Genomic DNA, 72,089 nt, shown 5'->3' with positions numbered 1-72,089 from the left:
AGGCATGTTTTCCCCTCAGACCTCATTGTTTTGGAATCGCAAGGTTTGGATGTGATTTTGGGAATGGATTGGCTATCGTTGTATGGAGGAAACATCGATTGTGCCAGCAAGACGATTTTGCTTACCACCCCGGAAGGAAAAAGGATCAAGTATGTATCCCGGCATATGCCGAAGAAGACTCAAGTGAATTCCTTATCAGGAGTTGTACAGGAGGAAGTACCAGTGGTGAAGGATTATCCGGATGTATTTCCAGAAGAGTTGCCAGGCATGCCACCAGACAGAGACATTGAGTTCTTGATTGAACTTTTGCCAGGCACAGGGCCAATATCTAAGAGACCGTACAGGATGCCCGCAAAGGATTTGGAGGAAATTAAGAAGCAGATTAAGGAGTTACTGGATAAAGGCTATATTCGCCCAAGTTCGTCACCTTGGGGATCACCAGTACTTCTAGTGGAGAAGAAAGATGGATCGCTGAGGATGGTTGTTGATTACCGAGGATTGAATGAAGTAACCATCAAAAACAAGTACCCACGGCCGATGATCAATGATTTGTTTGACCGCCTACAAGGAGCTAAAGTATTTTCCAAGATCGATCTACGATCAGGATACCATCAGTTAAAGATTCGAGAGCAGGATATACCTAAGACGGCATTTACCACCAGATATGGATTGTATGAGTATACCGTTATGTCATTTGGTCTGACTAACGCACCTGCCTATTTCATGAACCTGATGAACAAGGTGTTTATGGAGTTTTTGGATAAGTTCGTCGTGGTGTTCATTGACGACATTCTAGTCTTTTCCAAGAATGAGGAAGAGCATGAGGAGCATTTACGATTGGTACTTGAGAAGCTCAGGGAACATCAATTATATGCCAAGTTCAGCAAATGTGAGTTTTGGCTGAAGGAAGTTGGATCCTTGGACATGTTATTTCTGGAGAAGGAATAGCAGTAGACCCTGCCAAGGTTGACACAGTGACAAGTTGGGAATCACCCACGATAGTTGGAGAAATCCGGAGTTTTCTGGGACTTGCAGGATACTACCAGAGATTCATCGAGAATTTCTCAAGGATTGCTAAGCCCATGACTGAGCTATTGAAGAAGGACACCAAATTCAAGTGGACTGAGGAATGTGAAGCTAGTTTCCAAGAGTTGAAGAAACGATTGGTTACCTCACTAGTGTTGATTCTGCCAGATCAACGCAAGGATTATGAAGTTTACTGCGACGCTTCTCGTCGAGGACTTGGAGCAGTGCTTATGCAGGAAGGAAGAGTTGTGTCATATGCTTCACGACAACTTAAACCCCATGAGAAGAATTATGCTATGCATGATTTGGAGTTAGCAGCCGTGGTGCATGCATTGAAGACATGGAGACATTTTCTCATCGGAAACCATTGTGAGGTGTACACAGATCACAAGAGTTTGAAGTACATTTTCACACAGAAGGAGTTAAATCTCAGACAGACAAGGAGATTGAAGAGATAAAGGAGAAGATGAGCAAAGGAAAAGCCAAGGGATTTCGTGAGGATGAGCACGATACCTTATGGTTTGAGGACCGCGTATATGTGCCAAATGATCCGGAGATCAGGAAGTTGATTTTGCAAGAAGCCCATGATTCACCATACTCGATACACCCAGGGAATACCAAGATGTATTTGGATCTGAAGAATACTTTCTGGTGGACCGGAATGAAGAAGGATATTGCAGAATATGTAGCAGTTTGTGATGTGTGTCAGAGAGTGAAGGCAGAGCATCAGAAGCCAGCAGGATTGCTACAACCGTTGCCAATACCCGAATGGAAGTGGGATAAAATAGGCATGGATTTTATCACGGGATTACCCAGGACTCGTTCAGGCTATGACTCGATATGGGTTGTAGTCGACCGTTTGACGAAAGTGGCTCATTTCATTCCAGTGAAGACCACTTACACCAGTGCTAAGTTGGCAAAGATATACATGACCAGGATCGTATGTTTGCATGGAGTTCCGAGGACCATTGTATCAGACAGAGGAACCCAATTTACCTCGAAGTTTTGGAAGCAGTTACATGAAACATTGGGAACCAGGCTAGAATTTAGTACAGCTTTTCACCCGCAGACAGATGGACAGACCGAGAGAGTCAACCAGATTTTGGAGGACATGTTGAGAGCTTGTGCACTAGATTATGGATCTAGTTGGGACGAAAATTTGCCATATGCAGAGTTTTCGTATAACAACAGTTATCAAACCAGTTTGAAGATGGCCCCTTTCGAAGCTTTGTACGGAAGGAGGTGTAGAACACCGTTGTTATGGGACGAAGTTGGAGACCGACAGTTGTTTGGACCAGATTTGATTAAGGAGTCTGAACAGAAAGTGAGGTTGATTCGCGATAGGCTCAAGGTAGCCCAGTCTAGGCAGAAGAGTTATGCTGATTCTAAACGAAAAGAGACAGTTCACGAAGTCAGAGACCAAGTGTATCTTCGAGTATCACCACTTCGAGGAGTGAAGCGCTTTGGAGTTAAGGGAAAGTTAGCGCCCCGTTTTATCGGACCATACAGAGTTTTGGAACGTATGGGAGAGGTTGCTTACAAGCTGGAATTGCCTGAAGGATTGTCTGGAGTTCATGATGTATTTCACATTTCCGAGTTGAAGAAGTGCCACGCAGAGATGGCTGAGATACCACTGAGAGATACTGTGCCACTAGAAGCAATTCAACTGGAAAGTGATTTGACCTATGAGGAGAAACCAGTTAAGATTGTTGAGTATGCCAGCCAAGTTACCCGCAGTAAGGTTATCAAGTTTTGCAAAGTCCAGTGGAGTCACCACACGGAAGATGAAGCCACCTGGGAGCGAGAGGAAGATCTACGGAAGGACCACTCCCACCTGTTTTCTAGCCAACCCGAATCTCGAGGGCGAGATTCATCTTAAGGGGGGTAGGTTTGTAACATCCCAAATTTTCAATTTGGTATGTTATACACAGATCATCATTGCATATCATATTTTATTGCATTTTGGCAAATCCTCGATAATCCTAAGCAACTCAAGGACCCTCGGAGAGAGTTGGGGATTTTCTCGAATTTTCATATTTGATTTTCATCAAATAATAAAACGAGGATTTTGGTTTTAATTATTTTCTCTCCGGAAAAATATTTCATTAAACAAAATAAATGAGAGGAGAAAATATGACTTCTCCAAAACAATTGAAATACTGGAGGAAAAATGTTAAAATCATTTATTGGAATTTATTTGGATTTTATTTGCCATTTTTATTGCATTAAAAATATTGCATGTTTTGAAACATTTATTTTGTGTTAAAAAAATGTTCACCCTATTCTAGATTTTCTAACTAGACGGGGAAAATTTATTATATATTTTTTGGACTTTTATTTATTTTTCTACGAATTATTTTCCGCGGAACGTTTTTAAAAAAAACTGCGCGCGCCCGCTGGGCCGAGCCCAGCCGAGCCGCAGGCCGGCCCGCCCCGCGTCGTCCTCTCCTCGCACGACGCCGCCGCCGTGCCGTGTCCATGGCGGACACGGGAACCCCGCCGCCGCACCTTGCCCCTCCCCCAAGCTGCTGCCCCCCTCCTATATATATAGCCCCCCCTCTCTCACCTCACCTCACCTCGCCCGCCGCCGCCCGCACCCGCCTCGCTCGCCGCCACCGGAGCCGAAGCCCGAGCCGCCGCCGCTCGCCGCACTCGCCGCCCCTCGCCACCTCGCGCACCACCCGAGCCCCGCCGCACCCTCCGAACCCCGCCGCCCTCGCCGGAGCAGCCAAGACCCGCCGGAGCCCCGCCCCCGACGAGGTACTGCCCCGTTCGTTGCCGGTTTTGTTAAAAAAACGTTCGTTTAAAAAAAAACCTTGATCGGTTTTTTTCGGTTTTGTTATTTTGCGAGCGTTCACCGAACCGTTCGTTTTAATGAACGCGTTCATCGGTTTTTCTCTGTTAACGAACGTCCGTTCTTTAACCGTTCGTCCGTTTTTCTTTTTCGTCGGATTTTTCCGCGATTTTCTCAGATTCGATTTCTGATTGAATCTTCGTTTCTGTTTAACTTTTCGCTCGTTTATCGGAATCAGGCGACTCAAGCGCCTAGAGTTTCGTCTCAAAATTCTCTTTCCGTTTAACCTACTCAAACAAGTTTTTGCTACAGTAAAATTTGACCTAGATCCAGATTAGTAAACGAAGCTTGTTTCTTTCACCGTTTGACTTTCGTTGCTTCGTTCGAGTTGATTCTTTTTGCAAACCGGAGTTCTTAAGTTGAACTTTCTGGTTGGATATTTCATTCGAGTTTTACCTGTGCACTAGATGATTACTGATTGTATGCTTTAGAGTACCCGGAGTGTGCCGCTTGTTACTTCGAATCGCTAGGTTTTGCGGATCATCAGCAAGGCAAGTAACACTTTGATCATACTTTCCATACCCAGTTTTATTGCATTAGATCTATTCCTCAAACAATTGCATGATTAGGATCTGATTAAATTGTGGGAACTGGGAAGTAGTTGAGGTAGTACCTATTACCTGTTTTCTTATCAAACCCTTGGGAGTTACTTCCACGTTGCTATTATTATTGCCATGCTATGCTCGTAGACGTGGATTGGGTTTGAGAGATATTCATGACAGATGTGAGATGTTTATTAATGTTTCAACTTAAGGTGGCAACTAAAACTCACATCTGGGTGGATTGAGGCACTTGGAGAACCCAGTGTTGTCTGATTTTTAAGGTCCGCCACCCAGGCTCAAAGGGATCATAAGATTGTTCATGCTAGAAACTTCCGTGTGCAGCCACAAGCTATTATGGGCTCTAGCATAGTTGAGTAGGTTACATGATCTCTTGAAGAGGTGGGCTAGCAGATGTAGGGGAAAGTAGGTGTACCGGTCCATCCAGAGTAAAGAGTGATTGTTTCTGAAAGACTGTGTCTCGGTCATCCGTTTCTCAAACATCATGTAGTGCGAGAATCAAGCGGAGGCGATCGAGTCTTGTGGGGAAAAGTGCGCAAACCTCTGCAGAGTGTACAAACTAATCATGGTTAGCCGTGTCCCCGGTTATGGACAACTTGAGTATCTAGTACCTGGATTATCATTTGAATCTCATCACCATGTTACTTTTAAATTAATTTTGATGGGTTAATGATGACACTTAATTGGGATTGAGTTGGAGGTACCTTCTCAATGTTTAACAACCACCATGTTAGTTAAATAAAATTTATTCCTTTGCAGTAGGGAAAAATTGGCTTTCGCATAAACTGTAACCGTAGAGCTTTCCACCAGCCAAATATGCATGTAGTATAGCATTATTACTGTTCATTATTCTCTATGTGTTACATTGCCAGCATATTCTATGTGCTGACCCATTTTCGGGCTGCAACGTTTCATGTTGTAGACTTTTCAGACGACGAGTAAGGTGCCTTAGCTCGTGGTCTTATACTCAGTGATGCCGCTGGAGTTGATGGACTCAGTTATCTTCCAAGTCTTCCGCTGTTATCGTCATTAGATGGCCTTAAGCCATGTTTATCATACTTAATCTCTTCGGAGATATTCGATGTAATAAGTGTGTGATTGCTACTCTGTTATAAATCCTCCATTTGTACTGTGCGTGTCAGCATTACTGGTCCAGGGATGACACTGGTGCACAGCAGCACAGACCATTTGAGGTCTGGTCGCTACAACCGACAACTGGCATGAGTGTGTGAACATGAATGTAATGTCGGTGAGAAATACATACTCCCCCAAGCTTAGGCTTTTGGCCTGAGTTGGTCTATGCCCAAGGATCAAAGCTGCTCTCTCCGGTGTACTGAGGAGGATCCTCGGGGTGCCACTGGTTGGCGATCTCCTCCGGATCCCACTGATAAACAGACTGCCGATAAGGGTCAAGTGGTGCCTCTGGCTCAGCCTCTGGAGCAGGTGTCACGCTCAAGTATGCATGAACGGCATCCGGCAAAATGAGGTACGTGCCTGAAAATATGTTAAACAAAGAGGGCGCAGGTAAGGTAATAATCTCACAATAATTTTTATCAAATATCAATTTATACTTAAGCATCTTCTTCTTATCTTTAACAATAAAATCATGTGCTACCATACTCTTATAATCTAGAAAAATAGGAGGCAGCAAGATGAGCTAGAACTCGTGCTTGAGCTGGTGGGTGATTTTTTCTGGAGGAAGGAGTGTGTGGGTGTTGGAATAAGTGGAGAGGGGCCACGAGGGGCCCACGAGGCAGGGGGCGCGCCCAGGGGGGTAGGGCACGCCCTGGACCCTCGTGGCCAGGTGGTTGCCCCCTCTGGTGTGTTCTCAGTTCCAGATATTCTTAAATATTCTACAAAAAATCATATTTCAATTTCAGGGCATTTGGAGAACTTTTATTTTCGGGGTATTTTTTATTGCAAGGATAATTCAGAAAACAGACAGAAAATACTATTTTTGCTTTATTTAATCTAATAACAGAAAGTAAAAGGAGGGTATAGAGAGTTGTGCTTTCTAACTTCATCCATCTCATGCTCGTCAAAAGGAATCCACTAACAAGCTTGATCAAGTCTTGTTAACAAACTCTTTTCGAATAACATGGAACCGGAGAAATTTCGAATAACACTAGGTTACCTCAACGGGGATATGCACATCCCCAACAATAAGAATATCATATATTTTTTCTTGACAGTAGGAAGAGGAAATTAAAAACCTCCAATAATAATCGATGAAATTTTTCCAATAGAATTGATACTGTGGACTTGCGGTTGTTTCCTCGGAAAGTGTACCGTATGCTCATTACCATTAACATGAAAAGTGACATTGCCTTTGTTGCAATCAATAACAGCCCCTGCAGTATTCAAAAAGGATTTACCAAGGATAATCGACATACTATCGTCCTTGGGAATATCAAGAATAACAAAGTCCGTTAAAATAGTAACGTTTGCAACCACAACAGGCACATCCTCACAAATACCGACAGGTATAGCAGTTGATTTATCGGCCATTTGCAAAGATATTTCAGTAGGTGTCAACTTATTCAAATCAAGTCTACGATAAAAAGAGAGAGGCATAACACTAACACCGGCTCCAAGATCACATAAAGCAGTTTTAACATAGTTTCTTTTAATGGAGCATGGTATGGTTGGTGCTCCTGGATCTCCTAGTATCTTAGGTATTCCACCTTTAAAAGTATAATTAGCAAGCATGGTGGAAATTTCAGCTTTCGGTATCTCTCTTTTATTTGTAACAATATATTTCATATACTTAGCATAAGGGTTCATTTTAAGCATATCAGTCAAGCGCATACGCAAAAAGATAGGTCTAATCATTTCAGCAAAGCGCTCAAAATCCTCATCATCCTTTTTCTTGGATGGTTTAGGAGGAAAGGGCATGGGTTTCTGAACCCATGGTTCTCTTTCTTTACCATGCTTCCTAGCAATGAAGTCTCTCTTATCATAATGTTGATTCTTTGATTGTGGGTTATCAAGATCAACAGCAGGTTGAATCTCTACATCATTGTTATTGCTAGGTTGAGCATCTACATGAACATCATCATTAATATTATCACTAGGTTCATGCTCATTACCAGATTGTGTTTCAGCATCAGAAATAGAAATATCATTGGGATTCTCAGGTGTGTCAACAACAGGTTCACTAGAAGCATGCAAAGTCCTATCATTTTTCTTTTTCTTCTTTTTAGAAGGACTAGGTGCATCAACATTAGTTCTTTGACAATCCTGCTCAATTCTCTTAGGGTGGCCCTCAGGATGCAAAGATTCCTGAGTCATTCTACCCCCTCTAATCACAACTCTAACAGCATTATCATTTTTCTTATTATTTCATTCATTGAGCAAATCATTCTGAGCTTTAAACACTTGTTCTACTTGAGTGGTAACCATAGAAGCATGTTTACTAATGAGTTTAAGTTCACCTTTAACTCTAGACATATAATCACTCAAGTGTTCAATCATATAAGCATTTCGTTTCAATTGTCTACCAACATAAGCATTGAAGTTTTCTTGTTTAACAATAAAATTATCAAACTCATCTAAGCATTGGCTAGCAAACTTATAACGAGGAATATCACCTTCATCAAATCTATAGAGAGAATTTACCTTTACTACATGTGTCGGGTTATCAAGACCATGTATTTTTTCAATAGGTGGTAAATTCTTAACATCTTCAGCTTTAATACCTTTTTCTTTCATAGATTTCTTTGCCTCTTGCATATCTTCAGGACTGAGAAATAGAATACCCCTTTTGTTCGGAGTTGGCTTAGGAGTTGGTTCAGTAAGTGTCCAATTATTTTCATTAGTCAACATATTATTCAATAGCAATTCAGCTTGATCAACTGTTCTTTCCCTGAAAACACAACCGGCACAACTATCCAGGTTGTCTCTGGAAGCATCGGTTAGTCCATTATAAAAGATATCAAGTATTTCATTTTTCTTGAGAGGATGATCAGGCAAAGCATTAAGTAATTGGAGAAGCCTCCCCCAAGCTTGTGGGAGACTCTCTTCTTCAATTTGCACAAAATTATATATTTCCCTTAAGGCAGCTTGTTCTTATGAGCGGGGAAATATTTAGTAGAGAAGTAATAAATCATATCCTGGGGACTACGCACACAACCAGGATCAAGAGAATTAAACCATGTTTTAGCATCACCCTTTTATGAGAACGGAAATAATTTAAGGATATAGTAGTAACGAGTTTTCTCATCATTAGTGAATAGGGTGGCTATATCATTTAATTTAGTAATTTGTGCCACAACAGTTTCAGATTCATAGCCATGAAAAGGATCAGATTCAACCAAAGTAATTATCTCAGGATCTATAGAGAAATCATAATCCTTATCGAAAATACAGATAGGTGAAGTAGCAAAAGCAGGGTCATATTTCATTCTAGCATTCAAAGATTTTTCTTTCAGCTTAACTAATAATTTCTTAAGATCATATCTATCATTGCAAGCAAGAAAATCTCTAGCAGTTTCTTCATCCATAACATAACCCTCAGGCACAACAGGCAATTCATATCTAGGGGGAGAATCTTCATCATCACTTTCATCAATATTATCAGTTTCAATAATTTCATTCTCTCTAGCCCTAGCAAGTTGTTCATCAAGAAATTCACCTAGTGGCACAGTAGTATCAAGCATAGAAGTAGTTTCATCATAAGCATCATGCATAGTAGAAGTGGCATCATCAATAACATGTGACATATCAGAATTAATAGCAGAAGCAGGCTTAGGTGTCGCAAGTTTACTCAAAACAGAAGGAGAATCAAGTGCAGAGCTAGATGGAAGTTCCTTACCTCCCCTCGTAGTTGAGGGAAAAATCATAGTTCTTTCGTCTTTCAAGTTCCTAATAGTGATCAGCAGATATAAATCCCAAGTGACTAAAAGAATAGAGCTATGCTCCACAGGAACGGCGCCAGAAAATAGTCTTGATAACCCACAAGTATAGGGGATCGCAATAGTTTTTGAGCGTAGAGTATTCAACCCAAATTTATTCATTCGACACAAGGGTAGCCAAAGAATATTCTCAAGTATTAGCAGTTGAGTTGTCAATTCAACCACACCTGGATAACTTAATATCTGCAGCAAAGTATTTAGTAGCAAAGTAGTATGGAAGTAACGGTAACGGTGGCAAAAATAACAGTAGCAGTTTTGTAGTAATTGTAACAGTGGCAACGGAAAAGTAACTAAGCAAAGATCAATATGTGAAAAGCTCCTAGGCATTGGATCGGTGATGGAGAATTATGCCGGATGCGATTCCTCATGCAACAGTTATAACATAGGGTGACACAGAACTAGCTCCAGTTCATCAATGTAACGTAGGCATGTATTCCGAATATAGTCATACGTGCTTATGGAAAAGAACTTGCATGACATCTTTTGTCCTACCCTCCCATGGCAGCGGGGTTCTATTGGAAACTAAGGGATATTAAGGTCTCCTTTTAATAGAGTACCGGACCAAAGCATTAACACTTAGTGAATATACGAACTCCTCAAACTACGGTCATCACCGGGAGTGGTCCCGATTATTGTCACTTCGGGGTTACCGGATCATAACACATAGTAGGTGACTAATGACTTGCAAGATAGGATCAAGAACTCGCATATATTCATAAAAACATAATAGGTTCATATCTGAAATCATGGCACTCGGGCCCTAGTTACAAGCATTAAGCATAGCAAAGTCATAGCAACATCAATCTCAGAACATAGTGGATACTAGGGATCAAACCCTAACAAAACTAACTCGATTACATGATAAATCTCATCCAACCCATCACCGTCCAGCAAGCGTACGATGGAATTACTCACGCACGGCGGTGAGCATCATGAAATTGGTGATGGAGGAAGGTTGATGATGACGATGGCGACGGATTCCCCTCTCCGGAGCCCCGAAAGGACTCCAGATCAGCCCTCCCGAGAGAGATTAGGGCTTGGCGGCGGCACTGTATCGTAAAACATGATGAATCCTTCTCTCTGATTTTTTTCTCCCCGAACGTGAATATATAGAGTTAGAGTTGAGGTCGGTTGAGTTCCAGGGGGCCCATGAGGCAGGGGGCACGCCCAGGAGAGTAGGCGCGCCCCCCACCCTCGTGGACAGGATGTGGGCCCCCTGGTCTTGATTCTTTTGCCAATATTTTTTATTTATTCCAAAAATATTCTCCGTGAAGTTTCAGGTCATTCCGAGAACTTTTATTTCTGCACAAAAATAACACCATGGCAATTCTGCTGAAAACAGCGTCAGTCCGGGTTAGTTCCATTCAAATCATGCAAGTTAGAGTCCAAAACAAGGGCAAAAGTGTTTGGAAAAGTAGATACGATGGAGACGTATCAACGGGGTCCTATTGGAAACTAAGGGATATTAAGGCCTCCTTTTAATAGAGTACCGGACCAAAGCATTAGCACTTAGTGAATACATGAACTCCTCAAACTACAGTCATCACCGGGAGTGGTCCCGACTATTGTCACTCCGGGGTTGCCGGATCATAACACGTAGTAGGTGACTATAACTTGCAATATCGGATCAAGAACACAAATATATTCATGAAAACATAAAGGGTTCAGATCTGAACTCAAGGCACTCGGGCCCTAGTGACAAGCATTAAGCATAGCAAAGTCATAGCAACATCAATCTTAGAACATAGTGGATACTAGGGATCAAACCCTAAAAAAACTAACTCGATTACATGGTAAATCTCATCCAACCCATCACGGTCCAGCAAGCCTAGGATGGCATTACTCACGCATGGCGGTGAGCATCATCAAATTGGTGATGGAGGATGGTTGATGATGACGATGGCGACGGATTCCCCTCTCCGGAGCCCCAAGGAAGAACAGGGCTTGGCGGCGGCTCCATAGCATAAAACGCGATGAATCCTTCTCTCTGACTTTTTTTCTCCCCGAACGTGAATATATGGAGTTGGAGTTGAGGTCGGTGGAGGTCTAGGGGGGCCACAAGGTCGGAGGGCGCGCCACAGGGGGGTGGGCGCACCCCCACCCTTGTGGCTAGGGTGTGGGCCCCCTGCTGCTGATTCTTTCACCAATATTTTTTATTAATTTCAAAAGTTATCTCCGTTGATTTTCAGTTCATTTCGAGAACTTTTTATTCTGCACAAAAATAACACCATGGCAATTCTGCTGAAAACAGCGTCAGTCCGGGTTAGTCTCATTCAAATCATGCAAGTTAGAGTCCAAAACAAGGGCAAACAAGTTTGGAAACGTAAATACGATGGAGACGCATCATTGAACAATAGGTGTAGAAGTTAAGGCTTTCTGAAGTGTTTCAAAGGCTAATACACAATCATCATAAAAAACAAATGGAACATCTTTTCGCAAGAGATTAGTAAGAGGCCTAGAAATTTTAGAGAAGTCTTTAATAAAGCTCCTATAGAAGCCAACATGACCAAGGAAACTTCTTATACCTTTAATATCTTTAGGACATGGCATTTTCTCAATTGCATCAACTTTAGCTTTATCCACTTCAATGGTTCACTCAGAAATTTTATGTCCCAAGACAATACCTTCATTCGCCATAAAGTGGCACTTCTCCCAATTGAAGACAAGATTAGTTTGTTCACATCTTTGCAAAACTTGATCAAGTTTGCTTAAGCAGTCATCAAAAGAAGTTCCGTAAGCAGAAAAATCATCCATGAAAACCTCAACAATCTTTTCAGAAAAGTCAGAGAATAGCATTCATACATCTTTGAAAGGTAGCAGGTGCATTACATAAACCAAAAGGCATACATCTATAAGCATAAGTTCTGGAAGGACAAGTAAAAGTGGTTTTCTCTTGGTCGGATTGAGATACAGGTATTTGAGAGAAACCGGAATATCCATCAAGAAAGCAAAAGTGTGTATGCTTAGACAATCTTTCTAACATTTGATCAATAGAAGGTAAGGGGTAATGATATTTTCTAGTAGCTTTATTTAGTTTTCTAAAATCAATTACCATCCTATAATCAGTCACAATGCTTTGTGGAATAAGTTCATTTTTATCATTAGGAAGAATGGTAATGCCTCCTTTCTTAGGGACACAATGATCAGGACTTACCCATCTACTATCAACTATGGGATAGATTATACTTGCCTCCAGGAGTTTTAATATTCCAGTTCTTACCATTTCCTTCATCTTAGGATTTAATCGCGTTGATGATCAACAACTGGTTTAGCATCCAACTCCATATTAATTTTATGCTGACATAGAGTAGGACTAATACCTTTAAGATCATAAATAATAGCATCATGGTGCTTCCTCAGAGTTTTTAATAATCTCTTTTCTTCATGCTCTGAAAGGTTAGCACTAATAATAACATGATATATCTTCTTTTCATCAAGATAAGCATATTTCAATGTATCAGGCAATTGTTTTGATTCAAACACAGGATCACCTTTAGGTGGAGGAGGACCTCCAAGAGTTTCAACATGCAAATTGCATTTAAGAATAGGTGGTTGACCAAAGAACATCTTACCTATTTCATTTCTTTCATTCAAGTGCATATTATTTTCATGGTCTAGCAAATATTTTTCTAACGGATTAGTAGGAGGTACAACAATAGAAGCAAGACCAATAATTCCATCTTTACTAGGCAATTCTTTATCATGAGGTTGTCTACGAGACTTGGAGAAATTAAAATCAAGAGATATATCACCAAAGTTAACACTGACAGTTTCTTTAGTGCAATCAATCTTAGCATTATCAATATTCAAGAAAGGTCTACCAAAAATTATGGGACAAAAATCATCTTGTGGAGAACCAAGAAATATAAAATTAGTAGGGTATTTTATTTTTGCACACAAGACTTCAACATCTCTAACAATCCCAAGTGGTGTAATAGTATCTCTGTTTGCAAGCTTAATAGTGACATCAATGTCTTCTATTTCAGTAGGAGCAATATCATTCACAATTTCTTGATATAAGGTAAACGGGGTAGCACTCACACTAGCACCCAAATCACATAAGACATGATAAAAATGATCTCCTATCTTAAATGAGACAACATGCATGCCAACAACGGGCTTATTCTTATCTTTAGTATCGGGTTTGGCAATTCTAGTAGCTTCATCACACAGGTCTTCGTCTTTGAGACAACATACCCATCTATATTATCGACCAAGAGATCTTTAACCACAGGCATACCAGGTTCTACTTTAATTTGTTCAGAGGGTCTAGGTGCTCTAATATTACTTTTGTTAACCACGGTTCAAACCTTAGCATGTTCTTTTATCCTAATAGGGAAAGGTGGTTTCTCAATATAAGCAGTAGGAACAACTTGATCAACATTGTAAATGATAGTTTCTTCTTTAACTATAACAGGTTCCTCAATCTTTTCTTTAACAGGGGGATGATATTTAAACCATCTCCTTAGGGATATCATCATGAGTAGCAAATGATTCACAAAACGAAGCTACTATCTCAGAGTCAAGTCCATATTTAGTGCTAAACTTATGAAAAACTTCGGTATCCATAAAAGATTTAACACAATCAAACTCAAGTATTATACCGGACTCATTACCTTTGTCGAGTTCCCAATCTTCATAGTTGCATTTAATTCTTCCAAGAAGATCACATCTGAATTCAATAGTCTTCTTCGTAAAGGAGCCAGTAGAAGAAGAATCGAGCATGGTTTGATCATCATGAGAAAGCCGAGCATTAAAATTCTGTAAGATAATTTCCATTGGGAGCTCATGATTGGGGCTTGTGTACATAATGTACTTAAGCCTCCTCCAAGCTTGAGCGATGATTTCTCCTTCACGAGGCCAAACATATATAATTTCCAGCACGATGAACCAGATGCATAGGATAAAACTTTTGATGAAACTCCAATTTCAACCGATTCCAATCCCACATTCCGATATCATCACATAGCCTATACCATGTCAATGACTTTACCTTCAAAGATAAAGGGAAGACCTTCTTCTTAACTACATCACCGGGTAAACCTACAAGCTTAAATAATCCACAAACTTCATCGACATAGATTAGGTGCATATCAGGATATAATGTTCCATCTCCTGCATAAGGATTAGCTAGCAGTTTCTCTATCATACCCGAAGGAATCTCATAATAAATAGGTGCAGTAGGTTGAGGAGAAACTCTTTGTGCTTCCGGTCAAGGTGAAGATACCCCGAACAAACCCCTCAAAGGATGGTTTTCCATAGTAACAAGTAACACTAAATTTCAGCACGTAATATAAATGTTTCCTTACCAAATTCCACTTATCAGAAGCGCTCACTCCCTGGCAACGGTGCCAGAAAAGAGCCTTGATGACCCACAAGTATAGGGGGTCTATCGTAGTCCTTTCGGTAAGTCAGAGTGTCGAACCCAATAAGGAGCAGAAGGAAATGACAAGCGGTTTTCAACAAGGTATTGTCTGCAAGTATTGAAATTATCGGTAACAGATAGTTTGATAGCAAGGTAATTTGTAACGAGCAAATAATGGTAATGGTAACAAAGGGGAAACAAGGTAGCCCAATCCTTTTTTTAGCAAAGGATAGGCCAGAACGGTCTCTTATAATAAGATAAGGGTTCTTGAGGACACACACGAATTTCATCTAGTCACGTTCATCATGTTTGTTTGATTCGTGTTCACTACTTTGATATTTTGATATGTGGGTGGACCGGTGCTTGGGTGTTGTTCTTACTTGAACAAGCCTCCCACTTATGATGAACCCCTCTCGCAAGCATCCGCAACTACGAAAGAAGAACTAAGATAAATCTAACCATAACATTTAACATATGGATCCAAATCAGCCCCTTACGGAATAGCGCATAAACTAGGGTTTAAGATTCTGTCACTATAGAAACCCATCATCTAATTACTACTCCACAATGCATTCCCTTAGGCCCAAAGATGGTGAAGTGTCATGTAGCCGGCGTTCACATAACACCACTAAGGGAATCAATAATATACATATCATTAAAATATCGAACGAATACCAAATTCACATGATTACTTATGACAAGACTTCTCCCATGTCCTCAAGAACAAAAGTAACTACTCACACAACATATTCATGCTCAAGATCAGAGGGGTATTGAATAGCATAATAGATCTGAACATGTAATCCTCCACCAAATAAACCAACTAGCATCAACTACAAGATGTAATCAACACTACTATCAACCACATGTACCAATCTGAGGTCTTTATACAAAGATTGAAATAAGAGATGAACTAGGGTTTGAGATGAGATGGTGTTGTTGAAGACGTTGATGAAGATTGGCCCTCCCACGATGAGAGGGTTGTTGGTGATGATGATAGCTTCGATTTCCCCTTCCCGGAGAGCAGTATCCCCAGCGGAATCGCTCCGCAGGAAAGCAAAAGTGCTCCTACCCAAGTTCCACCTCGAGACGGCTGCGCTCCGTCCCGAAAGTCCTCTCCTGATTTTTTCTAGGGAAAATGGGCCTATATACCAAAAGATGGGCACCGAAGGCTGGCCAGGGGCCCCACCACCCACCAGGGCGCGCCTGTCCCCCGACCCCCCAGGCGCACCCTGGTGCCTTGTGGGCACCTGGGTGGCCCCCTATGGTACTTCTTTGCTCCAGTATTTTTTATTTATTCCAAAATAAATCTCCGTAAAATTTCAGGTCATTTGGAGATGTGTAGAATAGGTATCTCTGACATAGCTTTTCAGGTCCAGAATTCCAGCTGCCGACAATCTCCCTCTTCATGTAAACCTTGCATATTATGATAGAAAATGCATTAGAATTGCTCCACAAAGTGTTATATTGATTAAAAACACTATAAATAACAATAGGAAAGAATGATGCGAAATGGACGTATCAATTAGCCGGCGAAGACCAAAACCGACGTTGTATGTGCTCCGTATGCTCGCTGCAGGACACCAAAAGGGGTGTGGATGGTCTCTAGAGATAGCTTGGATCGAGCCACATATTCTGGTGGTGGTTTTGGTATCACAGCTCACCAGAAACAGGGTCGACAGAGAGGTTTAGCGGCGACTGTGGCACATGTTCGACAGGCGCGGTGCTACAGAGTGAACTAGGGCGGGCCAGGGCTGGTGTCGGCCTCCTGGCAATGTTAGGAGCAAGATTACGTGCTCAGACTTAACATGTTCGAGCTCTTGTGACGGCAGCGACGAGGCATGGCGGCAGCGGTTAGCGGAGCTTCCGGGACTGGCGGTAGCGTGACGAATTCGAGCTCATAAGGAGAGGGGAGATGACCAGGGGGTCACGGTGATGTGGCAGGGCATGTCAGCTAGCACGGACACGTCTTGACAACGGTGAATCGAACGAGGCAGCAACTGTCTGTGACTAGGAAGATGAGCACGGTAGCAATTTCGGGCATCCCGATTTGAATCAGCAAGGAGAAGGGGCTAAGGCGTCGTAGAGGTTGGATTGGGCAAGGTGGACGATCTCAGGAAGCTCACTGGCCACACAGGTGGTGCACGGCGGCGAGCACATCCGGGTGGGTTCAGGCGAGCATGTGCCTGACCGACGACGGCGACGGGCGCTCTCGGGCATGCGTGCCGGAGTGGGCTAGAAGACAGGAGAGAGATAGAGAGGAGAGGGGCACAAAGATGCATGGCTAGGGGCGACAGGTCAGGGTGGAGCACCACCGACTGTACCAGGGAAGGCAGGGCGGCCGGCTAGGTCCCATGTGCAATAGTGGGTAGGTTTTTTTTACTGGGAGGGTCCCCCATGTAACTGACAGAGAGATGGGTGAGATCAAGAGTTTTTTATTTTTCTTGTTTCCAAGGGGAGGCCCCACATGTCAGTGGCAATGCACACAGGGGCAATTATGTCTAGAAAATGTCCATCTGACAATCAAACCCCTTTGACTGGACGAAAATGGAGCGGAGGGTTATTTCCATAACACCATCTAACAGAAGAGGGGTATAGTTGAGCACTATTTTTATTTAGGGGTAAAGATGAGGTCGGGCTAAAGTTATGGGGAAAATGGAATTGTCCCTTAGGACAAATAACCCTAGCATCTGACAGGATTCCGTAGGGGGAATTGATATAAGGGCTCCACTGCGGCATCGTCATCTGTCTACGTCATCACCATCCCATCTCCATATCTCTATAATACATTAGTCCATGTGGTTCCATTTTTTATTACTTTGGTACTTCATCCATGTTTACTACTCTTCATCCTGTGATGCTTATGATCTTGATGTGCAAGTAATCTCCCTAGTTCTTGGGGATATGGAGGAACCCTAGAATAATTAGGAATTGCATGTTGATAAGATTTGATATCCTCTTTATATGTTTATGTTAATGGTATTCCGGATGTTGGGTGAACTCGACCATCCAACATATGCCCCTTTGGACGGAGGGCCATTACTATTGTTGTGATGGTGGGTTGCGGAGATTGGTAGTGATAGTGCCTATCTCCCTCCTTCCCTGATAATTGCAATAGGGGGAATGGAGACAACCTTTGTTGCATCCACGGGGAAATCCTTAATCATCATACGGTAACCGGATTGGGGATGAACGGTGATGGCGTATTTGATACGGGCATGTGGCATGTATGCACATAGTTGTACTTGGCTCCACCCACTTATAGAAACATGGAAATTGGAGTAGGAACCTGAACCTCAAAATATGCTTAAGCATAGGTCACGTTTGATACACTAAAAGGAAATCCGGACTCCCTGAGGAATCTTTAGCCTAATTGATTCCATCAACTATTATTCCAAATCTCACGGTGTTTTATTTTGCTCTTGCATTTTATAACTCTGTTCAAGACAACCTTGCAATATTTCAAGCCTCTGTTTCTACTTTGCTTTGGATCACATTGCAAGCACAATATCATAAACCTCTACAAGACACCAAGTTGCTGGGTGTACGTGCCAGGCTGCTCAATGTACATGCCCGACTGTCTGGCGTACCTGCCCGGTTGCTGGGCGTATGCCCGCGTCTGCGAGTCATCCACTTGTCTGCCCTCAAAGCCGCCTTCGCATCCGTCATGGATAATCTCCACCAACTCCCTATCCACGTGGTCGTACACCGTCTTGCCTGGTTGAGACATACCGGCGAACAGAGAGCAGGCACCGACCTGATCCACGCTCGACTTCCACGACCGAACAAGATGTGGTGATGCCGAGTAGGCGAAATGGAGCGACGTCGTGTTGACGTCGACAGAATACGGCATGTGTTGGGCGGCCGAGCTTCTTGGCGGCGTAGAAGTAGGCCGGCTAATATTGCTTTGGCCAAGGCGCCATGTGCATGGACGACTGAAAGTGCTAGTTATCGACTAGAGGGGGGTGAATAGGCGATTTTTATGAAAGTCTTCAAAACACAGGGGCTCTAAAGACAAACAGCAGAAATACACCTATTGATATGCAGCGGAAGGTAGACTACACTAGACAATCCATAGTCAAGTAAGCAATGAAGTGAACGCACAACGACTATCAGCAGCTAGGTAGTATGGATCAGGATGGAAGATAGTATGAAGCCAATCAACAACAGTCTTTACATAGTGAAGACAATCAGATCATGGAAGCAGGCAATGACTTCACGAACACAGACTGTAAGTAAAGGGATTTAAGAGATAGAACTAGTTGCTTGGTGAGGATAGGGATTTGTTGGACCAGTTCCAGTTGCTGTGACAACTGTACGTCTGGTTAGGGAGGCTGAGATTCAACTCAGAAGACCGCGTCTTCACCTTATTCCCCTTAAGCTAAGAACACGTAGTCCTCGCCCAATCACTCTAGTAAGTCTTCAAGGTAGACTTCCAAACCTTCATAGACTTCGTTCACCGGCAATCCACAATGACTCTTGGATGCTCAGAACGCGACGCCTAACCGGCTGGAGGATTCACAGTCCTCAAGTGTAACAAGTCTTCAGATCACGCAGACAGAAAGACTTCAGTGATGCCTAACACTCTTTGGCTCTGGGTGTTTGGGCTTTGTCCTCGCAAGGATCTATCTCTCAAATGCTTCGGAGGAGGGTTGCTCTCAAACGACAAAAGTCGTGCACTAACTCTAAGCATCCACCAATTTATGGTGTAGGGGGTGGGCTATTTATAGCTAGGAGGCAACCCGACCTGATTTGTCCGAAATGACCCTGGGTCACTAAGGAACTGACACGTGTCCAATGGTCAAATTTCAAACACACGCGGCAACTTGACTTGGGCTATAAGTAAAGCTGACTCATCCAGCTCTGGATAAGATTTGCTCTCATTGTCTTCGCTCGAAGACATAGGATTTGGTTGAACATCACTTCAGTCACCCTGACTTTGTTCACTTGGACCCCACTTAACAGTGCGGTGGTTCCTATGACTCAATAAAGAAGAAAAGGAAACTACGAAACAACTATGTCTTCGCACTCCATAGTCTTCATGTGAATGTCTTCTCAAGTGATAATCTTTGTTGTGAATATCTTCACAAACCACCATTGTCTTCAATGTCTTCACACATTTTTAGGGGTCAGCTCTGGTAGGTAAACCGAATCAATGTGGGACTACTACCTGTGTTATCCTGCAATTCTCACAAACACATTAGTCCCTCAACCAAGTTTGTCGTCAATACTCCCAAACCAACCAGGGGTGGCACTAGATGCACTTACAATCTCCCCCTTTTTTGTGATTGATGACAAACTGGTTGAAGTTTTCAACGGGGATAAAATTATGTGAAAGTTTGAGGATTAAAGCATTATCTTCATAAGTGGCAAAAGGCTCCCCCTGAAGATGTCCATATAAGTAGTTTGCTTTTGAATGCAAATGCACATGGCAGGTTTTACTTTGTGCCGATCCTCTTCAACTTATGAAGATAATTCATCATGCATATAAAGATATAATGAAGATAATGACATGCATAATGAAAAATGCACGTCTACGGAATGACTTCATGCGGAATTTATCATCGCATCACAGACTGACAGAAAAATTGGCAGACGACCATCAAGTTTAAGTGTTACAACCCAAAGAACCAAATGTATCAAAAGACGAGAGTTGTAAACACTTGGCAAAATATAGCAACCACCCATAAGGACCCGCTTGAAGACTATCAATTCATATGCTTCTCCCCCTTTTGTCAGTAAGGACCAAAACGGTTTGAAGACATAGAGCATCTACTCATTCCCATCAGGAGTAGATGAAGGTGCAGGGTCAACGCTTGAGTTCGGTGGTGTAGAAGGGACTGGTGCAGAGTCGAGATGTAGTGCAGCCATGGTTGGTGAAGTGGCATCGTCTTCTTCATCGACGACTCTCGCAACAACAGTTGCAGCCGAAGATGAACACTCAGAATCTTCTATTGATGGAGTGCAGCGCTAGCTTGCATTGCGTGGAGGTCTGGAGTCAAATTTGAAGCCTTCTGTGAAGCCATCTTCGCCAAGATCTTCTTCAGGAGATAGCAGTGTGAGACTCTTCCAAGACCGCCAACAGGCTTCATGGGCTACGAAGGAGTTCTTGGTGGCCAGGTTTCGGATGTGATTGACGTCCACCAAGATACTCTGCATCTTACGCTTTAGCCAGTCATGGTGCTTGTCCTGCTTCTGATGTAAGGCAACAAGAAGCTCTCAGTCATTGAGAACGCGAGAACGCTTCCGAGGCCTTTGAGCGATTGTACTCGCAGTGGCTTCAGTGTTGGCACGATGTGGCTCACGCATATTAACAGCCAGAGGGTAAGCAGGAGTAGCAGCATTTGGAACATGAATTCCTTATATTGGTTGCGTGAAGCTTTGACGATCAACATTATGAAGATATAGGGGTTCTTTGGCAGTCTCAGGGTAGATGGCTTCAACTGACAGATCAACCTTAGGTAGAAAAACAAGATGGTTGCGCGCAGAGGGCTGATAGTCAACAGATGAATGGAGTTTGATCAGGCGCATCACCCATGGAGCATAGAACTTCAAGCCAAATAGATCAACCCCAGATGTAGCAAGCTGTCTGATGAAGAAATCCTGGGTATTGAATATGATGCCATTGACAATATAGAATACCAATGTCTTCATGGTTCCTTCAAGTTTGGCTTCAGAAGAATATCCCTTTACTGGCCATAAAGTACACCTCAGTATGTGATAAATTGTGCGGGGCAAGTACTCGAGGTCCTTGACGAAGAATTCCTTGGGATATTCAGCATCTTGTGGCAATGGCTTCATCATGCTGAGCATCTGACTCATATTTGGCTCTGGCTTCTAAAAGATACTCTGCAGCTCATTCCTGTGTAGCTGACAACCAGGTTCATAGAGCTCACCTGGAGTGGGCAGGGAAGTAAGCTCGATGATATCTTGAGCTTTGGCTTCAGGATGCACATCACCTGTCATCCACTCAAGGATCCAAGTCTTCGGATCCCTGTTGTAGCCACGAATGTGAAGTGTGGCATAGAACTGCAGCAGAAGCTCTTCATTCCAGTGCTCTTTATCAGTTACGAATTGTAGAAGGCCAGCATCTCTAAAACAGTCCAGAGCTTCTTCAAGGCAGGGCAACCCAGCAATAGCTTCGCAATCAAGACGCATGTGAGGAAAGATTCGCTCTTGATTGTATAGAATACAGGAGTAATAGTTGCGCTGCTGATAGCTCCAGAAGCGATCAAACGATATCTTTGGCTTCGAGTATGGATTCTTGGCACTGTCAAAGAATATGTTGTGTGCCCTGAATCTGTTCACGCTGAAAGATCCGGGCGATGTAGCAGCACCTAGAAGCCTTGGCAGCATGGGCTTTGGCTTCTGAACCTGAGGCCTCTGCTCCACATGCTAATCATACTGTGGTCCGGGAGCTGTGGGAGGAACCAAAACGGGCCATCGTACAGTGACAAGCTGGCCGCGATCATAGGCCTGTTCAATGGTGTGAGGCCTTGGGGTGGAATGGTGGCTTCAGCATGGACTGTGGCTTCAGGTTGCACATGAGCTTCAGGCACAACATTGGCTTCAGGCTCCACATTGTCTTCAGCCATGACAATGTCATTGGCTTTAGTCGTGTTGGTTGTGGCAGCCTCAATGTTGTCAACCTCCGTTTCTTCAATGACAGGAGGGTCGGGCATAGTCTCATTCTCCTCGAGAATGACTTCTTCAGTGACAGGGGGTGTGGCAACTCTTTCTTGTTCTTCTCTTGTGTCTTGAGTTTCATCGGCTGATGCAGCCGGAATGTCTTCAGCAGCTTTTGCTTCAGACTCAGAGACATTCGCAGTAGGGGTGGCTTCAGGAAACACTCGACGTACTACTTAGCTTTGTTGCGCTTCCCCTTCTGGAATGCTCGACATGGTGACCTGTGGCCTAGGGCCTTTGCGAAGCCTGCGGAATGCGGGCGACGCCTGTGGTGATGGAGTGGTCTGCACCATGTAGTTGTCGTCATCAAGCACCGGAGTGGTAACTTGAGGTGGTGGAGTTCTGGGTGTCTCATCATGAATGGGGGTGTCTTGTTGAGTGCGATCGGCCCATGAATCATCTTGAGCAATTGGCGTCAATGGATGACCAATGCTGATGAGTTCGCTGTTCGTAAGAACAGGCGATGATACCACTTGGTGCTTGAGTTGAGGAAGGGCTTCATCATCTTGAACATTGTCTTCACGACCAATGTCTTCAGCTGTGATGGGGTCGACAGCTGGAACTTCTTCATCTTCAGGAGCCTCTGTGAAAGCAGGCTCGTGGATCACAAGGCGATGTTCTTGGTTGGTGGAGGCTGGACGGGCAACAGAAATGGGCTCAACAACAAGGGGCTCTGTGGCAGCAGCGCGCTCTTTCTTTGAAGACTTTGCCTTCAGCTTCTTCGTTGATGGGGAACCCTCAGTAGCATTCTTGTGCTTGCGCTTCTTGGCTTCGGCTTCAGCTGCCCTTGTCTTCTTCAATTCTGAAGCTGCTGAGGGGACCTTAGGCTTCGAGCCTGTCATGCTGGCAGAGAAGACAATGCGAGGTGCTTCCTGCCTTGGTACTTCAGTTTGGGCCACAGCTGACTTCTTTTGCTTGGCAGCCATCTTGGGGTCGATGCCAGGACGCCCAAGAGCCTTGCGCTTCTCAGCCTCATTGTGTGCTTGAACACATTTCTCTGCGAAATATTTCATCCGCTCTCGTGAGCCTTTTGCTTCTTCATGCTTCTTGTGAAACTCTTCCTTGAGGTCATGCTACATCTTCTTGAAGATCTGAACATCTGCCACACTGAGCTTGGCCATGTTCTTCTTGAAGTGAGCCTTCTCATAATCAATTTCGTTCTTGAGCTCAACAATCTTCTGAGCCAAGGCCAACCCATTAGCAATGGCTCTGTGGAAGGTGACGCTGATGTCCACAGGAAGTTGAAGATCATTGATGCTAATGCGCTGGTCGTCGAACCACTCATCAATGAAGTTGTTCAGTATATCAATGTCAAAGAGGGGCAGATCATTGAAGATCTCCGCCTCTTGTTTGCTCTTGATCAGCATCTCAAGGGCATCATCACCAAGATCTTCATCGCTTGACAGATCAATGGTTTCATCTTTGTTCTGCAGAACAGCAGCTGGAGTAAGTTCATGCCCAGAAATCTTCATGGGCTTCTTCTTCTTCTTGGACTTCTCAGTCTTCTTGGAGACACGAGATAAGTCTTCAGATTGCACACTGGCTTCAGGAGGTGCAGTGGCCAATGGCTTCACAACCGAAGCTTTTGGTGGTTTTGGCGCATCTTCAGAATCTGCATCATCAGCAGATTGATCCACTGTGGCCCTTTGAGCTGCGATATGAGAGAGGAGGCCATCAAAGTTGTCGAAGGGGCCGATGACATTGGGATTGGCATCGCGTGTGCCATCAACCCTAGGAGCAGATGGACCAGGGTTGAAGTTGAGGCCTAGATCCTTGTTGTTCTTCACAACAGAATCTTTTGCGAACTGATAGTTGCGCTTGAAAAGATTGTCTTCACGACACCATAACATAGATGATGGGTCAGCATTTTCTGGCTTTGATCCGCGAACCATGCATGGGTAGAAGCCTTGAGCAATGGCTTCGGAGTTGGACTTGGGTTGCAGATTTCTGTATAGAATATCTCCCCACGGGCGCTTGATTGTGTTCTTCTCTGCATATTCAGGGGTCACAAATCTATATTTGAACCATTCCTCTGCCCAATATCTTTCAATCCATTGGATTCGAGTCTTGTGCTGGCCATAGCTCTCTTCAGGATCTGTCTTGTACATTTCAAATAGATCTGGAGGCAAATCCTTAGTTGTATCACCACGGCGCTGCCTGCCGCCCTTTCTAGCTGACTTCTCTATTGCCATTATATTCAAACTGAATGGCTTCAAGACAGTGATGGCTTCCTTTTGCTGGTCAGACAGGAACCGGCTTCAAGAGAGTTGATGTGATGCTATAAGAACTCTGCAAATGAATGCAGACTGTGAGAACCAAGGGTTTCTCCCATGGACATGTACTTGTGACAGCATTAGAGGTGCGAGGGGAGGGGAAGAGGTCATATGCATTCTCAGAAGATTTTGAAGGTAAATCAATTTGAAGACATTGACCTCATGGTGCGAAGACATTCACTTATTTGATGAGAGTTGGTTCGAGATTTGTACAAATCCATGAATAAGTACAAGTGAGGAATCTAACTAGTTATGAAGCATAAGTGAATATACTTGGCATGTTATGAGATGCAGATAAAGGCAGATCTAGATTTGGAAGTGAAGAAACCACTTTTGGTTGAAGTGGATGGATTTGACGGATCAAAAAGGCAGTAAAAAGTAAGATTTATTTACCGTTGATGAACTGCTGGACGAGGTTGAGAGGGAGGCCGAACAGTTCAATCTCCCGCGCCCTAAGTTGGTGGCAGCGAAGAGGACGAGGTCCGCGACCGGCGTGAGAACGGCGTCAAAGAAGTCGCGGCAGCTAAGCGCTTCATCTCTGGCATCGACGTGAGCTAGTAGAGGCGCTAGGGTTTGTGCGAGGTGGCGAGGTGCAAGAAGAGATAATGACCGCGGTGAGTTGTGTATTTATAAGGAAAGGGACAGCACAGCATAATTATGCAAGTGCCCCTGGTGGTTCACATCTGAAGGACACATGGCATGCATGCAACTTATTGGAAGTTGTTCCATGTTCCCACGCACGCCTGGATTGTCGGGTGGTCGTTCCAGCTTCTCCGGTATTCAGGCAATAAAGATATGGCATTAAAAACATATTTAAACTTTTGTCACTTTGTCTTCTGCTGACAAGGATTCAGAGAAGACAATCGACAGGTTTCAATAGAATGCATATGATTTGGATAGATAGAATTTGAGGTAGAAGCACAGAGGGGGTAGGGTCCGATCACATTCACTTAGATCAAGAAAAATTCAAATATGAAGACATAGCTATAAGTGAATGTTGTAGAGGACAGAACACGAATATATGTATATATCAGCCTAAGACCAACTGAACATTGTGAAGATAATCGCAAAGTCAAATCAATGTTGAAGACAAACCAAATGTGAAGACCTTGCAATTGTGACGCCAATTGAAACACTTCAAACAAGAATTTGGTGGTGGTGTTACCCACCGTATAGGAAGTATTAGACCCAGACACGGTGCACAATTATCGTGGCGTTCCGAAGTCAAATTCCGTGTTAATGTATTCACACTTAGAATGTATGTCTTCATCGATTGAAGATATACGTTACTTCGTGTGTTGCACATCTAACTCATCAACATGCATAACCGTTAGGATGTGTGTCCAATTACAGGACATTTGAGGATTCTAAGATATTTAGCTCACACCGCAACTTGCAAAACCTTTTCTCATCCAAGGGCTTCGTGAAGATATCTGCCAATTGCTCTTCAGTGTTGACATGAATGATATCAATATCTTCCTTCATGACATGCTCTGAGAAAGCGATGACGGATCTGAATGTGCTTTGTCTTCGAGTGTTGGACTGGGTTGTTGGCAATCTTGATGGCGCTTTCATTGTCGCAGTAAAGTGGCACTTGATTTAGATGGATGCCATAGTCCTTGAGAGTTTGCTTCATCCATAGAAGCTGAGCGCAGCAAGATCCAGCAGCAATGTATTCAGATTCAGCAGTGGAGAGAGATACAAAGTTCTGCTTCTTTGAAGACCAACAGTCAAGAGATTGTCCAAGAAAGTGACATGTGCCTAATGTGGACTTGCGATCAACCTTGTCACCAGCATAATCAGCATCTGAGAATCCAACTAGATCAAACTCTAAGCCCTTTGGATACCATAATCCTAGTGTTGGGGTGTAAGCCAAATATCGAAGAATTCGCTTCACAGCTAAGTGATGTGATTCCTTTGGTGCCGCTTGGAATCGGGCACACATGCAAACGCTAAGCATTATATATGGCCTAGATGCACATAAATAGAGTAAAGAACGAATCATGGAGCGGTATACCTTTTGATCGAACTCTTTACCATTGTCATCGGGACCCAATTGACCTTTGGTGGGCATTGGAGTCGTGTACCCTTTGCAGTCTTGCATTCCAAACTTGTCCAGGCAATCTTTGAGGTATTTCTCTTAGGATATGAAGATCTCGTTTATCTGCTGACGGATTTGAAGACCGAGGAAGAATTTCAGCTCACACATCATGGATATCTGATATTGCTCTTGCATCATGTGCCCAAACTCATCACTTTATCTCTTGTCAGTGCATCCGAAGGTAATGTCATCCACATAGATCTGGCACACAAACAGTTCACCATCGTATGTCTTTGTGAAGAGAGTGGGATCCAGGGAACCAGGTTGAAGCCTTTCCTCTTCAGGAAGTCTTTGAGTGTGTCATACCAAGCGCGAGGGGCTTGTTTGAGGCCATATAGTGACTTATTGAGCTTGTATACCATGTCAGGATGTTCTGGATCTTCAAAGCTAGTTGGTTGTGCAACATACACTTCTTCTTCAATCTTGCCATTGAGAAAAGCACTCTTCACATCCATTTGGTACAGGAGAATGTTGTGATGGTTGGCGTAGGCTAGCAGTATGCGCATGGCTTCAAGCCTAGCCACCGGAGCAAATGTTTCATCAAAGTCAATCCCTTCAACTTGAGTGTATCCTTGAGCAACGAGACAAGCCTTGTTTCTGACAACTTGACCATGCTCATCTTGATTGTTGCGATAGATCCATTTGGTGCCTATGATATTGTGCTTGCGAGGATCAGGACACTTGACCAATTCCCATACATTGTTCAGCACGAACTGTTGAAGCTCTTCTTTCATAGCTTGAATCCATTCAGGTTCCATGAAGGCTTCAACAACTTTCTTAGGTTCTGATATAGAGACAAATGCAAAGTGCCCACAGAAATTTGCTAGCTGTGTTGCTCTTGAACGAGTGAGTGGACCAGGTGCATTGATGCTATCAATTATGTTCTCAACTGTACTTCATTTACAACACGAGGATGAACTGGACGAATATTTTGCCCTTGTTGATCATTGTCTTCATCTTCAGCATTGGCTTTAGGCTGGACAGTGTCTTCAGGTTGATTAGGTGCAGAAATGATGATTTCTTCTTCAGCCTGTGCCTCTGAAGGTATGATATCTCCCGTACCCATAATCTTGATTGATTCACTAGGTGGTACTTCATCTAGCACATTTGGCAGGTGCTCTCTTTGTGAGCCGTTAGTCTCATCGAATCGCACATCCACAGTTTCAACCACTTTATAGTGAAAGAGGTTGAAGACTTTGTAGGAGTGTGAATCCTTTCCATAGCCAAGCATAAAACCTTCATGTGCTTTAGGTGCAAATTTTGAAGTGTGATGTGGATCCTTTATCCAGCACCTAGCACCAAATACTCTGAAGTAACCGAAGTTTGGCTTCTCACCAGTTAGGAGCTCATAGGATGTCTTCTTTAGAAGCTTGTGAAGATAAACACGGTTGATGACATGGCATGCAGTATCAATGGCTTCAGGCCAGAACTTCCTTGGAGTCTTGTATTCATCAAGCATCGTCAGAGCCATCTCAGTGAGGGTTCTGTTCTTGCGCTCCATGATGCCATTCTGCTGAGGTGTGTATGGAGCTGAGAACTCATGAGTGATGCCCAATGTATCACGATAAGTGTCGAGGCCGGTGTTCTTGAACTTTGTGCCATTGTCACTTCTGATGTGCTTGATCTTGATGCCATAGTTCGTCATGGCACGATTGGCGAATCGTCTGAAGACATCATGCACTTCATTCTTGTAAAGGATTATATGCACCCATGTGTATCTTGAATAATCATCAACAATGACGAAGCCATAGAGGCAAGCAGTGGTAGTAAGAGTAGAGTAGTGAGTAGGGCCAAATAAGTCCATGTGAAGCAGCTCGAAGGGACGAGATGTCGTCATGATTATCTTCGAGGGATGCTTGGCCCTTGTCATCTTTCCAGCTTCGCAGGCACCACACAAATGATCCTTCTTGAACTTGACGCCCTCGATGCCTATGATGTGTTTCTTCTTCGCGAGTGTGTACAAGTTCCTCATGCCAGCATGCCCTAGCCTCTGATGCCAGAGCCAGCACTGTGAAGCTTTTGCTAGAAGACATACGGCCAACTATGGTCCTGCAGAGAAATCTACCATATATAGATCATCTTTCTAATACCCTTCAAAGACTAGAGATTTGTCAGATTCCATAAGAACAAGGCAACGATAGTTTCCAAATATCACAATCATGTTCAAGTCACAAAGCATTGAGACAGACATTTAGTTGAAACCAAGGGATTCAACAAGCATCACTTTATCCATGTGCTGATCCTTTGAGATTGCAACTCTACCTAGACCCAATACCTTGCTTTTACCAGTGTCAGCAAATGTGATGTGACTTTTGTCAGATGGACGTAAGGTTGAGTCCATGAGAAGACTTCGATCACCAATCATGTGGTTAGTGCATCCACTGTCCATAATCCACTCAGAAGCCTTTGGTATCGTACCCTACAGTGCAGTTAGGGGGATAGGCTTCACCAAGGGAAATGTGAAGCATAAACATTTGACGAACAAGAATATTACTCAAAGTTCAAATCCTGGTTAGGGTAGATAGGATGACTGTCAAGGAATCCAGGAACAAAATACATATTTTATCTTGCGCCCCACAAGATGTTTTAGGTCCCCAGCATAAGCATCAGACGCCTTTGATTTCCGGCTGGAGACCTTTCCCTGCAAAAGAGAGTTAATTTTTCTTAACCACCCACGTCTTTAGGGGTGGCTTAGAAGCAATGAGTCTAAGTGCAGCATCTTAGAACTTCGGCTTTGGAGCCCTAGCAAATAGCCTTGCAGGAGGTGAATAATACTCATAAGAATAAGCAGAATAGTTCTTGGTCTTATGAACATAGCGGTTTGAAGAAACACGCTCATATTCACAAGTCTGAGTATGGTTTCCCTACAAAACATTGGCGTTAGGGTGACTGGTGAGTCCTCTGTCTGTATGAAGCCTTTAGACCATATGAAGCCTTTGGTCTGGGGTTTGTCTTCTTCCCAGGTGGTGTCATGATGACATTCACAGGAAGATTCTCAAGACAACTTTTGGGCACCTAGATCTTCTTCATAGGTGGCCCATTCCTGCAGTTAGTACCAATATACCTGGCAAACACTTCACCATTCTGATTTTTAAACAGTTTATAGTTTGCATCAAAGGTTCATCAATGATAATTGGGTTAGCACAAGTGAAGCCAGATAAGGTAGACGGATCCACTGAAGGTCCCTTTGCAGCAACCCATGTGGTTTAGGGGTACTGCTCAGGCTTCCAGTAAGAACCATCAACATTCATTTTCCTCTCGAACCCAACACCCTCTTTCCTAGGGTTTCATTCAGAATCTGCTTTTTGAGGACATCACATAGTGTTTGATGCCCTTTGAGACTTTTGTACATTCTTGTCTCAAGCAATGTCTTCAACCTGGCATTCTCATCAGCAATAGTAGTGGTATCCTCCGTAGAGGGGTTAGTTACCACATTAGCAGTTGAAGATATTGCAACCGTAGCAGCAGTTGAACATTCAGTAATAGAGACAGTGTTATCACGCTCAAGACATTTTAGACATGGTGGTTCAAATCCTTCCTGAGCGGAACTGGTCTATTGAGCGCGAAGTGACTCGTTCTCTTTTTGAAGATCTTCATGAGCCGCTCTCAAGTTCTCAAGTTCTTGTTTCCTTTGAAGATAATCGTAGGAAAACTTTTCATGAGTTGTTGAGAGCGTTTCATGACGACTTTCAAGTTCCTCGTACTTAACATGAAGATTTTTGATTTCTTCAATTAAGGACTGAGATCGGGTCATTTCCGCGTCCAACAGGTCATCGCTTTTGTCTGGCAATTTTTGAATATGTTCCATGGCATTCTGTTGTTCAGTTGCAATTTTATCAAGTGTTTTGTAGCTAGGTTTAGATTCACATCCAGAGTCATCTTCACTTGATGTTTGAAAGTAAGCATCGCGTGAGTTTACCTTGGCACCGCGTGGCATGAAGCAGTAGGTGGGAGCGAAGTCATCCTCATCATTAGCATCAGCGTTGGTGACGGGGCCATTAGCTTCCGTGTTGAAGATGGACTTGGCAACATAAGCAGTAGCTAGAGCCAGGCTTGCCACGCCTGAATCGTACTCCTCCTAAGACTCCACCTCTGCCTCCTCAGAAGCAGACTCCTCCTCTGAATCCATCTCCTTGCCAACAAACGCACGAGCCTTGCCAGATGAGCTCTTCTTGTGTGATGAAGACTTTGATGAAGACTTTGAAGAAGACTTTGAGGATTTCTTCTTCTTCTTGTCATCAGAATCATATTCCTTGCTCTTCTTCTTCTTCTTGGTCTCATTGTCCCACTATGGACACTCAGAGATGTAGTGACTGGGTTTCTTGCACTTGTGGCATGTTCTCTTCTTGTAATCACGTGCGGAAGCTTCGTCATTTCTAGAGCTGGACCTTGAAGACTTTCCGAAGCCTTTCTTCTTGGTGAACTTCTGGAACTTCTTCACAAGCATAGCAAGCTCCTTTCCAATGTCTTCAGGATCCTCGGAACAGCAGTCAGATTCTTCTTCAAATGAGGAAACAGCCTTTGCCTTCAAAGTGCGAGTACGGCCATAGTTGGGACCATAGATATCTCTTTTCTCAGATAATTGGAACTCATGTGTGTTGAGCCTCTCAAGTATGTCAGACGGATCTAGAGTCTTGAAGTCAGGGCGTTCTTGAATCATTAGGGCCAGGGTATCATATGAGTTGTCAAGCGATCTCAAGAGTATCTTGACGATTTCGTGCTTGGTGATCTCTGTGGCGCCAGGTGCGTGAAGCTCATTTGTGATACCAGTGAGGCGATCAAATGTGAGCTGGACATTCTCATTGTCATTTCTCTTGAAGCGGTTGAAGAGGCTGCGAAGAACACCGATCCTTGAGTCTCTCTGGGTTGAGATGAAGGAAATATGCCCTAGAGGCAATAACAAAGTCATTATTTATATTTCTTATATCATGATAAATTTTTTTATTCATGCTAGAATTGTATTAACCAGAAACTTAGTACATGTGTGAATACACAAACAAAACAGAGTGTCCCTAGTATGACTCTACTTGACTAGCTCGTTAATCAAAGATGGTTAAGTTTCCTGACCATAGAAATGTGTTGTCATTTGATGAACGGGATCACATCCTTAGAGAATGATGTGATGAACAAGACCCATCCATTAGCTTAGCATTATGATCGTTGAGTTCTATTGCTATTGCTTTCTTCATGACTTATACATGTTCCTCTGACTATGAGATTATCCAACTCCCGAATACCGGAGGAACACCTTGTGTGCTATCAAACGTCACAACGTAACTGGGTGATTATAAAGATGCTCTACAGGTGTTTGTTGGGTTGGTATAGATCGAGATTAGGATTTGTCACTCCGTGTATCAGAGAGGTATCTCTGGGCCCACTCGGTAATGCACATCACTATAAGCCTTGCAAGCAATATGACTAATGAGTTAGTTGCGGGATGATGCATTACAGAATGAGTAAAGAGACTTGCTGGTAACGAGATTGAACTAGGTATGATGATACCGACGATCGAATATCGAGCAAGTAACATATCGATGACAAAGGGAACAACGTATGTTGTTATGCGGTTTGACTGATAAAGATCTTCGAAGAATATGTAGGAGCCAATATGAGCATCTAGGTTCCGCTATTGGTTATTGACCGGAGATGTGTCTCGGTCATGTCTACATAGTTCTCGAACCCGTAGGGTCCGCACGCTTAACGTTCGATGACGATTTGTATTATGAGTTATGTGATTTGATGTACCTAAGGTTGTTCAGAGTCCCGGATGAGATCCCAGACATGACAAGGAGTATCGAAATGGTCGAGACGTAAAGATCGATATATTGGAAGGCTATATTCGGACATCGGAAAGGTTCCGAGTGATTCGGGTATTTTTCGGAGTACCGGAGAGTTACGGGAATTCGGGGGGGGTAGTGGGCCTTAATGGGCCATACGGGAAAGGAGAGAAGGGCCTCAAGGGGTGGCCGCATGCCCCCATGGCAAGTCCGAATTGGACTTGGGAGGGGGCGCCCCCCTCTCTTCCCTTCTCCCTCTCCTACTCCTTCCCTCTCTCCCCTCTTGGAAAAGGAAGGGGACTCCAACTAGGATTGGGAATCCTAGTTGGACTCCCCCTATAGGCGCGCCCCTCCTAGGCCGGCCTCCTCTTCCTCCCTCCTTTATATATGTGGCCAGCGGGCACCCCAATAACACAACAGACAATCTCTTAGCCGTCTGCGGTGCCCCCCTCCACAGTTACACACCTCGGTCATATCGTCGTAGTGGTTAGGCGAAGCCCTGCGCCAGTAACTTCATCATCACCATCACCACGCCGTCGTGCTGACGAAACTCTCCTTCGGCCTCAGCTGGATCTAGAGTTCGAGGGACGTCACCGAGCTGAACGTGTGCAGATCGCGGAGATGTCGTGCATTTGGTACTTGATCAGTTGGATCGCGAAGATGTTCGACTACATCAACCGCGTTACTTAACGCTTCCGCTTTCGGTGTATGAGGGTACGTGGACACACTCTCCCTACTCGTTGCTATGCTTCTGCTAGATAGATCTTGCGTGATCGTAGGATTTTTTTTGAAATACTACGTTCCCCAACAGTGGCATCCGAGCCAGGTCTATGCGTAGATGTTATATGCACGAGTAGAACACAAAGAGTTGTGGGCAATAATAGTCATACTACTTACCAGCATGTCATACTTTGATTCGGCGGTATTGTTCGATGAAGCGGTCCGGACCGACATTACGCGTACGCTTACGCGAGACTGGTTCTACCGACGTGCTTTGCACACAGGTGGCTGGCGGGTGTCAGTTTCTCCAACTTTAGTTAAATCGAGTGTGGCTACGCCCGGTCCTGTTGAAGGTTAAAACAGCACACTTGACGAAAAATTGTTATGGTTTTTGATCCGTAGGTAAGAACGGTTCTTGCTAAGCCCGTAGCAGCCATGTAAAACTTGCAACAACAAAGTAGAGGACGTCTAACTTGTTTTTGCAGGGCACGTTGTGATGTGATATGGTCAAGAAGTGATGATATATAAATTGTTGTATGAGATGATCATGTTTTGTAACAGTTATCGGCAACTGGAAGGAGCCATATGGTTGTTGCTTTATTGTATGAAATGCAATCGCCATGTAATTGCTTTACTTTATCACTAAGCGGCACGATAGTTGTAGAAGCAATAGTTGGCGAGACGACAATGATGCTTCGATGGAGATCAAGGTGTCAAGCCGGTGACGATGGTGATCATGACGGTGCTTTGGAGATGGAGATCAAAGGCACAAGATGATGATGGCCATATCATATCACTTAATTGATTGCATGTGATGTTTATCCTTTATGCATCTTATTTTGCTTAGTTCGGCGGTAGCATTATAAGATGATCTCTCACTATATTTCAAGGTATAAGTGTTCTCACTGAGTATGCACCGTTCCGACAGTTCGTCGTGCCGAGACACCACGTGATGATCGGGTGTGATAAGCTCTACGTTCACATACAACGGGTGCAAGCCAGTTTTGCACACGTAGAATACTCGGGTTAAACTTGACGAGCCCAGCATATGCAGATATGGCCTCGGAACACTGGAGACCAAAAGGTCGAGCGTGAATCATATAGTAGATATGATCAACATAGTGATGTTCACCATTGAAAACTACTCCATCTCACGTGATGATCGGACATGGTTTAGTTGATTTGGATTACGTGATCATTTAGATGACTAGCGGGATGTCTATCTAAGTGGGAGTTCTTAAGTAATATGATTAATTGAAATTTAATTTATCATGAACTTAGTCCTGGTAATATTACCATATCTATGTTGTAGATCAATAGCTCGCGATGTAGCTCCCCGTTTATTTTTGATATGTTCCTAGAGAAAAACTATGTTGAAAGATGATAGTAGCAATGATGCGGACTAGGTCCGTGATCTGAGGATTATCCTCATTGCTGCACAGAAGAATTATGTCCTTGATGCACCGCTAGGTGATGGACCTATTGCAGGAGCAGATGCAGACGTTATGAACGTTTGGCAAGCTCGGTATGATAACTACTTGATAGTTTAGTGCGCCATGCTTTACGGCTTAGAACCGGGACTTCAAAAACGCTTTGAACGCCACGGAGCATATAAGATGTTCCAAGAGCTGAAATTGGTATTTCAGACTCATGCCCGAGTCGAGAGGTATGAGACCTCTAACAAGTACTTTGCCTACAAGATGGAGGAGAATAGCTCAACCAGTGAGCATGTGCTTAGAATGTCTGAGTACTACAATTGCTTGAATCAAGTGGGAGTTCATCTTCCAGATAAGATAGTAATTGACAAAGTTCTCTAGTCACTATCTCCAAGTTACTAGAACTTCGTGATGAACTATAATATGCAAGGGATGACGAAAGTAATTCCCGAGCTCTTCGCGATGCTGAAATCGACGAAGGTAGAAATCAAGAAAGAGCATCAAGTGTTGATGGTTAACAAGACCACTAGTTTCAAGAAAAGGGCAAAGGGATAGAAGGGGAACTTCAAGAAGAATGGCAAGCAAGTTGCTTCTCAAGTGAAGAAACCCAAGTCTGGACCTAAGCCTGAGACTGGGTGCTTCTACTACAATGGAAATGGTCACTAGAAGTGGAACTACGCTAGATACTTGGCGGATAAGAACGATGGCAAAGTGAACAAAGGTATATTTGATATACATGTTATTTATGTGTACTTTACTATTGTTTATAGCAACCCCTCGGCATTTGAAACTGATTCAGTTGCTAAGAGTAGTAACTCAAAATGGGAGTTGCAGAATGAACAGAAACTAGTTAAGGGTGAAGTGACGATGTGTGTTGGAAGTAGTTCCAAGATTGATATGACCATCATCGCACACTCCCTATACTTTTGGGATTAGTGTTGAACCTAAATAAATGTTATTTGGTGTTTGCGTTGAGCATGAATATGATTTGATCATGTTTATTGCAATACGGTTATTCATTTAAGTTAGAGAATAATTGTTGTTCTGTTTACATGAATAAAACCTTCTATGGTCATACACCCAATGAAAATGATTTGTTGGATCTCGATCGTAGTGATACACATATTCATAATATTGAAGCCAAAAGATGCAAAGTTAATAATGACAGTGCAACTTATTTGTGGCACTGCCATTTAGGTCATATTGGTGTAAAGTGCATGAAGAAACTCCATGCCGATGGGCTTTTGGAATCACTTGATTATGAATCACTTGATGCTTGCGAACCATGCCTCATGGGCAAGATGACTAAGACTCCGTTTGTAACATCCCAAAATTCTAAATTTTGGAATGTTATAATAAATAGATAGATTTGATTGATTGACTGAAATTGAGTGAAATTCGAAACTTTTTAAAAGTTAAATGAGAGGGAATAAAAGGACTTTCCCAACTTTCATTTTGCATATATGATCTCCATGAATTCAAATTCTTTTCATCACAAAACCCTGGAGAGAAGATGACATGACTTCTTCCATTTATTTAAATGAAAAGGGTTTTTTAAAACATTTGAATTTCTTTTGAAAATATTTCAAATTCAGAACTTTAGGCAACTCAATGATTTTCATGAGAGAAGATAAAATGACTTCTTTAAAACATAAGAAATATGAGTTGGATGTTTAAAAGCATCAAAGTCAAAGTCCTTTTCAAATTATTTTCAATTTGGAGTTATTTGGGTTTTATTCAAATTATTTTTCTCCAAAATAAAAATATATGGAAAATATGGTAACATGATTCCCTACATCAGAAAATTGGAGAGGAATACATTTGATATTATTTTGGTATTTTTAAAATGATTTTTATTGGATTTTATTAGATCAGTAGCACTGTTTGAATCATTTGAATTTTTGTGGATTTTATTTGGCACTAAAAAATTGTTCATGTCATAGAGAATCTTTTTCTGAAAATTTTGATATATTATATGCCTATATAGTTTTTTTATTTGTTTTATTATTTTTGTTTGTCCGGAAAATCTGTATTAAAAAAAGCCTTCTCTGCCCAACTGGGCCGGCCCAGCTAGCCACCAGGCCAGCCCAGCCCAGCGCACCGCGCCGCTCGTCCCCGACCTCCCGTCGGACTCCGGCGCTCGCACGCCGCCGCCGCTGTCGTGGCCGAGCCGGACGCCTCTAGCCGCCGCCTCTCTTTGCCCCCTCCTCCACGCCTTGCGCCTCCCCTCCCCTCCTATAAAGGGCGCCGCCCCGGGCCCCTCTCTCTCCTCGCGCCGCTGCTCTCGCCGCGTTGCGCCGCCACCGCTCCCAGATCCGCCGCCTCCGCCACAGCAGCGCATCGCTGCCGCGTCGCCGCCACTTGCTGCCGCCGCCCAGCGCCTCACCCCGCGCAGCCACCACCGCACCTCGCCGGAGTCCGCCGCCTCGCCGGAAACCGCCGCCGTCGTCGAAACCGTCGAAACCGGTATAAAACCGCCGGTCCGATCCGGTTTTCCTTTTAAGTTCAGTTTTTCTTATAAAAACCCTAGACTAGATCTGTATTTTTTTGGGTTTTATTAAACAGCGAACGTCCACTGTTTAGATCTTATAAACGAACGTTCGTTATTTAGTCTTTTCGTTTTCTGTTTATTTACGTCAGGGGCCTATTCATAATTATCTTTCTTACAGACTAGTCCTTCTGTTTCAAACTACCACATCTTTTCAACCGTTTGTCGGAATTAGACAAAACCAACGCCCACTTCTTCGTTATGTTCCCCTCTATCCAGTAAAACAACTTAAACATATATTTGAAAGTTTAAAAAATTGAATTCAAACAGATTTGTATTTAAACTTCGTTTGATCGTAACTCGAGTTTTATAACTCCGTTTGAGTTGATTCTTTTTGCAAATCGAAGCTCTTGACCTAAACTTTCTGATAAGGCCAAATCACTTAGTTTTGGTACTGTTAGAAATTGTTTTCCATTGCAAGAGTTATTTGCTTGGTTTTGAAGTTTTCCGAATTGTTTTCTTCGTTCTTTCCGATCTTTTGAGTGATTGCTTATGTGTGGTTACTATTGCTTGCTTACGATAGATTGACCGGAGTGTGACGAGTAGAACTATCAGGAGTTATGAGTGTGAATCATCTTCACCAACAGTACAGGCAAGTTCATACTTTGATCATACCCCTTTCATACCTAGTTTTTATGCATTAGTTACAACCCTCACACATTGCATGAGTAGGATCTCTTAACATGTGGGTTTGGGAAGTAGTTGATGAGGTAGAACCTATTGCCCTGTTTATTACCAAACCCTGGGAGTTACTTCTACGTTATGCTCATATTGCCATGCTATGCTCGTAGACGTGGATTGGGTTTGAGTGTATCCATGACAGATGTGAGTTGTTAATTAATGGTTCAACTTAAGGTGGCAACTTTAATACACATCTGGGTGGATTGCTTGTTTGGGCACCTGGGGAATCCAGTGTTGTCCTAGGATATCCCGGGGATATACCGTGTGATCCTCCTACAGTCCGCCACCCAGGCTCAAAGGGATCATGAGATATTTCATGCTAGAAACTTCTGTGTGCAGCCACAAGCCATTATGGGCTTTGGCATAGTTGAGTATGTTGTGTGACCTCTTTCAGTGGTGGGCTAGCAGATGTAGAGGGAAAGTAGGTGTAACTGTCCACCCGGAGTAAAGAGTTAATGCTTCTGAAAGACTGTGTCCCGGTCATCCGTTTCTCAAACAGCATGAAGTGCGAGAAATCCAACGGAGGAGATCGAGTCTTGTGGGAAAAGTGCGCAAACCTCTGCAGAGTGTACAAACTAATCATGGTTAGCCGTGTCCCCGGTTATGGACATCTTGAGTATCTAGTACTTGGATTATCCTATTGTATCTCATCACTTTATATAATAAATTTGTTGGGTTGTTAATTACTTTTTAATTGGGATTGAGATGGGGATTTACCATTCTCAATGTTTTCAACAAACTTTGTAGTAAATAAAATATATTCCTTTGCAGTATTGAAAAATTGGCTTTTCGCAAAAACATTACAACCATAGAGCTTTTCCACCAGCAAAATATGCATGTAGTGATAGCTATTATTCATCATTATCCTATGGTGTGAATTTGCCAGTACATTCAATGTACTAACCCTTTGTGGCTGCAACGTCTCATGTTGCAGGAATCTTACGACGAGTAAGTGATATGTTAGGGTTACGATTTCTACACTCAACTTTGCCGTTGGTGTTGATGGGAATCCACAACCTTGTTGTTACTTCTGCTATTTGGATTGAGGTAATACTATTTACGTTACTTTATACATGTGATTTACCTCTGTTATAAATCCTCGAGTACTGTGTGTGTCAGCACACCGATCCAGGGATGACACTTAAGCACAGAGACTTGACCGTCTGAGGTCGGTTCGCTACACCGTTCTCCGGAACAATGGAGCGAGAAACTGACTTATTGGAAACAATACATACTGATGTATGCGGTCCGATGAGTGTTAAGGCTTGCAGCGGGTATCGTTATTTTCTTACCTTCACAGATGATTTGAGTAGATATGGGTATATCTACTCGATGAAACATAAGTCTGAAACATTTGAAAAGTTCAAAGAATTTCAGACTGAAGTAGAAAATCATCATAACAAGAAAATAAAGTTTCTACGATCTGATCACGGAGACGAATATTTGAGTTATGAGTTTGGTCTTCATTTAAAACAATGTGGAATAGTTTCACAACTCACGCCACCTGGAACACCACAGCATAATGGTGTGTCCAAACGTCATAATCGTGCTTTATTGGATATGGTGCGATCTATGATGTCTCTTACCGATTTACCACTATCATTTGGGGATTATGCATTAGAGACAGCTGCTTTCACGTTAAATAGGGCACCATCTAAATCCGTTGAGACGACACCGTATGAACTATGGTTTAGCAATAAACCTAAGCTGTCGTTTCTTAAAGTTTGGGGTTGCGATGCTTATGTGAAAAAGCTACAACCTGATAAGCTCGAACCCAAATCGGAGAAATGCATCTTCATAGGATACCCAAAAGAAACTGTTGGGTACACCTTCTATCATAGATCCGAAGGCAAGAACTTTGTTGCTAAGAGTGGATCCTTTCCAGAGAAGGAGTTTCTCTCGAAAGAAGTGAGTGGGAGGAAAGTAGAACTCAATGAGGTAATTGTACCTTCTCCCGAATTGGAAAGTAGTTCATCACATAAATCAGTTCCAGTGATTCCTACACCAATTAGTGAGGAAGCTAATGATGATGATCATGAAACTTCAGATCAAGTTACTACCGAACCTCGTAGGTCAACCAGAATAAGATCCGCACTAGAGTGGTGCGGTAATCCTGTTCTGGACGTTATGTTACTAGACCATAACGAACCTACGAACTATGAGGAAGCGATGATGAGCCCAGACTCCGCAAAATGGTTTCAGGCCATGAAATCTGAGATGGGATCCATGTATGAGAACAAAGTATAGACTTTGGTGGACTTGCCCGATGATCGGCAAGCCATTGAGAATAAATGGATCTTCAAGAGGAAGACGGATGCTGATAGTAGTATTACTATCTACAAAGCTCGAATTGCCGCAAAAAGGTTTTCGACAAGTTCAAGATGTTGACTACGATGAGATTTTCTCACTCGTATCGATGCTTAAAATCTGTCCGAATCATGTTAGCAATTGCCACATTTGATGAAATTTGGCAAATGGATGTCATACTTGTATTCCTTAATGGATTTCTTAAAGAAGAGCTGTATATGATGCAACCAGAAGGTTTTGTCGATCCTAAAGGTGCTAACAAAGTGTGCAAAGCTCCAGCGATCCATCTATGGACTGGTGCAAGCATCTCGGAATTGGAATATATGCTTTGATGAGTTGGTCAAAGCATATAGTTTTATACAGACTTGCGGTGAAGCCTGTATTTACAAGAAAGCGAGTGGGAGCACTACAGCCTTTCTGATAAGTATATGTGAATGACATATTGTAGATCGGAAATTATGTAGAATTTTCTGGAAAGCATAAAGGAGTGTTTGAAAGGAGTTTTTCAAAGAAAGACCTCGGTGAAGCTGCTTACATATTGAGCATCAAGACTATAGAGATAGATCAAGACGCTTGATAAGTTTTTTCAACGAATACATACCTTGACTAATTTTTGAAGTAGTTCAAAATGGAACAGTCAAAGAAGGAGTTCTTGCCTATGTTGCAAGGGTGAAATTGAGTAAAGACTCAAAAACCTGACCACGGTAGAAAATAGAAAGAGAATGAAAAGTCATTCCCTATGCCTCAGTCATAGGTTCTATAAAGTATGCTATGCTGTGTACCAGACCTATTGTGTACCTCACCATGAGTTTGGCAAGAGGGTACAATAGTGATCCAGGAGTGGATCACTGAACAGCGGTAAAAAATTATCCTTAGTGGAATAAGGAAATGTTTCTCGGTTATGGAGGTGACAAAGAGTTCTTCGTAAAGAGTTACGTCGATGCAAGCTTTGACACTGATCTGGATGACTCTAAGTCTTGATCTAGATACATATTGAAAGTGGGAGCAATTAGCTAGAGTAGCTCCGAGCAGAGCATTGTAGACATAGAAAATTTGCAAAATACATACGGCTCTGAATGTGGCAGACCCGTTGACTAAACTTCTCTCACAAGCAAAACATGATCACTCTTTGGGTGTTACTCACATAGCAATGTGAACTAGATTATTGACTCTAGTAAACCCTTTGGGTATTATTCACATGGAGATGTGAACTAATCACATAAAGATGTGAACTATTGGTGTGCAATCACATGGCGATGTGAACTAGATTACTGACTCTAGTGCAAGTGGGAGACTGAAGGAAATATGCCCTAGAGGAAATAATAAAGTCGTTATTTATATTTCCTTATATCATGATAAATGTTTATTATTCATGCTAGAATTGTATTAACCGGAAACTTAGTACATGTGTGAATACATAGACAAAACAGAATGTCCCTAGTATGCCTCTACTTGACTAGCTCGTTAATCAAAGATGGTTAAGTTTCTTGACCATAGATATGTGTTGTCATTTGATGAACGGGATCACATCATTAGAGAATGATCTGATGGACAAGACCCGTCCGTTAGCTTACCATTATGATCGTTGAGTTTTATTGCTATTGCTTTCTTCATGAATTATACATGTTCCTCTGACTATGAGATTATGCAACTCCCGAATACCGGAGGAACGCCTTGTGTGCTATCAAACGTCACAACATAATTGTGTGATTATAAAGATGCTCTACAGGTGTCTCCGAAGGTGTTTGTTGGGTTGGTATAGATCGAGATTAGGATTTGTCACTCCGTGTATCGGAGAGGTATCTCTGGGCCCACTCGGTAATGCACATCACTATAAGCCTTGCAAGCAATGTGACTAATGAGTTAGTTGCGGGATGATGCATTACGGAATGAGTAAAGAGACTTGCTGGTAACAAGATTGAACTAGGTTTGATGATACTGACGATCGAATCTCGGGCAAGTAACATACCGATGACAAACGGGACAGCATATGTTGTTATGCGGTTTGACCGATAAAGATCTTTGTAGAATATGTAGGAGCCAATATGAGCATCCAGGTTCCGCTATTGGTTATTGATTGGAGATGTGTCTCGGTCATGTCTACATAGTTCTCGAACCCGTAGGGTCCGCACGCTTAACGTTTGATGACGATTTGTATTATGAGTTATGTGATTTGATGTACCGAAGGTTGTTCGGTGTCCCGGATGAGATCACGGACATGACGAGGAGTCCCGAAATGGTCGAGATGTAAAGATCGATATATTGGAAGGCTATATTCAGACATCGAAAAGGTTCCGAGTGATTCGGGTATTTTTTTGGAGTACCAGAGAGTTACGGGAATTCGCCGGGGGAAGTAGTGGGCCTTAATGGGCCACAGGGAAAGGAGAGAAGGGCCTCAAGGGGTGGCCGCGCGCCCCCCATGGCAAGTCCGAATTGGACTAGGGAGGGGGCGGCGCCCCCCTCTCTTTCCTTCTCCCTCTCCTACTCCTTCCCTCTCTCCCCTCTTGGAAAAGGAAGGGGACTCCAACTAGGATTGGGAATCCTAGTTGGACTCCCCCTGTAGGCGGGCCCCTCCTAGGTCGGCCTCCTCTTCCTCCCTCCTTTATATACGTGGCCAGGGGGCACCCCACTAACACAACAGACAATCTCTTAGCCATGTGTGGTGCCTCCCTCCACAGTTACACACCTTGGTCATATCGTCGTAGTGCTTAGGCGAAGCCCTGCGCCGGTAACTTCATCATCACTGTCACCACGCTGTCGTGCTGATGAAACTCTCCCTCGGCCTGAGCTGGATCTAGAGTTCGAGGGACATCACCGAGCTGAACGTGTGCAGATCGCGGAGGTGTCGTGCATTTGGTACTTGATCGATTGGATCGTGAAGATGTTCGACTGCATCAACCGCGTTACTTAATGCTTCCACTTTCGGTCTACGAGGATACATGGACACAATCTCCCCTCTCGTTGCTATGCTTCTCCTAGATAGATCTTGTGTGATCGTAGGAATTTTTTTGAAATACTACGTTCCCCAACATGAGACGCCTTCGTTGACCTTGGAGAGCCAGTCCCAGACTAGCATCGCAGTTTCCAGAGCACTCACACGACCATACTGTCCTTTGGTTATATGACCACAGATGATGTTCTTGGCAGTCGAATCCAGTTGAATGAACCTCTTGACATCAGCAGGAGTGACACCTTCACCGGCCTTGGGAATGTCGTTCTTGATGACATACCAGAGGTCGACATGAATGGCTTCAAGATGCATACACATCTTATTCTTCCAGTAGGGGTAATCAGTGCCATCGAAGACAGGGCATGCAGCGGAGACTTTGATTATCCCTGCAGTCGACATAGCTAAAACTCCAGGTGGTTAAACCGAATCACACAAAACAAAGGAGCACCTTGTTCTAATACCAATTGAAAGTGCTAGTTATCGACTAGAGGGGGGTGAATAGGCAATTTTTATGAAAGTCTTCAAAACACGGGGGCTTTGAAGACAAACAGCAGAAATACACCTATTGATATGCAGCGGAAGGTAGACTACACTAGACAAGCCATAGTCAAGTAAGCAATGAAGTGAAAGCACAACGACTATCAGCAGCTAGGTAGTATGGATCAAGATGGAAGATAGTATGAAGCCAACCAACAATAGTCTTTACATAGTGAAGACAATCGGATCATGGAAGCAGGCAATGACTTCATGAACATAGACTGTAAGTAAAGGGAGGTAAGATATAGAACCAGTTGCTTGGTGAGGACAGGGATTTGTTGGACCAGTTCCAGTTGCTGTGACAACTATACGTCTTGTTAGGGAGGCTGAGATTCAACTCAGAAGACCGCTTCTTCACCTTATTGGCCTTGAGCTAAGAACACTTAGTCCTCGCCCAATCACTCTGGTAAGTCTTCAAGGTAGACTTCCAAACCTTCACAGACTTCGTTCACCGGCAATCCACAATGACTCTTGGATGCTCAGAACGCGACGCCTAGCCGGCTGGAGGATTCACAGTCCACAAGTGTAACAAGTCTTCAGATCACGCGGACAGAAAGACTTCAGTGATGCCTAACACTCTTTGGCTCTGGGTGTTTGGGCTTTGTCCTCGTAAGGATCTCTCTCTCAAATGCTTCGGAGGTGGGTTGCTCTCAAACGACAAAAGCCGTGCACTAACTCTGAGCAGCCACCAATTTATGGTGTAGGGGGTGGGCTATTTATAGCCAGGAGGCAACCCGACCTGATTTGTCCGAAATGACCCTGGGTCACTAAGGAACTGACACGTGTCCAACAGTCACATTTTAAACACACGCGGCAGCTTGACTTGGGCTACAAGTAAAGCTAACTCATCTAGGTCTGGATAAGATTTGCTCTCATTGTCTTCGCTCGAAGACATAGGATTTGGTTGAGCATCACTTCAATCACTCTGACTTTGTTCACTTGGACCCCACTTAATAGTGTGGTGGTTCCTATGACTCAATAAAGAAGAAAAGGAAACTACGAAACAACTATGTCTTCGCACTCCATAGTCTTCATGTGAATGTCATCTCAATTCATAATCTTCGTTGTGAATATCTTCACAAACCACCATTGTCTTCAATATCTTCACACATTTTTAGGGGTCATCTCTAGTAGGTAAACCGAATCAATGTGGGACTACTACCTGTGTTATCATGCAATTCTCACAAACACATTAGTCCCTCAACCAAGTTTGTCGTCAATACTCCAAAACCCACCAGGGGTGGCACTAGATGCAGTTACAACGACGGCAGTGGAACCCCACGGCCCTGGCCCCAACCTGCCCCTACACCGTTCAAGCCCGACGCTTTGCCTTCCTTTTGATGCGGCAGGTTTTCCATGTTGCCGAGTTGATCTTCCGGGTGATAACCCACAAGTATAGGGGATCAATTGTAGCCTCTTTCGATAAGTAAGAGTGTCGAACCCAACGAGGAGCTAAAGTTAGAACAAATATTCCCTCAAGTTCTGTCGACCATTGACACAACTCTACGCACGCTTAACGTTCGCTTTACCTAGAACAAGTATGAAACTAGAAGTACTTTGTAGGTGTTTTTGGATAGGTTTGCAAGATAATAAAGAGCGCATAAATAAAAAGTAGGGGCTGTTTAGATAAAGACACAACTAAATTAGTTCTAGTAGAGAGATTGTTGTCACGAGAAAGTTATTTGTCCCTAGGCAATCGATAACTAGACCGGTAATCACTATTGCAATTTTATTTGAGGGAGAGGCGTAAGCTAACATACTTTCTCTTCTTGGATCATATGCACTTATGATTGGAACTCTAGCAACCATCCGCAACTACTAAAGATCATTAAGGTAAAACCCAACCATAGCATTAAAGTATCAAGTCCTCTTTATTCCCATACGCAAACAACCTAGTTACTCGGGTATGTGCTTCTCTCACTCATGCCATCCACCATAAGCAAATCATGAACATATTGCAAACCCTACAGCGGGGATCCCTCACTCTTGCATGAAACGGAGAGCACCATAGGACAGCACCAATAATAAAACATGCAACTCAAACCAATCACGATCAACAATTAACCCATAGGACAAAACGGATCTACTCAAACATCATTGGGAAATAATATATAGCGTTGAGCACCATGTTTAAGTAGAGATTACAGCGGGTAAAAGAGGGGTTACACCGCTGCATAGAGGGGGGAAGAGTTGGTGATGAGGGTGGTGAAGTTGTTGGTGTAGATTGTGGTGATGATGATGGCCCCGGCGGCGTTCCGGCGCCACCGGAAGCGAGGGGGAGAGAGCCCCCCCCCTCCTTCTTCTTCATCCCTGACCTTCTCCCTAGTTGGGAGAAGGGATTCCCCTCTGGTCCATGGTCTCCATGGCGTGGGAGGGGCGAGAGACCCTCCGAGATTGGATCTGTCTCTCTCTGTTTCTGCGCTCCCAGATCTGGCCTTTCACCGTTTCTTAAATTCTCAGAGATCCGTAACTCCGTTGGGCTGGATTTTGGACACGATCTCTATCCGGATATTAGCTTTCTTGCGGCGAAAGAAGGGCTCCAACCACCTTACGGGGTGGCCACGAGGGCCCAGGGCGCGCCCCCTGCCTCATGGCCCCCTCGGGCATCGTATCGCGTTGATTCTTCTTCCCAAAAATCACATATATTCCAAAAAAAAATCTCCGTCAGTTTTTATCCCGTTTGGACTCCATTTGATATGGATTTTCTGTGAAACAAAAAACATGCAACAAACAGAAACTGGCACTGGGCACTTGATCAATATGTTAGTCCCAAAAATAGTATAAAAAGTTGCCAAAAGTATATAAAAGTTGTAGAATATTGGGATGGAACAATCAAAAATTATTATGACGGAGATGTATCAGCATCCCCAAGCTTAATTCCTGCTCGTCCTCGAGTAGGTAAATGATAAAAAAGATAATTTTTGATGTGGAATGCTACCTAGCATAATCTTGATCATGTAATCTAATCATGGCATGAATATTAAGACACGAGTGATTCAAAGCAATAGTCTATCATTTGACATTAAGACAATAATACTTCAAGCATACTAATAAAGCAATCATGTCTTTTCAAAATAACATGGCCAAATAAAGTTATCCCTACAAAATCATATGGTCTGGCTAAGCTCCATCCTCACCACACAAAATATTCAAATCATGCACAACCCCGATGACAAGCCAAGCAATTGTTTCATACTTTTGACGTTCTCAAACCTTTTCAACTTTCACGCAATACATGAGCGTGAGCCATGGACATAGCACTATAGGTGGAATAGAATATGATGGTGGAGGTTGTGTGGAGAAGACAAAAAGGAGAAAGTCTCACATCGACGCGGCTAATCAACAGGCTATGGAGATGCCCATCAATTGATGTCAATGTGAGGAGTAGGGATTTCCATGCAACAGATGCACTAGAGCTATAAGTGTATGAAAGCTCAAATTGAAACTAAGTGGGTGTGCATCCAACTTGCATGCTCATGAAGACCTAGGGCATTTGAGGAAGCCCATCAATGGAATATACAAGCCAAGTTCTATAATGAAAATTCCCACTAGTATATGAAAGTGATAACTCAAGAGACTCTCTATATGAAGAACATGGCGCTACTCTGGAGCACAAGTGTGGTAAAAGGATAGTAACATTGCCCCTTCTCTCTTTTTCTCTCTTTTTTTTCTTTTTTCGGTTTTGGTGGGCTTCTTTGGCCTTTTTTTATTTGGGCTACTTTGGCCTCTTTTATTTTTTTTAAGTCCGGGGTCTCATCCCGACTTGTGGGGGAATCATAGTCTCCATCATCCTTTCCTCACTAGGGCAATGCTCTAATAATGATGATCATCACACTTTTATTTACTTACAACTCAATATTATAACTCGATGTCTAGAACAAAGATATGATTCTATATGAATGCCTCCGGCGGTGTACCGGGATGTGCAATGATCTAGCGTAGCAAAGATATCAAAAAACGGACAAGCCATGAAAATATCATGCTAGCTATCTTACGATCATGCAAAGCAATATGACAATGAATGCTCAAGTCAGGTATATGATGATGATGGAAGTTGCATGGCAATATATCTCGGAATGGCTATGGAAATGCCATGATAGGTAGGTATGGTGGCTGTTTTGAGGAAGATATAAGGAGGCTTATGTGTGACAGAGCGTATCATATCATGGGGTTTGGATGCACCGGCGAAGTTTGCACCAACTCTCGAGGTGAGAAGGGCAATGCACGGTACCGAAGAGGCTAGCAATGGTGGAAGGATGAGAGTGCGTATAATCCATGGACTCAACATTAGTCATAAAGAACTCACATACTTATTGCAAAAGTCTATTAGCTATAGAAACAAAATACTACGCGCATGCTACTATGGGGATAGATTGGTAGGAAAAGACCATCGCTCGTACTCGACCGCCACTCATAAGGAAGACAATCAATAAATAAATCATGCTCCGACTTCATCACATAACGGTTCACCATACGTGCATGCTGCGGGAATCACAAACTTCAACACAAGTATTTCTACAATCCACAACTACCCACTAGCATAACTCTAATATCACCATCTTTATATCGCAAAACTATTGCAAGGAATCAAACATATCATATTCAGTGATCTACAAGTTTTATGTACGATTTTATGACTAACCATGTGAATGACCAATTCATGTCAACTCTCTAAATAGATATAAGTGAAGCAAGAGAGTTTAATTCTTTCTGCAAAAGATATGCCCACTCTCTAACAAATATAAGTGAAGCAAAAGAGCATTCTACAAATGGCAGTTTTCTATGTGTAGGGAAACAGGCAATCCAAACTTCAAATGATATAAATGAAGCACATGAAGCATTCTATAAAGCCATACTCAAAAGATATAAGTGAAGTGCAAAGAGCATTCTATAAATCAACCATGGACTATCTCATACCAGCATGGTGCATAAAAGAAAAATTAAAACTAAATGCAAAAGACGCTCCAAGATTTGCACATATCGCATGAACGAAACAAATCCGAAAACATATTGATACTTGTTGAAGAAAGATGGGATGCCTTCCGGGGCATCCCCAAGCATAGACGCTTGAGTCTCCTTGAATATTTACTTGGGGTGCCTTGGGCATCCCCAAGCTTGATCTCTTGCCTCTCCTCCTTCTCCTCACATCGAGACCTCCTCGATCTTCGAACACTTCATCCACACAAAACTCAACAGAAAACTCGGTAAGATCCGTTAGTATAATAAAGCAAATCACTACTCTAAGTAATGTTGCAAACCAATTCATATTTTGTTTTCGCACTGTAGCTACTGTAATATAACTTTTCCATGGCTTAATCCACTGATAGGAATTTATAGTTTCATCAAAACAAGCAAACTATGCATCAAAAACAGAATCTGTTTTTAAACAGGACAGTCTGTAATAATCTGAACATTCACCATACCTCTGCTACTCCAATATTTTTTCCAAAATTAGGAAAAATAAAAAATTAGTATAGAAAGACAGTGCAAAACGTTTCAGAACCGTTTGACGTTCCAGTAAAAAATGTAAAATCGCGCACTACAGCCAAAGTTTCTGTTCTGCACCGCACAAACCAACAAGCAATGTAAACATCCTAAAGGAAAATCTTGGCACATTATTTTTATAATACATTGAAATTGTACAAGGGGATAATTATTTTTATTGAAAAGTTGTTGTAATCAAGATTCACAAAGTTTCCGTGAGCATGAACAAAGTTCAAGGCTAGCTCCCACTTTAACAATGCTCGTCTTTCTCACTTTCACTTTCCTTTTTTGAAAAAGTTTTAGGTTCCCCTCTTTATTTTATTTTTTGTTTTTAAACTATATAAAAGCACACAACAGAAATAAATGACTCTCTAAAACTTCCGGGTTGTCTCCCTGGCAACACTTTCTTTAAAGCCATTAAGCTAGGCATATAGTGCTCAAATAATGGATCCACCCGGATCCCAAGGTATATCAAAACCAATTTTAATTAACAATGATTTAGCATTTAGTAGTGAGCACAAAGCAACATATCTCATGCAACAACGAAGTCTAACTCTCTTCCTATGCATCGGCATGTCATAAAAGAACAATTCATGCACACATAGTACAGGCCAATGCATAGTATAGACAGTTTCTTGCAATTTTATCATATTGGAAACATAGAGAGGCGGAGATGTAGTTCCTCTATCATAATAATTGCAAGTAGGAGCAGCAAGCACATGCATATTATATCTATCAAAATCATCATGTGCAACGGTAAAAGGCAACCTATCAATATAATCCTTAATAAGTGCAAACTTCTCCAATATAGTGTAGTCGGGAGAATTCAAAAGGGTAATAGGACTATCATGCGTGGGTGCAATAGCAACAATTTCATGTTTAACATAAGGAACTACAGCAAGTTCATCTCCATGAGCATAATTCATATTGACATCTTTGCCACAAGCATAGTAAGCATCATCAAAAAGAGATATTTCAAAAGAATCAACGGGATCATAACAATCATCATAGCACTCATCCTTCGGTAAGCACGAAGGGAAATTAAACAATGTATGAGTTGAAGAGTTACTCTCATTAGAAGGTGGGAACGGGTAGCTAATCCGCTCTTCCTCCTTTTGTTCTTTGCTCTCCTCATCATTTTTTTCATCCAATGAGCTCACAGTTTCATCAATTCCTTCTTCCATAGACTCCTTCAAAATATTAGTCTCTTCTTGGACAGCGGAGGAGTCCTCAATATATGGTTTAATATAAGGATTAGAAGCATAATTATCATAGCAATATTTAAGTATGGCAAAATTTTCAGATTTGTAAAGAGTAGCATCATACTTTTCAATCAAACAAGCAATTTCATAAGCACCCTTAAAAGCAACAAATTCTTCAATTTGTTGAACATCATAGTAATTATAAAAACCCTTAGCATACGAAGATACGATTCCATTATCACTAAACTCACATTGGTAGGGAAGGTGTTTCTTAGGGTCTTCAGAACAACAAGTAAAATCATATATTTCACACAAATTCCAAGCATAGCATCGCAAACGATGAATTTGATCCAGTAAAAGTTTCCCTTTTTCAGATATGCGGTGTCGCACATAACAAGCATGCTCATCTAAAGATTTGCCCTCAACTAAGCTAGTTGGGGTTTCAACCCGAGCACATAGGGATCGAAGATGATCCAAGTAAAAAGCTTCAGTAGTGTGATAGATTTTGAGTGGTTCTTCAACCATTGGTGTAGTAGGTACAACTAATGTTTTTGGTATTTTGCGTTTCCTACCCATAACTAAAGATAGAAAACAAGAGCACAAAATAAAAACTACTTAGTGATAAAGCAAACAAGCACACACGAGAATATTCACCCCACGCTATAACTCCCCGGCAACGGCGCCGGAAAAAGGTCTTGATAACCCACAAGTATAGGGGATCAATTGTAGCCACTTTCGATAAGTAAGAGTGTCGAATCCAATGAGGAGCTAAAGGTAGAACAAATATTCCCTCAAGTTCTATCGACCACTGATACAACTCTACGCACGCTTAAAGTTCGCTTTACCTAGAACAAGTATGAAACTAGAAGTACTTTGTAGGTGTTTTTGGATAGGTTTGCAAGATAATAAAGAGCGCGTAAATAAAAAGTAGGGGCTGTTTAGATAAAGACACAACTAAATTAGTTTTAGTAGAGAGCTTGTTGTCACGACAAAGTTATTTGTCCCTAGGCAATCGAGAACTAGACCGGTAATCACTATTGCAATTTTATTTGAGGGAGAGGCATAAGCTAACATACTTTCTCTTCTTGGATCATATGCACTTATGATTGGAACTCTAGCAAGCATCCGCAACTACTAAAGATCATTAAGGTAAAACCCAACCATAGCATTAAAGTATCAAGTCCTCTTTATTCCCATACGCAAACAACCTACTTACTCGGGTTTGTGCTTCTGTCACTCACGCCACCCACCATAAGCAAATCATGAACATATTGCAAACCCTACAGCAGGGATCCCTCACGCTTGCGCGACACGGAGAGCACCATAGGACAGCACCAATAATAAAACATGCAACTCAAACATATCACGATCAACAATTAACCCATATGACAAAACGGATCTACTCAAACATCATAGGATAGCCATACATCATTGGGAAATAATATATAGCGTTGAGCACCATGTTTAAGTAGATATTACAGCGGGTAAAAGAGGGGTTACACCGCTGCATATAGGGGGAAGAGTTGGTGATGAGGGCGGTGAAGTTGTTGGTGTAGATTGCGGTGATGATGATGGCCCCGGCGGCGTTCCGGCGCCACTGGAAGCGAGGGGGAGAGAGCCCCCCCCCTCCTTCTTCTTCTTCCTTGACCTTCTCCCTAGATGGGAGAAGGGATTCCCCTCTGGTCCATGGTCTCCATGGCGTGGGAGGGGCGAGAGCCCCTCCGAGATTAGATCTGTCTCTCTGTCTCTCTCTGTTTCTGCGCTCCCATATCTGGCCTTTCACCGTTTCTTAAATTCTCAGAGATCCGTAACTCCGATTGGGCTGAATTTTGGACACGATCTCTATCCGGATATTAGCTTTCTTGCGGTGAAAGAAGGGATCCTACCACCTTACGGGGTGGCCACGAGGGCCCAGGGCGCGCCCCCTGCCTCATGGCCCCCTCGGGCATCGTATCGCGTTGATTCTTCTTCCCAAAAATCACATATATTCCAAAAAAAATCTCCGTCAGTTTTTATCCCGTTTGGACTCCATTTGATATGGATTTTCTGCGAAACAAAAACTTGGAACAAACAGGAACTGGCAATGGGCACTCGATCAATATGTTAGTCCCAAAAATAGTATAAAAAGTTGCCAAAAGTATATAAAAGTTGTAGAATATTGGGATGGAACAATCAAAAATTATAGATACGATGGAGACCTATCAGCATCCCCAAGCTTAATTCCTGCTCGTCCTTGAGTAGGTAAATGATAAAAAAGATAATTTTTTATGTGGAATGCTACCTAGCATAATCTTGATCATGTAATCTAATCATGGCATGAATATTAAGACACAAGTGGTTCAAAGCAATAGTCTATCATTTGACATTAAGACAATAATACTTTAAGCATACTAATAAAGCAATCATGTCTTTTCAAAATAACATGGCCAAATAAAGTTATCCCTACAAAATCATATGGTCTGGCTAAGCTCCATCCTCACCACACAAAATATTCAAATCATGCACAACCCCGATGACAAGCCAAGCAATTGTTTCATACTTTTGACGTTCTCAAACCTTTTCAACTTTCACGCAATACATGAGCGTGAGCCATGGACATAGCACTATAGGTGGAATAGAATATGATGGTGGAGGTTGTGTGGAGAAGACAAAAAGGAGAAAGTCTCACATCGACGCGGCTAATCAACGGGCTATGGAGATGCCCATCAATTGATGTCAATTTGAGGAGTAGGGATTTCCATGCAACAGATGCACTAGAGCTAAAAGTGTATGAAAGCTCAAATTGAAACTAAGTGGGTGTGCATCCAACTTGCTTGCTCATGAAGACCTAGGGCATTTGAGGAAGCCCATCGTTGGAATATACAAGCCAAGTTCTATAATGAAAATTCCCACTAGTATATGAAAGTGATAACTCAAGAGACTCTCTATATGAAGAACATGGGGCTACTCTGAAGCACAAGTGTGGTAAAAGGATAGTAACATTGCCCCTTCTCTCTTTTTCTCTCTTTTTTTTTCTTTTTTCTGTTTTGGTGGGCTTCTTTGGCCTTTTTTTTATTTGGGCTACTTTGGCCTCTTTTATTTTTTTAAGTCTGGAGTCTCATCCCGACTTGTGGGGGAATCATAGTCTCCATCATCCTTTCCTCACTAGGGCAATGCTCTAATAATGATGATCATCACACTTTTATTTACTTACAACTCAATATTACAACTCGATGTCTAGAACAAAGATATGATTCTATATGAATGCCTCCGGCGGTGTACCGGGATGTGCAATGATCTAGCGTAGCAAAGATATCAAAAAACGGACAAGCCATGAAAATATCATGCTAGCTATCTTACGATCATGCAAAGCAATATGACAATGAATGCTCAAGTCAGGTATATGATGATGATGGAAGTTGCATGGCAATATATCTCGGAATGGCTATGGAAATGCCATGATAGGTAGGTATGGTGGCTGTTTTGAGGAAGATATAAGGAGGCTTATGTGTGACAGAGCGTATCATATCACGGGGTTTGGATGCACCGGCGAAGTTTGCACCAACTCTCGAGGTGAGAAAGGGCAATGCACGGTACCGAAGAGGCTAGCAATGGTGGAAGGATGAGAGTGCGTATAATCCATGGACTCAACATTAGTCATAAAGAACTCACATACTTATTGCAAAAGTCTATTAGCTATAGAAACAAAATACTACGCGCATGCTACTATGGGGATAGATTGGTAGGAAAAGACCATCGCTCGTCCCCGACCGCCACTCATAAGGAAGACAATCAATAAATAAATCATGCTCCGACTTCATCACATAACGGTTCACCATACGTGCATGCTGCGGGAATCACAAACTTCAACACAAGTATTTCTACAATCCACAACTACCCAGTAGCATAACTCTAATATCACCATCTTTATATCGCAAAACTATTGCAAGGAATCAAACATATCATATTCAGTGATCTACAAGTTTTATGTAGGATTTTATGACTAACCATGTGAATAACCAATTCCTGTCAACTCTCTAAATAGATATAAGTGAAGCAAGAGAGTTTAATTCTTTCTACAAAAGATATGCCCACGCTCTAACAAATATAAGTGAATCAAAAGAGCATTCTACAAATGGCGGTTTTCTATGTGTAGGGAAACAGGCAATCCAAACTTCAAATGATATAAATGAAGCACATGAAGCATTCTATAAAGCCATACTCAAAAGATATAAGTGAAGTGCAAAGAGCATTCTATAAATCAACCATGGACTATCTCATACCAGCATGGTGCATAAAAGAAAAATGAAAACTAAATGCAAAAGACGCTCCAAGATTTGCACATATCGCATGAACGAAACAAATCCGAAAACATATTGATACTTGTTGAAGAAAGATGGGATGCCTTCCGGGGCATCCCCAAGCATAGACGCTTGAGTCTCCTTGAATATTTACTTGGGGTGCCTTGGGCATCCCCAAGCTTGATCTCTTGCCTCTCCTCCTTCTCCTCACATCGAGACCTCCTCGATCTTCGAACACTTCATCCACACAAAACTCAACAGAAAACTCGGTAAGATCCGTTAGTATAATAAAGAAAATCACTACTCTAAGTAATGTTGCAAACCAATTCATATTTTGTTTTTGCACTGTAGCTACCGTAATATAACTTTTCCATGGCTTAATCCACTGATAGGAATTTATAGTTTCATCAAAACAAGCAAACTATGCATCAAAAATAGAATCTATTTTAAACAGGACAGTCTGTAATAATCTGAACATTCACCATACCTCTGCTACTCCAATATTTTTTCCAAAATTTGGAAAAATAAACAATTAGTATAGAAAGACAGCGCAAAACGTTTCAGAACCGTTTGACATTCCAGTAAAAAATGTAAAATCGCGCACTACAGCCAAAGTTTCTGTTCTGCACCGCACAAACCAACAAGCAATGTAAACATCCTAAAGGCAAATCTTGGCACATTATTTTTATAATACATTGAAATTGTACAAGGGGATAATTATTTTTATTGAAAAGTTGTTGTAATCAAGATTCACAAAGTTTCCGTGAGCATGAACAAAGTTCAAGGCTAGCTCCCACTTTAACAATGCTCGTCTTTCTCACTTTCACTTTCCTTTTTTGAAAAAGTTTTAGGTTCCCCTCTTTATTTTTTTTGTTTTTAAACTATATAAAAGCACACAACAGAAATAAATGACTCTCTAAAACTTCCGGGTTGTCTCCCTGATAGCGCTTTCTTTAAAGCCATTAAGCTAGGCATATAGTGCTCAAATAATGGATCCACCCGGATCCCAAGGTATATCAAAGCCAATTTTAATTAACAATGATTTAGCATTTAGTAGTGAGCACAAAGCAACATATCTCATGCAACAACGAAGTCTAACTCTCTTCCTATGCATCGGCATGTCATAAAAGAACAATTCATGCACACATAGTACAGGCCAATGCATAGTATAGACAGTTTCTTGCAATTTTATCATATTGGAAACATAGAGAGGCGGAGATGTAGTTCCTCTCTCATAATAATTGCAAGTAGGAGCAGCAAGCACATGCATATTATATCTATCAAAATCATCATGTGCAACGGTAAAAGGCAACCTATCAATATAATCCTTAATAAGTGCAAACTTCTCCAATATAGTGTAGTCGGGAGAATTCAAAAGGGTAATAGGACTATCATGCGTGGGTGCAATAGCAACAATTTCATGTTTAACATAAGGAACTATAGCAAGTTCATCTCCATGAGCATAATTCATATTGACATCTTTGCCACAAGCATAGTAAGCATCATCAAAAAGAGATATTTCAAAAGAATCAACGGGATCATAACAATCATCATAGCACTCATCCTTCGGTAAGCACGAAGGGAAATTAAACAATGTATGAGTTGAAGAGTTACTCTCATTAGAAGGTGGGAACGGGTAGCTAATCCGCTCTTCCTCCTTTTGTTCTTTGCTCTCCTCATCATTTTTTTCATCCAATGAGCTCACAGTTTCATCAATTCCTTCTTCCATAGACTCCTTCAAAATATTAGTCTGTTCTTGGACAGCGGAGGAGTCCTCAATATATGGTTTAATATAAGGATTAGAAGCATAATTATCATAGCAATATTTAAGTATGGCAAAATTTTCAGATTTGTAAAGAGTAGCATCATAGTTTTCAATCAAACAAGCAATTTCATAAGCACCCTTAAAGGCAACAAATTCTTCAATTTGTTGAACATCATAGTAATTATAAACACCCTTAGCATACGAAGATACGATTCCATTATCACTAAACTCACATTGGTAGGGAAGGTGTTTCTTAGGGTCTTCAGAACAACAAGTAAAATCATATATTTCACATAAATTCCAAGCATAGCATCGCAAACGATGAATTTGATCCAGTAAAAGTTTTCCTTTTTCAGATATGCGGTGTCGCACATAACAAGCATGCTCATCTAAAGATTTGCCCTTGTAACGCCCGGATAATTAAGCTACAGTAATCCCACGCTAATGGTGCCACGTCACCACGGTTACTGTTGTTAACCTCGCGATGATTCGAAACCGTTTCAAAATTTAAATTCAAATTAATGTCAATAACAAAAGTTTTCAAATATTAAAATAAAAATGTTCGGGAGATGCCATATTTTGCCTAAGTAAATATGGTGTGGTAAACACATTTTTATAAAATGCCTAAATAGTTTAAATTGAAATAAAACAGAAAAGAAAATAAATAAAAGAAAAGAAATTACAAAAAAGAAAAGAAAACAGAACAAAAAAAACAAAAGCCCCCCCCCCACTGGACCTGGCCCAACTGGGCCAACCCCCAGCCGCCCGAATGGGCCGGCCCACCCCCCGCCCCCCTCTCCCCTTATCCACTTCCCGGTACCCCCCCCCACCCCCACCGACACCTCCCCCCCCCCCACCCCCGAAATATCTCCTCCTCCTCCCTCCCTCGATCCAGAACGGGATCGAGAGGAGGCCACCGTCACCGACCGCCCCCGCCGGCCTCGCCCTCGCCTCGCCGGGCTGCCCCGCCCCACCACTCCGTCGCCGGAACGCCATCGCCGCCGCCTCGCTCCACCAATCCTCCCCGAACAACCTCCACGCGCCTGACGCCGCCGATCTCTTCCCCCGACGCCGTCGCCGGAGACCACCCCGCCGGACTGCCTCCCCTACGTCGCCAGCGTCCCCGTGCTCCTCCTCGACCCCCGCTGCCGAACCCCTACCGCCCCTGTGAGCTCCCCCTCTCCTCGTTCCCCCTGTGCGCCCTGCCTCTCCCCTGCGCTCGGCTCCGCCGCCCCCGGCCAACCACGTGGTGCCCCGCCCGACGCACGCTTCCCCTGCTCCTGGCCGCGCGCACCTCGCGTCGAGGCAACGCCTCGCCGGCGGCCTTGCCATCGATCGCCCGCGGCCCCCTCGCTGGCCGCCGCTCGGGTCCGTCCCGCCGGGCCACCGCGCCCCCTGCCCCGGCCACCTCGGCCCGGCCTCGCCCTACCCCGGCCGGCGCCCCTCTGGGTGCCGCGGCGCACACTAACGGGCGCCCGTAACCCGCACCCGCATCGCCCCCTCTGGGCCACTGCCAAACGGGGCCCGCCCCCCCCCCCCACACACACACAGAACGTTTACAAAAAAAAAGGGGAAATGAAATGAAAAAAATAATAATAATAAAATAATAATAAAATAATAATAATAATAACAATAATAAAAATAATAAATTAATTAATAAAAATTAATGAATAAATAAAGAAAGAAAATAAAAATAAAAATAATCTTAATTAATTAATTAACTAAATTAATTAAGTTAGTTAATCATGTTTAAATTAATCTAATTAGATAATTAATTTAATTAAACAGTAATTATTTAGCTAAACCCTAATTAACCTAAACAGAGAATGACAGGTGGGTCCCACTGGACCCACATGTCAGTTTGACTTAGTCAACCCCTGTTGACTGCTGATGTCAGCATGACATCATGCTGATGTCATAAATCCAAATTTCAAATTAAATTAAATAATTAATTAAATTCCAGAAATTAATAAAATCTTTAGAAAATCATATCTTTTAAACCGTAACTCGGATTAAAATATTTTCAACATGAAAGTTGCTCAGAACGACGAGACGAATCCGAATACGCAGTCCGTTCGTCCACCACACCTCCCTAACCTATCGAACTAGCAACTTTCCCCTCCGGTCCGTCTGTCCGAAAACGCGAAACATCGGGAATACTTCCCGGATGTTCCCCCCTTCGCCGGTACCACCTACTGTCGCGTTAGGACACACCTAGCCCCGCTCATTGTCATGTCACGCATCGTCATGCTTATGTTTGCATTGTATTTACTGTTTCTTCCCCCTCTTCTCTCTGGTAGACTACGAGACCGACACTGCTGCTGCCCAGTTCGACTACGGAGTCGACGACCCCTCCTACTTGCCAGGGCAACCAGGCAAGCCCCCCCCTTGATCACCAGATATCGCCTATTCTTCTCTATACTGCTTGCATTAGAGTAGTGTAGCATGTTACTGCTTTCCGATATCCTATCCTGATGCATAGCCTATCCTTGCTACTACTGTTGTTACCTTTACCTGCAATCCTACATGCTTAGTATAGGATGCTAGTTTTCCATCAGTGGCCCTACATTCTTGTCCGTCTGCTGTGCTATACTATCGGGCCGTGATCACCTGGGCGGTGATCACGGGTATATACTTATATACTATATACATGACACCTGTGATGACTAAAGTCGGGTCGGCTCGTAGGAGTACCCGCAAGTGGATCTTTGTGGCGGAGCGACAGGGCCGATTGAGACCGCCTAGGTGAGAGGTGGGCCTGGCCCTGGTCGGCGTTCGCAGATACTTAACACGCTTAACGAGATCTTGGTATTTGATCTGAGTCTGGCCATTTGGTCTATACGCACTAGCCATCTACGCGGGAGTAGTTCTGGGTATCCCGGCGTCGTGGTATCAGCCGAAGCCTTCGTGACGTCAGCGACTGAGTGGCGTGCGCCGTGTTGGACCGCTTTGACGTAACCGCCGTGATCGTGTGGGTTGCTAGGTCTGCTCGCGGCCACGTTCGCAACATGCAGGTGTGCATAGGGCGATGGGCCCAGACCCCTGCGCGCTTAGGATTAGACCGGCGTGCTGACCGCTCTGTTGTGCTTAGGTGGGGCTGCGACGCGTTGATCTTACGAGGCCGGGCATGACCCAGAAAAGTGTGTCCGGCCAAATGGGATCGAGCGTGTTGGGTTATGTGGTGCACCCCTGCAGGGAAGTTTATCTATTCGAATAGCCGTGTCCCTCGGTAAAAGGATGACCCGGAGTTGTACCTTGACCTTATGACAACTAGAACTGGATACTGAATAAAATACACCCTTCCAAGTGCCAGATACAACCCGGTGATCGCTCTCTAACAGGGCGACGAGGAGGGGATCGCCGGGTAGGATTATGCTATGCGATGCTACTTGGAGGACTTCAATCTACTCTCTTCTACATGCTGCAAGATGGAGATGGCCAGAAGCGTAGTCTTCGACAGGACTAGCTATCCCCCTTTTATTCTGGCATTCTGCAGTTCAGTCCACTGATATGCCCCTTTACACATATACCCATGCATATGTAGTGTAGCTCCTTGCTTGCGAGTACTTTGGATGAGTACTCACGGTTGCTTCTCTCCCTCTTTTCCCCCTTTCCTTTCTATCTGGTTGTCGCAACCAGATGTTGGAGTCCAGGAGCCAGACGCCACCGTCGACGACGACACCTACGACACTGGAGGTGCCTACTACTACGTGCAGGCCGCTGACGACGACCAGGAGTAGTTAGGAGGATCCCAGGCAGGAGGCCTGCGCCTCGTTCGATCTGTATCCCAGTTTGTGCTAGCCTTCTTAAGGCAAACTTGTTTAACTTATGTCTGTACTCAGATATTGTTGCTTCCGCTGACTCGTCTGTGATCGAGCACTTGTATTCGAGCCCTCGAGGCCCCTGGCTTGTATTATGATGCTTGTATGACTTATTTATGTTGTAGAGTTGTGTTGTGATATCTTCCCGTGAGTCCCTGATCTTGATCGTACACATTTGCGTGCATGATTAGTGTACGGTCAAATCGGGGGCGTCACAAGTTGGTATCAGAGCCGACTGCCTGTAGGAATCCCCCTTTCCACACTCCTTGGCCGAAGTCGAGTCTAGACATTACAAAACTTTTACTAACATGGCTGTGTGTCTTACGGGCCCACGTCGCCATTGGGTGGTACTAGGATCTTTTACTCCTCGACCTTTACTCTGGGACTCTGAACTCTCTTCTACTCGGGTTAAACGAATTTACTAACTCTAACACTAGGATCCCGTGACCGCATTCACCCCAAAGTTGGATAAGCCATAGTTGTTTCTTAGAATAGTATTTTGAACAATTCACACACTGTCATTTGACTCCTTTGAAACGTCTTTGCTTTCAGATGGAACCCACGAGGCAGGTCGTGCGCCACACGACGGCCATTGGTGCCTCGGGATCACCTGCGGTGCTAGCTGAGATGATGACCTATCTGGGTTATCGCTGGCACCCTGAGTACACCGTCTACGAGGAGTACCAGGACTTTAACCAGGAGCAGTACCGTGCCATCGTCCACCTCTACTCGCGGGAGTATGACTCCACTACTGTGCTGCACACCGCACATGGTGTTGGTGTGACCATCGATATGGCTGTCCACGATGCTGCCTATGCTGCTCTGACACGTCTTCGTGGAGAGTATCGGGAGTTGGACACCTCCCCTTTCAGGCACATTGCTATCGCATCTGATGTTGGTGCGGAGGGATACTATACTGCTGCCTACTCCACTGTCACCCGAGAGCCCTTCTACCATCAGAACCTGGTTCTGCATGCTGATGGGCTGGATCGAGCTAACCGAGCTCTTCGCCACGAGATGTACACCACCCGTCAGCACCTTTACCGTGCTCTGACGCTGCTGCACCCCTTTGTTCGATCTGGACAGGTACCGCGTACTGCGATCTACCCAGCCAGGACCGTGATGCCCCACGGTGTCGGTTGGCCAGAGGTGGGAGGCTACTCTCCCGCACTTGGTCCTCTTCTGCCACCTGAGCGTCGGGCTCTACACCTGAGTATCCGCGGCCCCCAGTCTGCTGACGTGGAGGGCTATCCGTTGCCTCACTACCAGCTGTCGGGCTACGATTACCTCCACAGTACCTCTTGGGACTGATGTAGTCTTGCTTAGTTAGTATTAGTTGCAGTCGCCGCGAGCCTGTGTGCCGCCTATGATGTTTTAGTCTATGTACTGAACTCTATGTACTGAACTCTATGCATGACCCCTTTTGTAAGTTATGCCGACTACTATGTAGTAGCTATCGTGCTCCTTCGTTATGCATGTTTCATCATGAATGATTCTTGTCTTTGCAAATATTTCTCAATGCTGAACTACCCCTGTTATATATTAGCAGGATGGTTAGACCAGGTGGTCGTGGTCGTGGTGGCGATGCCCCACCACCACCTGAGTACATGGCTGGTATGATCCAACAGTTTGAACTGAACCGCCAATTCATGGAAAATATGATGGCTCAGTTTCCTCGCCCCAATATGAACCAGCAGCCAGCCCAAGTGACTCTTCAAGATTTCATACGCCTCAACCCAACCATCTACCGCAGCTCAACTCAGCCTCTGGATGCTGATGACTGGCTCCGTGACATCACCTATGAGATGGAGTCTGCTGATGTAGCCCCTGCCAGCTATGTCAACTTTGCTTCCTTCTTCTTGAAGGGACCCGCAGCTCAATGGTGGGACAGCCACAGGCGTACTCTGCCAGCTGGAACAATCATCACATGGCCAGACTTCCAAGCAGCTTTCCGTGCCCGCTTCATTCCTCAGGGAGTCATGGACCGGAAGAAGCGTGAGTTCCGCAACCTCACCCAAGGCAACAAAACTGTTGAAGCTTATCAGCGGGAGTTTCTGGACTTGTCTCGCTATGCTGAAGAGGACATTGCAACTGATGCACGCAGACAGGAGAAGTTCCGTGATGGCCTTCAAGCTGACATCAAGCTCGCACTTCTAGTGCATGACTTTGCTGATTTCGCCACCTTGGTGAACAAGGCCATCAATGTCGAGACTGGTCTGCAGGAATACCAGAGCTCTCAGAGGCGCAACCGTGACACGGGCTCATCTTCGGGCTCGCCCTCACAGAAGCGTAAGATATGGATCCCGAACAGCATGTACCGTCCAAATGCACCTGCTCCAAGGAAATCTTATGCTGCACCGCGTCTGCCTCCTCCACCATCTAGGCAGTCAAAGCTACCAGCTCCCCCACCTGGGCTCCTGTTCCCACTCCCGATAATGGTCTGTGCTTCAAGTGTGGTCAACCGGGTCACTTTGCCAGGAACTGCTATCAGAACCAGAATCAACTGGCCCTTCCAGCAGCTGGCCGTGGTAACAACCAGCCCCGCAACAACAATGCTAAGTCTTATGGTCGTGCTCATGCCAACCACGTTGATCTCAGCGAAGCTCAAGACCAGCCTGCTACTGTGATGGGTACACTCCTCGTAAATTCAGTACCAGCATCCGTTTTATTTGATACAGGAGCATCCCATTCATTCATATCAGCAGAATTTGCATTCCTGCATGGCATTAATTACGAAGAGATAAAAACTCTGCTAGTGGTACACACCCCTGCGGGCCAATGTCAAACCTCTATGGTTAGTCACGACGTTACTGTTGAAATTGAAGGACTGGAATTTCTTGTCTCTCCCATCGTACTGAAGTCCTATAGCATTGATCTCATTCTGGGAATGAATTGGTTAAAAGCGCATACTGCTTCAATCATTTGCACCACTAAGACCGTCCATCTGCTACACCCTTCAGATGAGATAGTTACTTACCAAGCCCATCTGGTGCAAAATGCCGAGGCAAGGCTCTATGCATTGAATGCATTGAACGCTGCACCACTCGAGGGCATTGAAAACATTCCCGTCATGCGTGAATTCCTCGACGTCTTCCCTGAAGAACTTCCAGGGATTCCCCCTGCTAGAGCTGTCAAATTCATCATCGACTTGAAACCAGGCACCACTCCTATAGCCAAGCGACCCTACAAATGCCGCCGCATGAACTCCTTGAGCTTAAGGAGGAAATCGACAAATCTCTTCGCAAAGGATTCATTCGCCCAAGTTGCTCTCCTTGGGGAGCACCTTCTCTCTTTGTCAAGAAGAAGGATGGGACAAACCGGTTAGTTCAAGACTACCGTCCTATAAACCAAGCTACCATTCAGAATAAATACCCCCTTCCTCGGATCAATGATCTGTATGATCAACTGGCGGGTTCGTCAGTGTTCTCTAAGCTCGACTTGAGGTTGGGCTACCACCAGATCCGTGTTCGCGAAGAGGATATCCCAAAGACCGCCTTCGTGACTCGCTATGGTTCATACGAGTACACCGTCATGTCTTTCGGTTTAACCAATGCTCCAGCCACCTTCTCTCGTCTGATGAACTATATATTCATGGATTACCTCGACAAGTTCGTCGTGGTTTATCTGGATGATATCCTGGTATTTTCCAAGAACGAAGAAGAACATGCTGAACATCTTCGACTTGTGCTGGAAAAGCTACGAGAGCATCAACTATATGCCAAGTTCTCCAAATGTGAATTCTGGCTACCGGAAGTAACCTATCTTGGGCATGTCATCTCTAAGGATGGTATTGCCGTCAACCCCGAGCGAGTTCAGGCTATTCTTGATTGGACTCCTCCCAAGAACGTTAAGCAAGTCAGAAGTTTTCTCGGTCTCGCCAGCTATTGCCGTCGATTCGTCGAGAACTTCTCCAAGATCGCCAGGCCTCTGACTAACCTGTTGCATAAGGGCGTCAAGTTCCAATGGACAGACAAATGTCAGGAAAGTTTCCAGGCACTCAAAGACAAGTTGACTTCTGCTCCAGTTCTAGCTCCACCTGATACTAAGAAGGACTTTGTCATTTACTGCGACGCTTCCCGTCAAGGATTAGGCTGTGTCCTAATGCAAGACCGCAAAGTGATTGCTTATGCCTCTCGGCAATTGCGCCCTCACGAAGAGAACTACCCAGTTCACGACCTCGAACTTGCTGCTGTCATTCATGCGCTGAAGCAGTGGCGACATTACCTTCTCGGTAATCGTTGCGAGATCTTCACTGACCACCAAAGTCTGAAGTATCTGTTTACTCAGCCAGATCTGAACCTCCGTCAACAGAGATGGATGGAGCTTGTTGCAGACTTTGACTTGGGTATTTCCTATACGCCAGGCAAGGCTAATGTAATGGCTGATGCCTTGAGCCGCAAGTCTTACTGCAACCACCTCCAGGTTCACAAAGTTCAGCCCTCGCTTGTTGAAGAATTCAGGAAGCTGAACCTCCATATTGTTCCTCCGGGTGCACTCGCTCCCCCTCCTAAGGAGTTTGGCAAGGTGAACCTCCACGTTGTTACCCAGGGTTCCCTCAATACCCTAGTTGCTAAACCAGATCTCGAGGACAGCATCAAAAGGCTACAGAAGTATGACTCTGAAGCCCACAAGATTAAGCGCTACCTCGCAGAAGGAAAGCCCTCATTCTTCACCATTGCTGAAGATGGCACCTTATACTTCAAGGGCCGCCTAGTGGTGCCATGTGCAGAGAAAAACCTGGATATGACACAGGAAGTTATGAAAGAAGCTCATGATACGCCTCTATGTATCCATCCTGGTAGTACAAAGATGTACCAAGACATCCGTCAGAGATTCTGGTGGTCTAATATGAAGCAAGACATTGCGCGTTATGTTGCTGAGTGTGACGTTTGCCGTCGTATCAAAGCAGAACATCAAAGGCCTGCTGGAACTCTGCAACCTATCTCTATTCCTGAATGGAAATGGGACCATGTTGAGATGGACTTCGTCACTGGATTTCCCAAATCACAGAAAGGTAATGACGCTATTCTTGTCGTCATTGACCGGCTTTCCAAAGTTGCACATTTCCTGGCGGTCAAAGAAACGATCACTGCTAGTCAACTGGCAACGCTCTATATGTCCAGGATTGTTTCACTCCACGGTATTCCATTGGTTATCAGTTCAGACCGTGGCAGCTTATTCACTTCAAGATTCTGGGCAAGTTTCCAAGAAGCTATGGGAACTCATCTGTCATTCAGTACTGCGTTTCATCCTCAATCGCAAGGGCAAGTTGAACGCGTCAACCAAGTTCTCGAAGACATGCTTCGAGCTTGTGTTATTTCCTTCGGCAAGAAATGGGAGGAATCTCTCCCGTATGCTGAGTTCTCTTATAATAATAGCTATCAAGCTAGTCTGAAGATGGCCCCCTTCGAAGTGTTATATGGACGAAAGTGCCGAACCCCTCTGAACTGGTCAGAAACTGGGGAACGTCCACTCTTCGGTCCGGATATTATCCAAGATGCCGAAGAACAAGTCCGCATTATCCGTGAGAATCTCAAGACTGCTCAGTCACGTCAGAAGAGTCAGTATGACCGTCATCATAAAGACATGGTCTATCAACCTGGCGAAAAGGCTTATCTTCGAGTCACACCTATGAAGGGTGCTCACCGCTTCGGGATCAAGGGCAAACTAGCTCCTCGCTATATTGGGCCATTCACTATTCTCGAAAGGCGTGGAAAAGTGGCATACCAACTGGAGCTACCGCCGAACCTTTCTCAGGTTCACGATGTGTTCCATGTGTCACAGCTCCGCCGTTGCTTCAAGGACCCAATCCGAGCTGTGGATCATGAAGTGCTCGAATTGCAGCAAGACCTCTCCTATAAGGAGCATCCGGTCCGCATTCTCGACCAAGCTGAACGCCGCACACGTCAGAAGGCGATCAAGTTTCTCAAAGTCCAGTGGTCGCACCATTCTGAAGATGAGGCCACTTGGGAACGCGAGGATCGCCTGCGTGATGAATACCCCGCACTGTTTCCTTCTACCTCCTAAATCTCGGGACGAGATTTCTTGTAGTGGAGGAGATTTGTAACGCCCGGATAATTAAGCTACAGTAATCCCACGCTAATGGTGCCACGTCACCACGGTTACTGTTGTTAACCTCGCGATGATTCGAAACCGTTTCAAAATTTAAATTCAAATTAATGTCAATAACAAAAGTTTTCAAATATTAAAATAAAAATGTTCGGGAGATGCCATATTTTGCCTAAGTAAATATGGTGTGGTAAACACATTTTTATAAAATGCCTAAATAGTTTAAATTGAAATAAAACAGAAAAGCAAATAAATAAAAGAAAAGAAATTACAAAAGGAAAGGAAAACAGAACAAAACAAAAACAAAAGCCCCCCACTGGACCTGGCCCAACTGGGCCAACCCCCAGCCGCCCGAATGGGCCGGCCCACCCCGCGCCCCCCTCTCCCCTTATCCACTCCCCGGTACCCCCCACCCCCACCGACACCTCCCCCCCCACCCCCGAAATATCTGCTCCTCCTCCCTCCCCCGATCCAGAACGGGATCGAGAGGAGGCCACCGCCGCCGACCGCCCCCGCCGGCCTCGCCCTCGCCTCGCCGGGCTGCCCTGCCCACCACTCCGTCGCCGGAACGCCATCGCCGCCGCCTCGCTCCACCAATCCTCCCCGAACAACCTCCACGCGCCCGACGCCGCCGATCTCTTCCCCCGACGCCGTCGCCGGAGACCACCCCGCCGGACTGCCTCCCCTACGTCGCCAGCGTCCCCGTGTTCCTCCTCGACCCCCGCTGCCGAACCCCTACCGCCCCTGTGAGCTCCGCCTCTCCTCGTTCCCCCTGTGCGCCCTGCCTCTCCCCTGCGCTCGGCTCCGCCGCCCGCCGGCGCCCGCGGACAGCCGCCCTCGGCCAACCACGTGGTGCCCCGCCCGACGCACGCTTCCCCTGCTCCTGGCCGCGCGGACCTCGCGTCGAGGCAACGCCTCGCCGGCGGCCTTGCCATCGATCGCCTGCGGCCCCCTCGCTGGCCGCCGCTCGGGTCCGTCCCGCCGGGCCACCGCGCCCCCCTGCCCCGGCCACCTCGGCCCGGCCTCGCCCTACCCCGGCCGGCGCCCTGCCCGCCGGCGCTCCTCTGGGTGCCGCGGCGCACACTAACGGGCGCCCGCGCCCGCGCCCATAACCCGCACCCGCATCGCCCCCTCTGGGCCACTGCCAAACGGGCCCCCCCCCACACAGAACGTTTACAAAAAAAAGGGGAAATGAAATAAAATAAAAAAATAACATAATAATAATAACAATAATAAAAATAATAAATTAATTAATAAAAATTAATGAATAAATAAAGAAAGAAAATAAAAATAAAAATAATCTTAATTAATTAATTAATTAATTAACTAAATTAATTAAGTTAGTTAATCCTGTTTAAATTAATCTAATTAGATAATTAATTTAATTAAACAGTAATTATTTAGCTAAACCCTAATTAACCTAAACAGAGAATGACAGGTGGGTCCCACTGGACCCACATGTCAGTTTGACTTAGTCAACCCCTGTTGACTGCTGATGTCAGCATGACATCATGCTGATGTCATAAATCCAAATTTCAAATTAAATTAAATAATTAATTAAATTCCAGAAATTAATAAAATCTTTAGAAAATCATATCTTTTAATCCGTAACTCGGATTAAAATATTTTCAACATGAAAGTTGCTCAGAACGACGAGACGAATCCGAATACGCAGTCCGTTCGTCCACCACACCTCCCTAACCTATCGAACTAGCAACTTTCCCCCTCCGGTCCGTCTGTCCGAAAACGCGAAACATCGGGAATACTTCCCGGATGTTCCCCCCTTCGCCGGTACCACCTACTGTCGCGTTAGGACACACCTAGCACCGCTCATTGTCATGTCACGCATCGTCATGCTTATGTTTGCATTGTATTTACTGTTTCTTCCCCCTCTTCTCTCCGGTAGACTACGAGACCGACACTGCTGCTGCCCAGTTCGACTACGGAGTCGACGACCCCTCCTACTTGCCAGAGCAACCAGGCAAGCCCCCCCCCTTGATCACCAGATATCGCCTATTCTTCTCTATACTGCTTGCATTAGAGTAGTGTAGCATGTTACTGCTTTCCGATATCCTATCCTGATGCATAGCCTATCCTTGCTACTACTGTTGTTACCTTTACCTGCAATCCTACATGCTTAGTATAGGATGCTAGTTTTCCATCAGTGGCCCTACATTCTTGTCCGTCTGCTGTGCTATACTATCGGGCCGTGATCACCTGGGCGGTGATCACGGGTATATACTTATATACTATATACATGACACATGTGATGACTAAAGTCGGGTCGGCTCGTAGGAGTACCCGCAAGTGGATCTTTGTGGCGGAGCGACAGGGCAGGTTGAGACCGCCTAGGTGAGAGGTGGGCCTGGCCCTGGTCGGCGTTCGCGGATACTTAACATGCTTAACGAGATCTTGGTATTTGATCTGAGTCTGGCCATTTGGTCTATACGCACTAGCCATCTACGCGGGAGTAGTTATGGGTATCCCGGCGTCGTGGTATCAGCCGAAGCCTTCGTGACGTCAGCGACTGAGTGGCGCGCGCCGGATTGGACCCTTGACGTAACCGCCGGATCGTAGGGTGCTAGGTCTGCTCGCGGCCGCGTTCGCAACGTGCAGGTGTGCATAGGGCGATGGGCCCAGACCCCTGCGCGCATAGGATTAGACCGGCGTGCTGACCTCTCTGTTGTGCTTAGGTGGGGCTGCGACGCGTTGATCTTACGAGGCCGGGCATGACCCAGAAAAGTGTGTCCGGCCAAATGGGATCGAGCGTGTTGGGTTATGTGGTGCACCCCTGCAGGGAAGTTTATCTATTCGAATAGCCGTGTCCCTCGGTAAAAGGACGACCCGGAGTTGTACCTTGACCTTATGACAACTAGAACTGGATACTGAATAAAATACACCCTTCCAAGTGCCAGATACAACCCGGTGATCGCTCTCTAACAGGGCGACGAGGAGGGGATCGCCGGGTAGGATTATGCTATGCGATGCTACTTGGAGGACTTCAATCTACTCTCTTCTACATGCTGCAAGATGGAGATGGCCAGAAGCGTAGTCTTCGACAGGACTAGCTATCCCCCTTTTATTCTGGCATTCTGCAGTTCAGTCCACTGATATGCCCCTTTACACATATACCCATGCATATGTAGTGTAGCTCCTTGCTTGCGAGTACTTTGGATGAGTACTCACGGTTGCTTCTCTCCCTCTTTTCCCCCTTTCCTTTCTATCTGGTTGTCGCAACCAGATGCTGGAGTCCAGGAGCCAGACGCCACCGTCGACGACGACACCTACGACACTGGAGGTGCCTACTACTACGTGCAGGCCGCTGACGACGACCAGGAGTAGTTAGGAGGATCCCAGGCAGGAGGCCTGCGCCTCGTTCGATCTGTATCCCAGTTTGTGCTAGCCTTCTTAAGGCAAACTTGTTTAACTTATGTCTGTACTCAGATATTGTTGCTTCCGCTGACTCGTCTGTGATCGAGCACTTGTATTCGAGCCCTCGAGGCCCCTGGCTTGTATTATGATGCTTGTATGACTTAGTTATGTTTTAGAGTTGTGTTGTGATATCTTCCCGTGAGTCCCTGATCTTGATCGTACACATTTGCGTGCATGATTAGTGTACGGTCAAATCGGGGGCGTCACAGCCCTCAACTAAGCTAGTTGGGGTTTCAGCCCGAGCACATAGGGATCGAAGATGATCCAAGTAAAAACCTTCAGTAGTGTGATAGATTTTGAGTGGTTCTTCTTCCTTGACCTTCTCCCTAGATGGGAGAAGGGTTTCCCCTCTGGTCCATGGTCTCCATGGCGTGGGAGGGGCGAGAGCCCCTCCGAGATTGGATCTGTCTCTCTGTCTCTCTCTGTTTCTGCGCTCCCAGATCTGGCCTTTCACCGTTTCTTAAATTCTCGGAGATCCGTAACTTCGATTAGGCTGAATTTTGGACACGATCTCTATCCGGATATTAGCTTTCTTGCGGCGAAAGAAGGGCTCCAACCGCCTTACGGGGTGGCCACGAGGGCCCAGGGCGCGCCTGACCCCCTGGGGCGCGCCCCCTGCCTCGTGGCCCCCTCGGGCATCGTATCGCGTTGATTCTTCTTCCCAAAAATCACATAGATTCCAAAAAAAATCTCCGTCAGTTTTTATCCTGTTTGGACTCCGTTTGATATGAATTTTCTGCGAAACAAAAAATGCAACAAACATGAACTGGCACTGGGCACTTGATCAATATGTTAGTCCCAAAAATAGTATAAAAAGTTGCCAAAAGTATATAAAAGTTGTAGAATATTGGCATGGAACAATCAAAAATTATAGATACGACGGAGACGTATCAGCGGGCAGGCACCTTCTCTAGATCTTCCACTTCCAATGGCTGCAACAGTCTTCGTACAGGTCCATGTGGCGGTAGACCACCAAAAGCGCGGGAATTGGGGTCTAGGGCGGCGATGATTGGAGCGGAGAGGATGGGGAAAGCGTGGGTTTTGGTGCAAAAATAGTGCGAACCACTCCAAATGCGTTGGCTCCACCGTGGTTTTGGGTGGGCCGGAGGTGTTGGAGTCCTACGAGACGAGGTCCAGACTCCCGCGAAAGTCCACTAGTTTGCTTCCGGTTTGGGGAAAAGAGACATATGGACGCGTCCATGGACAAATACATGACGAGTGCTGCTATATGGACGACATTGTTCGGACGCTATAAACCTAACCATGCATGCGTCGGAGCAAGTGTTGCACAGCTGCTGGATGAATTGCCATCTCCAAATCGGGCACGGGATGCCGTCCGCAGAGTAGTTCTGATACATGACCGTGTTGGACGATAAATTGCGCCCGACCAACTCGGTCTGGACAATGACCGGAGGTTTAGAGCGTCCGCGTTGCCTTGACAACTTCATTGCTCCACGGACATGCATGCAGAAGGCTGTTAGAAGTATAAAGTGTTTAAGATGGAGATAAGAGCTAGAGATAGAATAGGTTTAAAGATGTACAACTTGCCCTTCACTCCAAGTCTCTCTCCCTCATATGTACTCCTATATATACCCCATACAAGAGTCAGATCAATACTACAAATATTAAGAACCCTACGATTTCCACATGGTATAAGAGCCATTAGACCAACGTCATTGATCTTGGTGACAACCACCGCTTCCGCAGCCGCCGCCCCCGGGGAGATCAATCTCCTCCCCGGGGGTGCGGCACCCGATCACATGAGATCGGTTCTTTAGATTAGAATCAATTTCTAAATTTCTCCCCGTAGATTAAATTCTTTTTTAGCCACCAAATAAATCTTAGGACCTTCAAATTCCGGTGAAACGATCTGTATGATGGCGGCGACACGCGATCTCAACCAGGTAGCCGCTTCGAGTCACGGAGGCAGGGCTCCATACGACCCGATCTACATCAACAACATAATCGGAGCTGCGCTAGTCCGATCCAACACGACCGCACCGAACTAGCCGCAGCTCGTGAGCTCCGTGCAGAAAATCGGCATCTCGGCGACCTTGGCAAGACGTGTACCACGGCTCCAGCGGCACCTACATCATCCCAGACGTCCAGAACATTTGCAGGAATCCCTAAAAAAAAACGTGTGCAGGCGAAAACTCATCGACCCGACGACCCGCCTGATCGTCAGCAGCAGCTTTGTACACATGCGCCGTCAAGCATCATTCGCTCCTGCCGTCCTGCGGCATATCTACTCCAACACCAACGGGTGCAAGGTATCAGGTATGGACATGCATGTGTTAGCCAT

The sequence above is a fragment of the Triticum aestivum genome, chromosome 3D (genome assembly GCF_018294505.1).
Source record: "Triticum aestivum cultivar Chinese Spring chromosome 3D, IWGSC CS RefSeq v2.1, whole genome shotgun sequence".
Classification (NCBI taxonomy): Eukaryota; Viridiplantae; Streptophyta; class Magnoliopsida; order Poales; family Poaceae; genus Triticum; species Triticum aestivum.
This window is presented reverse-complemented; position numbering follows the sequence as displayed.